The sequence below is a fragment of the Artibeus jamaicensis genome, unplaced genomic scaffold (assembly GCF_021234435.1).
Source record: "Artibeus jamaicensis isolate MK-2021 breed Jamaican fruit bat unplaced genomic scaffold, CSHL_Jam_final contig_240, whole genome shotgun sequence".
In the NCBI taxonomy this organism is placed as follows: domain Eukaryota; kingdom Metazoa; phylum Chordata; class Mammalia; order Chiroptera; family Phyllostomidae; genus Artibeus; species Artibeus jamaicensis.
Window position 1 is genome coordinate 7,212,844 of NW_026521506.1, and position 72,089 is coordinate 7,284,932.

General features: G+C 34.8%; 1 non-coding gene across 1 annotated transcript; it reads left to right on the forward strand.

The window, feature by feature from the left end:
• Positions 1-27,678: 27,678 nt before the first annotated feature.
• On the forward strand, positions 27,679-27,869 carry LOC119045890 (U2 spliceosomal RNA). The gene has a single exon (XR_005081875.2). It is a non-coding gene; the product is annotated as a U2 spliceosomal RNA (small nuclear RNA).
• Positions 27,870-72,089: the final 44,220 nt, after the last annotated feature.

Sequence of the window (72,089 nt, forward strand, 5' to 3'; positions counted from 1 at the left end):
CATAGTGATACCATGGGCTAATTTCCTTTAATACACTAAAACTAACAATCAGCAATGACCTAAATTTTTTTGATCTGCCTTCGTGCCTTTGATATATCCTCAATTTCTTTGTAAAATTTAATTTCATGGTTAATTATTAAATCCTCACTTGTTTAGATTTTAATTATTTTTAGAGAGAGTGGAAGTGAGAGAGAGAGGCAGAAAAATATCAGTGTATGGTTGCCTGTAGTGCACCATCCACTGGGGACCTGGCCCACGACCCAGGCATGTGCCATGACTAGGAATTGAACTGGTTATCCTTCGGTTCACAGGCCGGTACTCAATCCCCTGAGCCACATCAGCCAGGGCTACAGTTCTTTATCCTATAACTATTCCATATTCTCAGTGAGGGCTAAATCTTCATTTTTATCCACATTTATCTTCCTTCCCATCACTACCTTTCATAAACTCAATTGACCAAACCAAATCCAAGTATCTGTTTACTACACATTTTTAACCATGCAGTTGAATGTACCTGGAGAAAAAAACACAACTTGACAGACTGATGTCCTTGTATTTTCAAGGCTGTAAACCTCAAAGGTGTTTTTAATGCTGCCATATATTACATTTTAATGCTTTTTTTTAAAGTTTTTTTAAAATATTTTATTTATTTATTTATTTTTCGAGAGAGGGGAAGGGAAGGAGAAAGATTGGGAGAGAAATATCAATGTATGGTTGCCTCTTATGAGTCCCCTGCTGGGAACTGGCCCACAACCCAGGCATGTGCCCTGACTGGGAATCGAACCTCGATACTCTGGTTCACAGGCCCATGCTCAATCCACTGAGCTACGCCAGCCAGGGCCTAATGCTGCCATATATTACATTTAAAAAAAAAGACTTAATTAATTTATTTTTAGACAGAGGGGAAGAGAGGGAGAAAGAGAGAGAGAGAAACTCTCTCTGGTTTGTGGTTGCCTCTCACATATCCTCTGCTGAGGACATGGCCTGCAACTGGGAATAGAACCAGCAACCCTTTGGTTCACAGGCCAGTACTCAATCCCCTGAGCCACATCAGCCAGAGCTACAGTTCTTTCATTCTATAACTATTCATTTCTTCTGTCTGTTCATATTCCAATAAGTTCTCTCCAGTCTCTTTTCTGTTGATCTTTTATTTTACTTAAGTAGTTGAATTAATCAGAAGAGAATTATATTTTCACATGGTCATGATTAAATATATCAACTGCTAGACAATTCATTATGAGGTTTACTTAATAAAATGAATGAGAAGAAAACATAAAAAACTGTGATAAAGAGGAACAATGAATGTGGGCTAACCATAATAGACCTTAAAACATATTAAAAGCTTCTTTTAAAATAACATGTCATTACTACTTGAATAGAATTACTACTTTCAATAGACTAATGAAACAGAATTATTAAAATTCCCCCAAAAGCCCCACCACACACAGAAATTCAATAAATAATGAAGGCAAAATTCCTAATCAGTGAATAAAGAGGGATACTTTAATAAGTGATGCTTAGCAAACTGGAAAGTGAAATAAAACTATGTAAACCTGGATAAATTCTTAATACCACGCAACAATATAAATTTCAAATGGATCAGAGATTTAAAAGTAAATGAGGAGATTATATAAATATTAGGGAAAACATGGAGGAATTCCTTTATAACCAAGAAATATGCTAATTTTCCAAAATACAATTCCAAATTAAGAAACAATAAAGAAGAACTTCTGGTCAACATGGTGGCATAGGCAGACATGGCTCACATCTTTGCATAATAACCACATCAACATTACAACTAAAATATAGAACAATCATCACTCTGAACTGTCAGAAATAGAGTTGAATGGGAGTCTGACAACTATAAAATTGAGTTGAATGGAAGTCTGACAACTATGGAATTGAAGAAATCACATTCTCCAGACTGGTAGGAGGGGCACAGATGCAGAGTGGGCTGGTCCCACATCCACGTGTGGTAGATAAAAGTTCAGGAGGGATATCCCAGGAGGGAGTCCCAGCCCCACACCAGGCCCCCCAGTCCAGGGTTCCAGTGCCAGGAAGGTAAGTCCTTACAACTTCTAGCTACAGAAACTAGTAGGGTTTGAATAATTAGAAGAAACTTCTGGAGCCCCAAGCAGTTCTTAAAATCTCACATTGTGGTTTCTTTCTTTAAAGAAACTACACAAGTAGACTTACTCCCTCTGAGCTCCAGCACCGGGGTAGCAGCTTGAAAGGCACCAGTGGTATATAGTGAGAAACAGAAGGGTCTGGCATCAAGGAAAGCGGAGGCTATTATCCCATTCATAAACCTTCCCCCAACAGAGCCAGGAATCTGGTGCCATATCCTAGGCCACAGGTGGCAAACACAAGGCCCACTGGTGGAATCCGGCCCTCCACCTTGTTTTATCTGGCCTGTCACCTTGTTTCTACCTGGCAGCAGTGCCTAGTTCTCGCTTAACTGTTAAGGAATAACTACATTTATACAGTCCTAAAATTACATTCAGCCCTTTGAAGGCAACAGAGAGGCTGATGTGGCCCCCAGTGAAAATGAGTTTGACACCCCTGTCTTAGACTCCATCAACCTGGCTAACATTGTTTGCCCTACCTTGGAGATCCCCAGAGAGTCCATCCCACCCTAATTAGAAGCCCACACAAGCTGCTTTTGCATATAAATGGTGGGTCCTTGGCTCCTGTTGCACAACTTCCCAAATCCTATCAAACAAGCACAGCTGGCTTCATTGTGCCCCAAGGCCAGCACTAGGTTAGATTCACAGCTTGGCTTTGCCTGGGAGTCTCCAAGCTCAGCACAAGTAGTAGCCATCTCAGGTTGCTTTATATCTCAGGGAAGGTAATCCTAGGCAAAACACAAGTAGCGTTTGACCTTGGCCTGCATTACCTGGGAAACCCCAGGGCCCAGGGCATCAAGTAGATAGCTACTGATCATGTTAGAGCACCACCATCCTGTCCCAGCATGGCTGATCCTCCACAAAGGGTGGAGGTTTGTGGTCACAGCCAGTCCTTGCAGCCTGGGTAAATCCTTTCCATTGATCTGCCAACAGCAACTGAGCCTCAAATACAAGGGGGGGTATACTCAGCCTACTCAAAGGATGCACCTCAAGTATCCAGTTTAGGTGATAAAAACACTGTACCACTGGACCCTACAAGACACCTGCTACATTAGGCCATGCTACCAAGACACAGAGTCAAAGCAGCTCTACGTAATGCATAGAAACAAACACAAGGAGGCTGCCAAAATGAAGAGACAAGGAAACATGGCCCAAATGAAAGAACAGATCAAACTCCAGAAAAAGAGGCAACAAAATTTAGATAAACAATCTATCAAATGCAGAGCTCAAAACTGGTTGTAAGGAAACTCAAGGAGTTTATTGAAGACCTCATCAGCAGTATAAAAAAGATCCAGTCAGAAACAAAGGCTACACTAAGTGAAATAAAGAACAATTTATTGGGAAACAACAGTAGAGTGGATGAAGCTGAGAATCGAATCAATGATTTGGAACATAAAGAAGCAAAAAACAACCATGTAGAACAAGAAGAAAAAAGAATAAAAAAATGAAGGTAGTATAAGCAGCCTCTGGGACAATTTTAAGAGGTCCAATATTCACATCATAGGGGTGCCAGAAGGAGAAGAGAAAGAGCAAGAAATTAGAAATCAATTTGAAAAATTGTGAAAGAAAACTTCCCTAATTTGGTGAAGGAAATAGACAGGCAAGTCCAGGAAGCACAGGGAGTCCCAAACAAGATGGATGCAGAGGCCAACTCCAGGACACATAATAATTAAAATAGGAAAGTTTAAAGATAAAGAAATAATCTTAAAAGCAGCAAAAAAAAAGCAGTTAATTACCTGCAGGAGAGTTCCCATAAGACTGTCACCTGATTTCTCAAAAGAAACTTTGCAGACTTGAAGGGATTGGTGAAAATTATTCAAAGTCATGTAACGCAGAGACCTACAGCCAAGATTGGTCTACCCAGCAAAGCTATCATTTAAAACTGAAGGGCAGATAAAGAACTTTCCAGACAAGAAAAACTAAAGCAGTTCATCACCAAACCATTATTATATGAAATGGTAAAGAAACTTAAGGAAAAAGATCAAAACTGTGAACAATAAAATGGCAATAAATACATACCTATAAACAATTGAATCTAAAAACAAACTAAGCAAACAAGAACAGAGACAGAATCATGGATACAGAGTGTGTTTTAATGGTTGCCAGGTGGGAGGGGGTTGTGGGGGAATGGGTGAAGAAGTGAGGGGAGTAAGAAGTACAAATAGGTCGTTACAGAATAGCCATGGGGATGTAAGTACAGTGTAGGAAATGGAGTAGCCAAAGAACTTATACACATTACCCATGGACATGAACAATGGTAGAGGGATTACCTGAGGGAGTGGGGAGTGCTGGGTGGCGGGGGGTGAGGGGGGAAATCAGGACTACTGTAATAGCATAATCAAAAAATATAATTGAAAAAGAAATAATAAAGGAGTATATTGAAATATTTATCTGTAAACACTTTGATATCACTATATTATTAGAGCAATTTTAGATTCACAGCAATAGAGCCTAAGGTACAGAGATTTCCCGTATGACTTCTGCTCCCAAACACACGTATAGCCTCTTCATTATCAGAATCCCTCTCCAGAGGCACATTTGTTGCACTTGATTAACCTACTTTAACACATGATGATTACTCAGGTTACATATATTGCCTTAGAGCTCAATCTTGGTATTGGACTTCATAAGGGTTTGGACAAATATTTAATGACATCTATTTACCATTAGTATATAAAAGTATTTTCACTGCCCTAAAAATCTTCTGCGGTTTAGTTCTTCACCCTTCCCCATCCCTGGAAATAATAAAAGTTCTATGATCTCAATAGTTATGCCATTTGCAGAGTATTATGTAGTTAGAATCATCAAGTATACATGGAGCCTTTCCAGGTTAGCATTTTCACCCAGTAATATGAATTTAAGGTTCCTCAATGTCTTTTCAGCTTGATAATTCATTTATCTTTTCACTGACTAATATGTCATTGTCTTGATAGATCACAGTTTATCTATTCACCTACTCAAGGGCATCTTTATTCCTTCCAAGTTTTGGCAATTATGAACAAAGCTGCTATATATATCCATAGGTAGGTTATTGTGTGGACATAAGATTTCAACTCCTTTGGGTAAATACAAAGCAGCACAACTGCTACATTATATGGTAAAAAATATGTTTAGTTTTGTAAGAAACCACCTAACTGTCTTCTGAAGTGGTTGTATTATTTTTTTGTTCTTATTAGAAACACATAAGGGTTCCTGTTGCTTCACATTCTCTCCAGCCTTTGGTATTGTCAGTATTCCTAACTGGACATTCTAATAGGTATGTAATGGTATCTCATTGTTCTTCTAATTTGCATTTCACTGATAACAAGTATTTCAGAATATTCTTACATATTATTTTTATTTGTATATCTTCTTTAGTGATAGGTATCTGTTAAGGTTTTGGGCTCATTTTTAATGTGTTGTTTGTTTTCTATTGTGTTTTAAGAGTTCTTTGTATATTTTGAATAACATTTTTATGTGTCTTTTGCAAATATTAATTCCTGGTCTATGTATTTTCTTCTAATTTTCTTGGCATTATTTTTGCAGAAGTTTTTAAAATTTTATTCCAGTCCAACTTAATTATTTTTATCTTGGATTCTGCCTTCGGAGTTGTACCTATAATGTAATCAACACATAGATGGTCCTTTATTTCCTCTTTTTATCTTCTAGAAGTTTTAAGTTTTAAATTATTTCTGTGACTTATTTTCACTTAGTTTTGTAAAGTATGTAAGATGTGTATCTGGTTTCATACTTTTTGGCATGTGATGTTCAGTTGCTCAAGTTTTTTTCGAGACTTCCTTTAATTCATTGTATTGCCTATACTCCTTTTTCAGAGATATCTTGATTATATCTGTGTGGGTCTATTTCTGACCTCTCTATTTCATTGATACATTTGTGCATTCTTTCACCAATACTACACTGTCTTCATTAGTGTAGCTTTATAGTAAATGTTTAAGTTGGGTAGTGTCTCTTCTCTGACTTAGTTTTCTTCAATATTGTGTTAGCTATTCTAACACAATGTCTTGGTCTCTCCATATAAAGTTTAGACTCATTTTGCTAACATCCACAAAAGAACATGCTTATGTTTGGTAGAGATTGCATTGCATCTACAGATGATGTTGTGAAGATCTGATAGCTTGACAATACTGAATCTTCTTTCTATTAATATGGAATATCTCACCACATATTTTGTTCTTGTTTAATTCATTTCATCATACTTTAAAATTTTCCTTCATATATTTATTGTATATATTTTATTAGATTTATACCTAAATATTTAATATTTTTGGATTCCAATGAAAATAGGACTGTGTTTTTAATTTCAAGTATCATTTGTTCTTTACTAATTTTAATATATAATGTTTATTATATTTTCCATTACCATTTAGTCCCATTATAATCCCTCCCCCCAGAAATCACCACACTGTTGTTCATGTCCATTAGTCCTTTATTCTTTTTGCTCAACCCCTCCACTCCCTAAAATTCCCCCACCAGCTATTATGCTGATCTCCATTTATAAGTCTGTCACCATTTTCCTTGTTAGTCCAGTTTGTTCATTAGCTATATTTATAGGTGAGATGATATGATATTTGTCTTTCTCTGACTGGCTTATTTCACTCAGCATAATGTTCTCCAGATCCATTCATACTGTCCAAAAGTATAAAATTTTTCTTCTTTTTTAACACCAGAATAGTATTCCATTGTGGACATGTCCCATAGTTGTTTTATCCACTCATATTCTAATGGACACTTGGGCTGGTTCCATACCTTGGTGATTGTAAATAACACTGCAATGAACATAGGGGTGCTTATGTTCTTCTTAATTAACGTTTTAGGTTCCTTTGGATATATTTCAAGAAATGGGATGGCTGGGTGAAAAGGCAAATCCATTTTTAATTTTTGGATGCAATTCCACACTGTTTTCCACAGCAGCTATGCCAATCCACATTTCTACCAATAGTACAAATGTTCCCTTTCCTCCCCATTCCCATAAACACTAGCTGTTTTCTGATTTATTGATGATAGCCATTCTGATAAGTGTGAGATGATATCTCATTTTGGTTTTAATTTGCCCCTCTCTGATGATTACTGAAATTGAGCATCTTTTCATAGGTCTATTGGCCATTTGTATGTCCTCTTTGGAGAAGTGTGTATTTAAATCCTTTGCCCATGTTTTAATTGGGTTGTTTTCTGTCTTGGTGTTGAGCTTTGTACGTTCTTTATAAATTTTGGATATTAACCCTTTATCAGTTGTACTGGTGAATATATCCTCCCATTCTGTGGGTTATCTTTTCATTTTCTTGATAATTTCCTTTGCTGTGCAAAAACCTTTTAGTTTGATGTAGTCCCAATTGTTTTTTTTTTTTTTTTTTATTTCCCTTGGCTTGGGAGATATATCTGATAAAATATTGCTGTGAAAAATGCTTACTATTTGCTGCTTATGTTTTCTTTTAGGACTTTTATGGTTTTGAGTCTAACATTTAAGTCTTTGATTTTTAAGTCTAACAGTAAAGTCTTTGAATTTATTCTGCGTGTGGTGTAAGAAGGTGATCCAGTCTCACTTTTCTGTACATATCTGTCTAATTTTCCCAACACCATTTATTGAATAAATTATCTTTAGTCCATTGTACCTGCTTGCTTCTTTTGTTAAATAGTAATTGACTAGAAATCTGAGTGTTTAGGCTCTTTTGAAGTGGTGTTTCAGGATTTTTCTTCCATCTTTGTTTTTCTATCTCAGGATCACTGTTGCTATTTGGGAGCTTTTGTGGTTCCATATAAATGTTTGAAATATTTGTCCTAGTTCTGTGAAATATATATTCTGCCCTAAGACACCCATATTTTGTTGAATATTTAAATAGTATAGAAAATAAAGCCGGTATACCTTTAAATATATTAGCCAAATGTAGTGTGTGGGTCTTGTTTGCTTCACGATTTATACAAATCAAATGTGAAAAGACAGTTTTGAGACAATTGGTGAAAGGTGAACATGGACTGGGATTTAGATGTTATACCAAGATTATTCTTAATGTTGTTGTATTTTATAGTAATATGGTAGTTATGTTAAAAGAAAAAGTCCTACATCACATAAACAAAAGCAAAAACAAAAATCACATGATCATATCAATAGATGTGGAAAAAGCTTTCGATAAGGTACAACACCCATTTATGATAAAAACACTCAGCAAAGTGGGAATACAGGGACCATTTCTCAAAATAATAAAGGCCATATATGAGAGACCTACAGCCAATATCATACTCAATGGTCATAAACTAAAAGCTTTTCCACTAAGATCAGGAACAAGACAAGGATGTCCACTCTCACCACTTCTATTCAATATAGTATTGGAAGTTTTAGCCACAGCAATCAGGCAAGAAAAGGAAATAAAAGGCATCCAAATAGGAAAGTTTTGCTAAACTGTCACTGTTTGCAGATGACATGATAGTGTACATGGAAAATCCTATAGACTCTACCCCAAAACTGTTTGAACTAATTAATGAATTTAGCAAAACAGCTGGTTACAAAGTCAATATCCAGAAATCAAAGGCATTTTTGTATACCAACAGTGAATCAGCAGAAGCAGGAATCAAGGAAAAAATCCCATTTGATATAGCAAAAAGAAAAATAAAATATCTGGGAATAAACCTAACTAAGGAGGTAAAAAACCTGTATGCAGAAAACTACACAGCCCTGAAGAAAGAAATCAAGGAAGACACAAACAAATGGAAACATATACCTTGTTCATGGATTGGAAGAATTAAGATCATCAAAATGTCCATACTACCCAAAGCAATATACACATTCAATGCAATACCTATTAAAGTACCAATGGCATATTTCACAGTCATAGAACAAACACTTCAAAAATTTATATGGAATCATAAATGAGCCCAAATAGCAGCTGCTCTTTTGAGAAAGAAGAACAAAGTAGGAGGGATCACAATACCTGATATCAAACTGTATTACAAGGCCACGGTAATCAAAACAGCCTGGTACTGGCATAAAAACAGGCACATAGACCAATGGAACAGAACAGAGAGCCCAGAAATTAACCCAACCCTCTACAGTCAATTAATATTCGACAAAGGGGGCAGTAACATCAAATGGAGTAAATATAGCCTCTTCAGCAAATGGTGTTGGGAGAACTGGACAGCTACGTGCAAAAAAATGAAACTTGAGCACCAACTTACACCATACACCAAAATAAATTCAAGGTGGATAAAAGACTTAAATGTAAGTCATGACACGATTAAAGTCCTAGAGGAGAACATTGGCAAGAAAATCTCAGATATTTCACGCAGCAACTTTTTTACTGATATGTCCCCTAGAGCAAGGAATATAAAGGAAAGAATAAACAAATGGGATCTCATCAAAATAAAAAGCTTCTGCAGGGCTAAAGAAAACAGTATTAAATTAAAAAGACAACCAACTATAAGGGAAAACATATTTGCCAATGATACCTCAGACAAAGGTTTAATCTCCAAAATATACAAAGAACTTACACGACTCCACTCTAAGAAGACAAATAACCCAATTAAAAAATGGGAAAAGGACTTGAACAGACACTTCTCCAAGAAGGACATACAGAACATTCAGAGACACATGAAGAGATGCTCAATATCGTTAGCTATCAGAGAGATGCAAATTAAAATCACAATGACATACCACTTTACACCTGTCAGAATGGCTATCATAAACAAAGAAACAAACAACAAATGTTGGAGAGGTTGTAGGGAAAAGGGGTCCTTAGTCCACTGTTGGTGGGATTGCAGACTGGTACAACCATTATGGAAAACAGTATGGAATTTTCTCAGAAAAATAAAAATCGACCTGCCTTTTGACCCAGCAATTCCACTGCTGAGATTATATCTTAAGAATCCTAAAACATCAATATCAAAGAACCTATGCACCACAATGTTCATAGCAGCACAATTTACAATAGCCAAGAGTTGGAAGCAACCTAGGTGCCCATCAGTGAATGAATGGATCAAAAATTGTGGTACATATACACAATGGAATTCTATGCTGCAGAGAGAAAGAAGGAGCTACTACCTTTTGCAACAACATGGATGGAACTGGAAAGCATTATGCTGAGTGAAATAGGCCAGGTGCTGAAAGACAAATACCATATGATCTCACCTTTAACAGGAAGCTAAACAACAAAACAAGCAAGCAGAAAAAAAAACAACAAAGACACTGAAATAGAGAACAAGGGGACAGTGACCAGAGGGGAGAAGGAAGGGAAGTTAAGGGGGAAAAGGGGGGAGGGATTCGGAGGAACAAATAGGAAGGACACAGGAACCAGAACTAAGGGTGGTGGAAATGGGAGGGAGGTGGGAGCAAGGGGCGGGGGAGGCTGGGATGGGAGAAATAGACAAAAAACTGTACTTGAAAAATAACTAAATAAAATTAATTAAAAATTAAAAAAATAAATAAGGCAAAAAAAGTAAAAAAAAAAGAAAACATCCCGATGGAAATAAATACTAAAGATTTTATCAGTGAAATAATATTATACCTGATATTTGAATTATAGTAGTTCAGCAAATAATAGTTTATTTTATGAAAAGCAATTGGCAAAGTAATGCTACACTTTGAAACAGTGATGGTAGATAAATTTTATTACACTATTTCTTTATATACATACTCATATTTTGAAAATTCCTGGAGTAAAAATATTTTTAAAAATTTCCACACACCTCCACTACCTTTTATATTCACCAAATTAATCATAATGCCCATATACACCTTTTCCCACAGATGAGCTCTCTGCGTGTTTATCTAAATCCCTCCACCAATGTACTAAGTCCCACTTCTTTCCTACTCAAGAATACCATTTCAATAATTCTTACCTTTTTCCCTCATCATCAATTAATTTCTTTCTGCTGAATTATTCCAATCTGAATACAAACACTTTTTTATTTGTCCCATCTTAACAACAATGAAAAATCTGCTCTTTAAAAAAAGATTTTATTTATTTATTATAGAGAGAGTGGAAAGGAGGGGGAAAAAAGGGAGAGTAACATCAGTGTGTCTTGAGCACCCCCTACTGGGGACCTGGGCCTCAACCCAGGAATATATCCTGAGTGGGATTTGAACCCGCGAACCTTTTGTTCTCAGGCTAGTGCTCAATCCACTGAGCCACACCAGCCAAGGCAAAAAAAAATTATTCTTGTCCCCTGCTGGCAATATTTCTTGCAGCAGTTGACTGAACATAGTATAACAAATTATCCTTTTTAAAATTTTCTTTTAAATTCACCGCCATTAAGCTTTCATTTCTCTTTTTAAAAAAATTAGAAAAAATATCCCATTTGAATTATTCTTTCTTTTTTAAAAATTATTTTATTGTTGTTCAAGTACAGTTGTCTGCATTTCCCCCCCCCGCTATTACTCCTACCCCAGCCATACCCACCTCCCACCTCTGATTTCACCCCTCCTTGGTTTTGTTCATGTGTCCTTTATAGTTGTTCCTGAAAACCCTTCCCCACTTATTCCCTCCACCTCCCATCTGGTTACTATCAGTTTGCTCTGTAATTCAATGTCTCTGTTTATATTTTGCTGGCTTGTTTGTTTTGTTGATTAGGTTCCATTTAAAGGCTATATCATGTGGTAATAGTCTTTCACTGCCTGACTTATTTCACTTAGCATAATGCTTTCCAGTTCTATCCATGCTGTCGCAAAGAATAGGAGTTCCTTCTTTCTTTCCACTGTGTAGTATTCCATTGTGTAAATATACCACTATTTTTTGATCCACTCATTTACTGATGGGCACTTAGGTTGCTTCCAGCACTTGGATATTGTAAATTGTGGGGCTATGAACATTGGGGTGCATAGATTCTTTTGAATAGGCATCAGAGAGATGCAAATTAAACCCACAATGAGATATGACTTCACACCAGTCAGAATGGCTATCATAAACACATCAACAAACAACAAGTGTTGGAGAGATTGTGGAGAAAAGGCAACCCTGTACAGTGTTAGTGGGAATGTAGACTGGTGCAGCCACTGTGGAAAACAGTGTGGAATTTCCTCAGAAAACTATAAATAGAACTGCCTTTTGACCCAGCAATTCTGGTAATGGAATTGTACCCAAAGGGTCCTGAAGCTTTCATTTCTTTGAACTCCTCCAAACATTTCTGTGTTGCTGATATGGACATTTCTCAATCAGCATGTTATTTAATCATTTCCTACTCCTAATAAACTTTTTTATTAAGCTTACAGGATATTACATTCTACCAATTTTTCTTATGCTATTACTTTTGAACCTTTGTTGATTCCTCCTCTCTGCTTGACCTCTTAACAGAGTCACCCATGGCTTTGTTCTAGTTCCCCTTTCCTTCTTCATCTGTAGTCTTCTATTATCTTATCAAACTTCATGACTTTAAATTTCTCTTCTAAGCTGATAATGTCTACATTTGTATTTCCAGCTAAGACACCTTTTGTAAACTTTAGAATGTTGTACCCAACTACTTACTAACATCTCTGCTTGGAAATTCAACTGATATCTCAAAGGCAACATATCTAAGATTGAAGTCCACAAACCTGGACATCCTGGGGCCTTCAGAATCTTGGTTCAGTGGTAAGTTTAAACTCTCAATTGTTCGGGTTCAGAATATCTAATGTATCCTGAATACCTTACTTTTTTCAGACTTTATTCAATCCATCAACAAAGCTGATCTATTTAAGCTTTGACATATGTCCAGAATTTGACCATTTCTCAGCACCTCCACTGCTAACCATAGGCCAGTCTGTTAATATCACTTACTCTAAATTTGTTTTTCTGCTTCTCTCCTTGCTTCTCTGTAATATATTATGAACACTTCAGTGAAAATAGTGTTTTAAAATACAATTCCTCTCATATCTCTTCAATTTAGAGTAAAAGTCAAAATCTTTCCATTGACTTGAAAGCTTTAAGTGATTTAACCCCATGCTCATGTTTCTTTTTTGACATAATTTTCTACTAGTTTTTCTTCAATTACTTTGCTTCAGCCTTATTGGAATTCTTACATCATCTCCAGCATAATAGGTGCATTAAAAACATATGAAGTTTGTACTATCTATTCTTCTTAGAATGTTCTTCTACAAATGTGATTAACTTCTTTAACTCCCTCAAGTCTGCCCAAATGTTATTACCCAAATGAGGTCTACCTATTGTGACTCTTTATGTAGAATTATAAATCTGTCCTCACCCAAATATGTCTCATTTCTTTAATTCTGCTTTACTTCTTTCCCTGTATTTTTTATTTTCTTTCAGTGTGGCATATCATTTATTTATTAATTGACTGTTCACTGTGCACTCACTAGATTGTTCACTCTGCCTTACTAGATTGTCCATGAGTGTAAAATGCTGTTTTACTTTGTTTTGACCAATGTATCCAAAAAACCTATAAGAGTTCCTAACATATAATAAATATTCAACTAATGTGTCATAAGTAAGCACATTATTTCCTTATTTATTCCTGAAAGCTGGATATATTTATGCTTGTTGTGATGTCCTTTCTATGATGAACAAGTTCCTCTAATTTTCTTCCCAGAAGTCTCTTTACTCCAAAGTCATCTTCACCTTAATTTGAACAGGTTGGTAATAGCAATGATTTCTGAGGCAGTGGGCGTAATACCATTTTTTCATAGGCTAAAACTATGACACCCATTACTAATATAACGACATGAAAAATAAGATAAAAAATAAACATTACCAAAAGCTGTCATTAGTCTTATTGCCACATGTACTTCTCTAAAATACAAATTTCATTCTGCTAATTGTTTAAAATATTATATTCTTTATATCTATATAAGAAAGAATTTTGGTGATGATTATGAATGATAAGATTTATTGAGTACTGAATAAGTTCCACTCATGCTTTGAATTTTACATAATATTAATTCTGTTGCATAATCATCATAATAATCCTATGATGTGGGTATTGTTATTACTTCCATATTACAGATGAAAAAAGAAATTTATCAAAGTTAATGTGCTTGCACAAGAAGTTTTTGAATTTAAAACATGTCCTGCTTGCATTTGAAATTAGATTACTTCCATATTATCAAAATGGAGCACAGTGAAAACAATAAGATATAGTTATACTAGGAAGAAATTGCAAAGGAATTCTATAATTTTCCATAATTATTATTTTACATCCTATTCCCTTTGGAAAATCAAGTATTTTCATTTGACCCTTTCTGTTCCCTTTCCAATCCCAATCTCATTATTTGTCTAATTCACACATTTCATCACAGTCCTGTAAGTCCATTGTGTCCTTTAATTCAAATATATGTTTTTTAAAAAGCCAAGCATGATTGTATGAGGGGATCTTTTAAAAAATTCTTTAAAAGACATTTTATTTTTCAATTTCAATTGACACAAAAGAAGATATTACTTTCAGGTATACTACTCAATAATTAGACATTTACATAATGTAAGAAGTGATTTCCCTGATAAATTTAGTACCCATCTGACACCATACTTTGTTATTAGAATATTATTGACTATGTTCCTTAGCTGTATTTTACATTCCCATGACTATTATTTGACTATACTAACTACTAATTCACACCCCTTAATCCCTTCACATTTTTCATCTATTCTCCCAAACCCTTCCCATCTTGCAAACATCAAATTGTTCTCTGTATTGATGAATCTGTTTCTGTTCTGCTTCTTCATTTTTTTGTTTTTTTAGATTTCACATATACATAAAATTATCTGGAATTTGTCTTCCTCTGTCATTTATTTCACTTAGCACACTATCCTCTATGTCCATTCATGATGTTGCAGATAGCAAGATTTCATTATTTTTATTGCTGCATCATATATTTCATTGTGTATACCCACCACTTCTTTATCCATTCACCTATTGATGGGTACTTAGGTTGCTTTCATATGTTGGCTATTGTAAATAATGCTGTGATAAATGTATGGATGTATATGTATGTATGTATGTATGTATGTATGTAGTGTTTTGGGTTTCCTTGGTTAAGTACCCTGAACTAGAATTGCTGGGTCCTTTCTTATTTCTTGTTATAGACTTTCTTTTAAAGTATATTTTGTCTGATATAAACATTGCTACCACAGCTTTTCCTATTTCCATTATCATGAATATCTTTTATCATTTATTTACTTTCAATCTGTGTACATTTTCATCTGAAGTCTATTGTAGACAACATAAGTAAGAGTCTTGTTTTGTTGTCCATTCAGCCACAGTATGCATTTTGATTGAAGCATTTAATCCATTTGCATTTAAAGTAATTGTTGATAGATAAATGTGTCAATTGCCATTTTATTATTCATATTTTTATCTCTATTTTTCTTCTTCATAAAGAAGACACTTTAATATTTTATATATTACTGGTTTGGTGGTAACTAACTTTAGCTTTTTTTGTCTGGGAAGCAGTTTATCTGTCATTTGATTCTAAATGATAGCTTTGCTGGGTAGAGTAATCTTGGTTGTAGGTCCTTGCTTTTCATCACTTTGAATATTTCATGCCAGTCCCTTTTGGCCTTCAAAGTTTTCATTGAGAAATCAGCTGATAATCTTATGGAAGCTCCCTAGAAGTTAAGTAACTGTCTTTCTCTTGCTGCTTTTAGAATTCTTTCTTTGAATTTAACTTTTGGTATTTTAGTTATGATGTGTCTTGGTGTGGGCCTTTTTAGGTTCATCTTATTTGGGGCTCTCTGCATTTGTGAAGGAATCTTAAATGTTTCCCTTTCCCCTTATCTTAGATTAAGATTAAAGAGAACTAGAAAACATAAAATAAATAAGACATGAAAAATTAATTCTAGACTTAAACCCACCAGTAAAATTAAGAAAAGTCATATGCATAATGCAAAGTACGTAATTCATATGTAGAAAATTAAAGGAGATGCTATATATAAAATAGGTATAATTCTAAGTAATAGTCTGTTCATTGATAAATCTCTTGATCAGGACTTCTTAAGCTGGGATCTACATGTCCCCAACAGACCTATGGATACATTTCAACCAGAGGAGCTTTCTTTTCTCATGAATGCAAGAAACAACCTACAGTATTATTGGAAGTACCTATGATATTGTCACTAATAAAAATGAGCTATATTTTTCTATTTATTGTAGTTTTGAAATATCATATATGTTCATTATTACTTTAAAATTATGGTAGTCATTAGACCTTCCATGAGATTGCTCAGTATTAGGTTCTCACAATATTACAGACTTCATAAAGTCACACAAACTGGAAGAGATCAAAATAGTTTGTGGATGAAAGGGAAAGAATGTGATACATTCTTAAAACAAATCATCAAAGAATCGACAGCTTCCACATTCCTATTGAGTATGTTACTAGATGGAGCTATATACATTTCTTAATGTAGCCAACAGATTGGTTTTGCTAATGGTGCACATACTGACACTTTCTGAAAAAGGAATCTTATTTTGTGAGTCCCTTTTGGATACTGCAAAAGCGGTTTATGTTTGGAAATGATAAAAAGTAGTTTTGCAAGACAAATATTTGACAGAAAAAAAAGCATCATACTCTTTGCACAGATGGCACTTCCCCAATGATTGATAATGCATCTGTTTTTGCTACTTCAGTAAAAAAAAAAGAACCTCCTTTCGTCATTGTCACTTACTGCTTTTTATAGAGATGTGAGCTGGCAACAAAAATTTTTGCAATATGCCTGAATTTTTTTCAAGAGCCATAAATATTGTCAATACATCTTGAAATTTCTTTATTTTTAAATATTTTTAAATGAATGACCCAGGGTCATGGACAATGGTGTGGGAATTAAATGTGTGAATGGGGGTGGGATGGCAGGGTAAAGGGAAGCATTTGGACAACTATAAGAGAATAACAGTAAAATGATTAAAAATCTATAGTAATCCCTCAAAATTTAAACATTTAAAAATAGGAGTATAGTATACTTTACCACATGGAAGTTCAGTGGCTTCCAACATTATAAGGCTTATAATGATGGTTCAAATCAGGAACAGAAATTTCACCTATTCTACAAAAAAAATCTCATTTGACTCATTTTGCAAGAAAATATTTTATCCATTGCATGTCTTACCTGAAAGATATTCACCATACGAACGAGATACATTTTTTAAGATCCTAAAGTTACCATTATAATTCTTTAAAATCCCAGTGCTTCTTGGCTAAGCTCCCAATAAGGAAGAATAGTAGAAATCTACACTCTTGAAAACTTTAAATGCTGGAGGACATGTTTACCATATGAAGTGGAGATATAAAATTCTCTGACAATTTATTTGAAAAGAGAAATCTGCAAATCCCTAAAACACATCAGAAGACTTTCGAAAGGTATTTCTTTATTGATGGCATTAAATTTAAACCATGGTTGAACAATCTTTCCTTGTGATATAAACTGTGTAAAAGATGTTTAACTAACCAAAGATGCACTCACTGATTGTTAGAACAAAAGATCTTTCTACAATTACATTTTCACTCAAAAAGCCTTGGGCAATGCTAGTGCTCTCTGTGAAAAACTTATTTCTGCATTTGAAAGAGCTATGAAAGTTTTAGTCCCATTTTCAATAATATATCTTTGCAAATATATCTTTTTTACTTTTTTAACAATGTAAAAAATTAAAAATTAAGTTGATTGGATGTCCAATAGGACATGTATGTTGACTCACAGGTTAATGATCTTATTCAAACTAAGCAGAAATTACCTTCACACTGAAATGTCAAATAAATAAAGTTTAATGGCTTTTTAAAAACAGAATATTTTGTTAATAAAAACATGTGTATTAAGATATAATAAATTTAGTTTTAATATTTGGTAAGTAACTCATTATAATATATTTGATATTTAATTTTGTTTTATGAATAAAATATTAGTTTGAAAAAGAGTTCATAAAATATCTCATAACCATGGCACAAAAGAAGTTAAGAATTTTTCCCCTACATCCTTTATTTTCTTTCTATGTAGTGTGTTCCTTGAATTTTGTTTTTTCTTATCTTCAACTAATAGACTGTACTCCACTAATTTAATTAAGAACCCCTCTGTCTGAACACTGCATGAAAAAGTACATCTTTCTTTCTTTTGACATTAAAATCTTTTTCATTCATAGTTCAAGTCATTTAGAGGAAATAAAGAGATGCAGATATATGTTTATTCATAAAATATTTTCACAACACAATTTATCCCCAGGATCAGTTGGCAATAGATGTTGACTAGAGTTCACAGCCATTCTTGCATTGTTTATAAGTTCAGTAGAGGATTTTAGTATTGGCTCTTTGTCTGCATCCTGTTATTATTTTCGTAATGAGTTTGGTGACTTTGAAAAAAAAACCTTAATCTTATGACCGCAGGTTTATTCTAACTGCAGTTGTTCCTTGTGGACTGCACCATACTAACCTGCCGCTCATTAAGTCCATTTGTCTCTGAGCTGAAACATCTCAAATCTAATTTACTTGATCCTTCTACTATTAAAGAAGAAATAAATCCCTGTCTATCACTTAAAATGAGGTTGGTTAAAAAACAACAAAAAATTAGAAATGAAAAAGAAAAAATGGAAAATTGCTTTACTTAATGAGTTCTGTGCCATTGCTCTTTATTGCTAAAAATAAGCTCTGCAAAATGCAAAATAAAAAGAGCAATTAAAAAGACATATAATATAACTTCACTCTGAATGCATTATTTTGTTTCTGTAAAGTGAAGGAAAAATAAAGAGAAATAGGTAGCCCGTTTCTCTCTCTCAGCTACTGCTATCCCTATAACATCTTAAAACCTCACCTATGGCTCTCTTTTACCTTTCACATCAAATGTGTAATTGACCATTATGTTTCTGACAATATATCTTTTAGCTTTTTGATTCCTTCGTTCAACTAAAAGTGTACTTGTCTCCTTTCTTAGTAACTATTCCCTGACCAGTTATCAATGTATAGTTCCTGTAACTAGCAGCAGCAGTACAACCTGGAAACTTTTTAGAAATGCAAATCCGTAGGTCCTACCCCAGTCTTTCTGATTCAAAAACTTTGGGGATAGAGCCCAGCAGTCTCTGTTAATTATTAACTTTTATTATAACAATACAATGCTGGTGCATGCTAATGTTATAAAATGACTGGTAGGTAGAAGAAATCCAGCTTTAATGGTAAAGTTATCTTGAGACTATTCTCAACCTGTGTGTTTTTTCAGTTCACATAACCTCTCTGGGTGTCTGGTTCATTACTTGTAAACTGGAAATTGAAATATCCACTACATGGAGTGTCTGAGAGTATTGAAGGTTGATAAAACTTTGCTTCCTTACCTCTCCAAGTCACAGTTTTCTCAGATAAGTGATCAGGATTATAGCACCTTTATCCAAGAGTTGTGGGGATTCATAAATATTACCAGTAGTAGTAATACTAATAATGCAGTTTCTAGCTGTGGGCATATATTATACAGAAGATAAATGTTAATGTCATTCCATTGCTCATAGTAGGTACTAGATAAATACTGGCTAATTTCAACCAATTTTTTTGGGTTTCTTGTCTTAAAGAGAAAATTCTGGTCTAGGTTTTTCTTGACTACCCATTTTTTTGTGTGTGGTTTCAGCCAATATTTACTTGTGGTACAAGTATATTTTTCTTCCTTTAGCCTAATGATTGAAAATTCTCTCTTCATTTAGCTCTTCAGAAAACCTGATTACTTTAAAAAAAGATACAGAGTTACCACTTAGCATCTCCTTAATGTGGCCATTCACTTTTGATTTCTATTGTAATGGGTTCACAACACAATCACTGATTAAATTGAACTCATTAGGAACTATTTTTATGTAGTGGTAACATAATTTTTGAGAATTGCTTTGTAATATTTCACTAATGAACACCTTTGACAGACAAAGTTAAGGTAGTTCATATATCTTAGAAAATTCAAGCCATAAAAAGAGCTAAGTAAAAAGTGTTTGGTCTAAAAAAGTTTTTCATTCTCATGTACTTAACAAAACATGAAACAAATTCAGATTCTTTCTAGAAATTGTGTAGAGGTCTCCATAATATTTGATGAGCATTTTTTTCTTAATGACAAGTACATGTATTTAAATTTTTGTGAAGTTATTTATCTAGCATTTTTGAAATACCTTGTGTATGCTTTGATAAATATTTGATAAGTATGGCATTTTACAAAATTAACTGTGGATAGTTTTCATCTCGATATAATAAGACTTAAAATATAAACTGTGAGTTTCTTGGGAGATATGGTAAAAAGAGCACTGGTCATAAAATCAAGAAACAAATGAGCCATGACAACAACTGTAAACTTGGGCAAAATTCCTAAACTACACCAGAGCTTTTTCACTTATGAAATAGATTGCTATGAGCATAAGACAATGTAATGCGAGTATAAATACTGTATAAATGCATCATTTTGTTTCAGGTTGTCTTTGGCTTTAATCATATTTGCTGAACAACTCAGGCAAATGTATGCATATACAGTGTATGGCACAAATAACACCCCTTTTATCACAAAATCATTTACTACAAAATCACAACCATGTAATTCTGTAGCATAACAATGTCACACTAGAGCATACCATATGACATTTTAGGTAAAATATTCAAATAGAAACTATACATTATTACACTTATATTATTACCCTACCAACCACACTCAAGCAGGTGTTACTTCTGTTGGACTCTGTATCTAACACACACACTGATATTCATACATACATACACAAATAAACACACCTGTCTCAAAATTACTATCAAAATTCCTCATTAAAATGGTTTTACTAAGAAATATGCTCATGCTTATATGATCAATTAATATTTGACAAAATAGGCAAGAACATATTATGGAGAAAAGAGAGTTCATTCAGTAAGTGGTATAGAATTAGATAAATTAGAGACAGACAAAATAAGGCAGATAAATGAAAAAATTGAAACCAGGCCACCTTATTACACCATATACAAGAATAAACTGAAAATGGATTAAAGTCTTAAATGTAATACTTGAAACCATAAAAATTCTAGAAGAAAACAAAGGCAGAATAATCTCAGACATTTCCCTTAGTAATATTTTTCTGATATATCTCCTTGGGCAAATGAAATAAAAAAGAAATAAACAGATGGGACTACATCAGAACAAAAAGTTTTGCATAGCAAAGGAAACCATCGACAAAATGGAAAGAGAACATACTGAATGAGAGACCATATTCACCAATGTCCCATCTGATAAAGATTAATAGCCAAAATTTATAAAGATCTTGTGCAACTAAACACCAAAACCAAACCATCCAATTAAAAAATGGGCAAAAGACGTCAATAAACACTTGTCCAAAGAGGATATGTAGAGGGCCAATAGACATAGGTAAAGACTCCCAGAGTCACTAATCATCAGAGAAATGCAAGTTAAAACCACAATGATTATGACCTCAAAACTGTCAGAATGATTATCATCAATAAATCAACAAACAAGTTTTGGTGAAGACATAGAGGAAAGGAAATACAAATTGTTTATAGACTTATTAATAATTAATAATATTCATTCTGACAAGTGTGAAATGATACCCCATTTTTTTAATGTTTAAATTTCATATTTTTATTTATTAATTTTAGAGAGGGAGATATTGACCTGTTGTTCTACTTATTTATGCATTTATTAGTTGATTCTTGCATGTGTCCTGAGCAGGGATTGAACCCACACACTGGACATATTGAAAGGACACTCCAACCGACTGAGCTACTAGGTAAGAACCTCTCAGTTTGGCTTTAATTAGCATTTCACTGATGATTAGATACAATGAGCATCTTTTCATACATCTATTGATCATCTGTGTGCTCTCTTTGGAGAAGTGTCTATTTAGGTCCTTTGCCCATTTTTTAATTGAATTGTTTGTTTTTACTTTTTATTTTTTATTTTTTTGGTGTTGAGTCGTGTAAGGTATTTATAAATTTTGGCTATTAACCCTTATCAGATGGATCACTGGTGAATGTAGTTTCTCATTCAGTGTGTTCTCTTTTCATTTTGTCGATGGTTTTCTTTGCTGTGCAAAACTTTTTGTTCTGATGTAGTCCCATCTGTTTATTTTTTCCTTTATTTCATTTGCCCAAGGAGATATATCAGAAAAATATTACTAAGGGAAATGTCTGAGATTATTCTGCCATTGTTTTCTTCTAGAAGTTTTATGGTTTCAAGTATTACATTTAAGTCTTTCATTCACTTTGAGTTGATTCTTATGCATGGTGTAAGACAGTGGCCCATTTTCATTTTTTAATGTATCTGTCCAATTTTTCCAGCACCATTTGTTGAAGACACTGTCTTTTCCCCATTGTATGTTCTTGCTTCCTTTGTCATGAATTAGTTTACCATAAAGGCATGGGTTTATTTATGGGCTCTCTATTTCATTTCATTGACCTCTATTTCTGTTTATTTTTATTTTTTTAATTTTTAAATAAATTTTATTGTTATTTTCAAGTACAGTTTTCTGTATATTTTTCCCATCCCACCCCACCCCACCCTGTGCTTCCCACCTCCCTCCCATTTCCACCCCCCTTAGTTCTTGTCCCTGTGACCTTCATACTTGTTCCTCCAAATCCCTCTCCTTTATTTCCCCTTAAATTTCCTTCCCTCTCCCCTCTGGTCACTGTCCCCTTGTTCTCTATTTCAGTATCTTTGTTTTTATTCTTCTTGCTCGTTTGTTTTGTTGTCTATTTCTGTTTTTATGACAGTAACATACTGTTTTGATTACCATGGCCTTGTAATATAGTTTGATATCAGTTATTGTGATTCCTTCAAACTTGTTTTTCTTCCTCAGGATTGCTGTGGCTATTTGGGATCTTTTGCATCTAATTTTTGGAATGTTTGTTCTAGATCTGTGAAATACGCCATTGTATCTTGGGTATCATCTTGTATCTATAGATTGCTTTGACTAGTATGGACATTTTAATTATATTAATTCTTCCTACCCATGAATATGGTATATGCCTCTGTAAAAAACAGTATGGAGTTTCCTCAAAAAAAATTAAGAATAGATCTTCCTAATGACCCAGTGATTCCACTTATTGGCATATATTTGAAGAAACCTGACACACCAATTCAAAAGAATATATACACCCCATATTCACTGCAGCAGTATTTACAATAGCCAAGATTTAGAAACAGCCCAAGTGCCCATCAGTACATGAGTGGATAAAAAGGCTGTGGTATGTTTATACAATGGAATACTACTCAGCCATGAAAACAAGAAATATTAACTTTTGCTACAGCATGGGTGGACCTGGAAAGAATTATGCTAAGTCAAATAACCCAGAGAAAGACAAATACGATATGATTATATATATATATATATATATATATATATATATATATATATGGAATTTAATAAATAAAATAAACAAACAAAATAGAAATAAACTTATAGACAGCTGTCAGAGCCTGGGGAGTTGGAGGACTTGGTGAAATAGGTAGAAGGGTTAATAGAGTTCAAATAAAATGACCTCACAGACACAGACAACAATATGGTGATTAGCAGAGGGAAAGGGAGACAAGAACAGGTACAAAAATATAAAAGAGGTATAAATGGTGAAAGGAGGCTTGATTTGGGGTGGTATAAAGATAATGTGTTACAGAATTGTACACTTGAAACCTATATAATTTTGTTAATCATTGTAACTCCAATAAATTCAATAAAAATAGTTAAAAATGATTTAAAATGAAAGGCACTTTTATTTTTAGTTGCTATTATTTTTGTTTGTTACTATACAATTAAGGCAGAGATTATAAAAAGCAGAATTTTATGCAATTTGTTACATAAATTATGATGTAGTAAATAAAATCATTTTATTTATTCTAATCATAATTACGATATGTGAAATCTATTTAGGTTTAATGGCTTCAATATTTTCCTGTGTTATTAATTTCAGTACACCATAGCATATAGAGTTCAGAATATATGATACTCATATAATTTCAGACGCATCACAGTTTTTGAAGAATTTTAGAGTTTGTCATAATTGTCTTACAGTAGAGAGATTCATGTTATGTGCAACACTATAATTATACTTGCACTCTTTAAGTTCAGGACAAAATCTAGATAAGAATCAAGAAAATTCATACCAAGCTTGAATGTGTTTCCCATGAGAAGTGAAAATGTAAGATACAACAACAGAAACAACTTTGTTAAAAATACTAGGAATGTACTTAATAAGAAGTTGGAAGGACCTACATAAAGGAAAATCTGAAGGACATGCATAAATAACTGAATATAGTAGAATAAAACACACTTGGTTAGGAGGAGTCAATGGTTGAATGATACCAAAACTCTCAAAATTAATAATAAAATCTGTATAACCTTTTCAGTTGTTCATATTTATAAGTAAAACATTAAAATTTGACAGGCATCCCTGTTTTCATAAGTGATATTTGGAATGACAGGATTTGCTATAGAATAATTTGGTAGAGACCCAGCCTTTTCCTTTGTGAGATTCATAGTGTTATTGTGTGACATATGTTATTTGGGAAAATATTTAGTTATAAGAATGTTCACTGGAGTAATACAAAAGTAAAAAAAAAAAGAGAGAGAACTGCCCTGGCTGGTGTAAATCAGTGGATTGAGCACAGGCCTGCAAACCAAAAGATCATGGTTCGATTCCCCATCAGGGCACATGCCTGGGTTGCAGGCCAGTTCCCAGCAGGGGATGCACGAGAAGCAATCATACATTGATATTTGTCTCCCTCTCTCCTTCCCTTCCCTTCTAAAGATAAATAAATAAAATTTTAAAAATAGGCTATGTCTTATTTTAAAAAATGAGAACTATCAGAAATACCCACTGATGAAGGATTGGTTAGAAATATTCAGTTTCTGATATTAATATTATATAGCTTTGAAAATATTACATTGTACCCCTGCCTGGTGTTGGTCAATGGATTGAGTGCCAGTCTGTGAACCAAAGGGTCATCAGTTCAATTTCCAGTCAGGGCATGTGCCTGGGTTGTGGGCCATGTCCCCAGTAGGGGGCACAGAAGAGGCAACCACACATTGATGTTTTTCTCCTTCCCTTTCTCCCTCCCTTCCCCTCTCTCTAAGAATAAATAAATAAAATCTTTAAAAATATATCACACTGTACAGTAAAATTTTGACTTGGTAATATAGGCAGGCATATTAAATGCTTATAGCTTATATTTCTACAGAGCTTTGTATATTCCAGGAATTCTTCAATACCTCACAGATGTTAACTGATTTAATTGTTACAAAAGCTCAATATTATAAGTATTAATATTATTATTCTCATTTTATAGATGGAGAAAAGGAGGCACAGAGAGGTTATTATATGAAGTTAGCAAGTTTATAAAACTATTAAGTAGAGGAGCTTAGTAGTCTGTCTCTGTGTACTGAATAATTCTAAATTTATAAAGTGATAAATTTATAAAGCATTTAGGTGAATACCCATGTAGAATAATGTACATAGATATATCCAGAAGGAAACATTGAAATAATGTAAAACAGCATTTTAAGAGAATTTATTTTATTTTTCAAAATTGGTTTTAGAGCTTTCCTTATTTTCAAAATTCCCTTTTCTAACTTCTCCCTTGGGAGTTCTTTTCAAAACAGTAACACAGAAACATGGATCCTGGTGTTTTGCTTTGCTCACGCTGCTATAACAAACACTTGTCAAACTTTTGAGGCTACAAAGACCAATTTCAAGGTGCCAGCAGATTCAGTGTCCAGTGAGAGGTCTTTTACTTGTTTGTAGATTGCTGACATTTTGCAATATCTTCATGTGGCAGATCGAGAGCTCTCATATTACTTCCTCTGCATAAGGGCTCTAATTCTATCATGTCAATCCCAGTGTCATGACCTAGTCTAATAATATAACCCTGCTTTCTCTTGAAGGCCCCACCTCTAAATATCATTAAATTGGTGTTTAGGGATTCAACGATAAACTTTGGGGAGACACAAGTATTCAGTCTATAGCATTGCAATTCTGGCCTGCAAAACTAATATCTTTCTCAAGTATACAATGCATTAATTTTATTCCAATAGTCCCAAAGTCTCAACTCTTTCAAATATCAACTCTAAAATTTATGCTATGAGGTGTTTGGAAAAATAACTTGTCATCTAGTCTCATGCAAGTTGAAAACACTAATTATATTTATAACTAATGTCAATAACAATGCTAACACCAAAGCTAATCTGAGTAATGTTAATATTAATGGTAAGAAAACACTAATTTTATGTACTATGTTAAGAGTTTCACATGCAGTTTCATTAAATCATCCCAATAACCTTTTAAAGAAGATATTGTAAACTTTACAAGTAAAAATAGGGAAGTTTTGTATTGTTAAATAACTTACATGAAGTCTCCCTCCTAGAAAGTGATGTAATCAAGATTGACAAATCAGTTCTTACAGAAGCTAATACAAGTTTTATTGTGGGTCTTCTTTCTGACACATAATCAGCACCACATTTTAAGCTACCTGCAGTTATAACTTACCTTGTACTAAACTGGAAATATTTCCATCAAATTTTATGAAATTATGAAATAATTTCAGTTTTATTTTACTGCTTTTGGTAGAGCTGTGACTTTCCTCCCACATTCTTCTGACTGTTTCCTAGTAGGAATTCAAAAAGCAGACCAAATAACTGAAAAGAAATGAGCTCAAATACCTTGACTAAAGCATTTCTTTGGCTCGTGGGAAATACTAAAAGTTTTCTAGTAACAGTTACAGTGTGGCAGATACAATGAACTCTTGATGTTCAGTGGCATTTCACTAATACGGTTTTGTCTCTAGAGTTTCTGCTTCTTTGCTTGTAATTACTATTTTTCTTACTCCATATTTGTTATGTTTTGTTGTGTTATTTTTACTAAAGTTTTTCTTAGCATTAATGCTTTTGAAAGTACTACCATAAAATTTTATATAAGAGTAGTAATCTAGAAGGAACATATTAATCTAGTGGTTGATTATAATCAGTTCAGTAAGTGATTGGCCTGAGTATGTGTATCTCCTAAATTGAAGATCAAATTATTTGTTCTTTAATTGCTTTTGAAAATTCATTTTGATTCCTGAAGTGAACAGGGATCAATTTGTATAGCAAACAAGGCTTACACATCATCCTTTATGACTTAGCACCTGCATTTATTCATCATATTTTAAGATTATATTTTTGTGATGGATTTGAGCATAGGTTTTCTTGTCCTGCTATGAACAATTGACATTTATAAAGCACATAATCAGGAAGAAAGTATTATCTGAATTCAGCAGGTCAGAGTGGCATTAAGAATGATATAATATCTTCCTTTCTTATAGGTTCATGTGAACATAACAGCTGTTTGAGGCGACAGCTATTTAGGGTTTTGTGTATAGATTTTTGTCCAGGGACAGAGCAAAAGTAATTGACCCATTTGGGGACTGATGGTGTAACATTGGTCTCATTAGTATCAGGCAAAGAAATTGAGCTAACTGAACATGGACTGAAAGCAATTTTCCATAATGCTTAGTCAGAGTACCCTTATATATAGATTTGTAAGCCATGCTGTTTATTTTTGATATGAGACATGTATGTAAGTACTTTCTCTCATTCTTGTATTACGGCTAATTTTTTACATTCTTAATTCTCCCTACATTAAATTCTAGTTCAATATAAGAACAATGTTACTATAGCTTCTTAGCCTCTTGGCTAAGATCAAGTGCAGTATCTGTTCTTATCAGTTTAATATCTGATACATCCTCTATCCAAGGACATTATATTAAATGGATTTTTGGAGCTGGGAGATGGAATAGGAGCTTGCTCAATCCATTCAGCACATTGACCAGGTATAGCAGTCCTTTTGAGAACAGTGCACCAAAAAAAAAAAAAAGAGAGAGAGAGAGAGAGAGAGAACAGTGTTACTGAATAGTGTATTTCTCACTTAATTACTAATGTACATTAAGGTAATTTAAACTAAAGTAACACATTTAAAATTATGAAATGTAAATAACACAAAATTCATCTTGGAGACTTTTTAGTCAACAGACAATAAAAGCTCTCTTGCTTATGTTTTCGAAAATCTACAGGAAATAGACTGACCTAAGCTTTGTACTAGTTACCATTCCCAACAGGCTTGAATTACTTGCAAAAATTTTAATAAAAACCTCTCAGTCCAAGCCCAACTTTGAATCAATCTGTGACCGGAGACAAGATAACTAGCTTCTCTGTACTGCTATTTTCTCACCTGTGAAATGGGGATGATAATAGCAATTTGACACATGGAATTACTGTGAGGAATTACTGCAAAACACTTGAAAAATATGGTGACATGCAAATTATTACTAATTACAATAACCATACCTCACCTGGCAGTCCTATTGCACAAAATCAGATGTTCATACGCAGTAAGTATAATTACGGAGAAAATCTACTGAAAATGTGTCTTGACTGAACAGAACTAAACTAGCTTTTTATGTACATCAAGAGCAATAGCCATGAATTAAATAGAAAGGTTTATTTTAAAATGGTTAAAATGTCAGATTGGACCAAGAAGGAAGACAAACCTAAATTCTTCTATTGTGACTTATATTGATTCAGTATTTTAACAGTCTCTAAAGCTAGTCTTAATTTCTTGAACTCTACAGATGGGTGTAGCACTGTGTTGTGCCTAAATTCTGGGACAACAATCAAAAGTCAACAAAAAATGCAAAGAATTTCAGATATTAACAGTATTTTCTATCTTCCTTTACTCATAATGAATAGGTAGGCTTTATCCTTAAATCAAGGTTTCTAACTTTTCTACTATTAACATTGGTTTTGATAATGCTTTTTTGTGGCTTGCCCTGTGCACTGCAGGCTGCTCAGCGGCATCCCCAGGTCTCTACCTACTAAAGGCCAGTAGGGCCTTCATCCATTATTGTGATAACTAAAAAATATCTACAGACATTGTCAAATGCCCTATGGGGGAAATCACTCTTGGTTGAGAGCTACTGTCTTCAAGCAGTGATCTATAACCAGAATATTTTGGCGAATATTAAAGAAATAATATATTTTTATTTTTGATCAAGGGGATGGGAATAGGCCATAAGAGGAAAACACTGCTTAAATGGTAAACAAAATTCCAACTTGTGATTAGGTCTTTACTTCTGTGCCCCCCCCTTTTCTATTATAATATCCTTAGTGAATTTTGTTTCCTATTCCTTGTTCACCAAATGAATCAGACTACTGGAAGTTTTTTGTGTGTCAGGGACTGGTATCACTTACAGTCTGTATTCCCGAAAGCAAGACACCTTTAATTTCATATTTTATTTTCATGAACAAACCATCAACTGATCATCTACTTGCATTGGTTATCAACAAGACAATCTTCCCCCTGCCCCACATCAGTGTTACAGAGAGGCTAGGCTGTGAAACAGTGATCTAAACCTTACCACTCATCTCCTACAGTAGGCTCTGAGTTCTGTAGCTCCCTGTGGAGACTTAGTTGGATAACTACCAAACTCTTTTCCACCATGGCTGAATAAATTGACATTCTCATTAACAATGTATAAGGGTTTTAATTTTTCTCACACCCTCTCCAACATTTCATATTTTCTGTTTTTATCATACTATGCTAATATGTGTGAAGTGGTATTATATTGTGTTTTTTTGCCTGCATTTCCTAAAATCTAATAATATTGAGCATCTTTTCATGTGCTTAAACATCATTTGTATATCTTTTTTACTAGAAATGTTTACTCAAATCTTTTGTCCATCTATTAAGTGGGTCATATGTATTTTTAATGTTGAGTTGTAAAAGTTTTTTTATTCGGAAAAATAGGTGCTTAGCAGATATTATGATTTGAGGATTTGTCCCATTATGTGAGTTGGCTTTTCACTTATTTGATAGTGTTCTTAGAAGAATAAAAGCTGTTGTTCTTTTTTAAAATTTGTTGTCCAATTTATTTTTCTTGTGTTGCTTGTACTTTAAGTGTCATATTTTTAAACACTATTCCTTATCCAAGGTCACAAAGATTTAGTCCTATGTCTTCTGACAATTTTATGATTTTCTTTCTTAACATTTTGGTCTGATTCATTTTGACTTAACTTTTTTAATATGGTGGGAGATAAAGTTCTAACTTCATATTTTTGCTTATTACTATCCAGTTGCCTAGGCACCATTACTTGAAAGGACTATTATTTACTCATTTTATTATCTTCATAGAATTAATTTTTCACAAATATAAGGGTTTACTTATAAATTTTCAATTCTGTTCTATGGATGGTATGTCTATTCTTATTCCAGTACTACTTTATCTATATTTCTTTAGCTTCATAATACAGTAGTAGGGAAGTATAAACCTTCAAATGTCATTCTTTTCCAAGACTATTTTTGCTGTTCTTACCCCTTTGCATTTCAATATGAATTTTAAGGTCAGACTGTCACTTTATAATAAAAATATACTTGGAATTTTGTTAGGTACTCTGTATTGACTTTATATATCCATATGAGGAGTATTGTTATTGTGATAATATGGAATCTTCTGATCTATGATCATGTAATGTTTCTTCATTTATTAAATCTTTAAATTACTTCAGCAACATTTTATATTTATCATTGTGAAGATCTCACACTACTTTTGTTAAAGTTTTCCTAAGAATTTTAATATTTTATAATGTTGTGAATGGAATTGTTTTCCTAATTTTATTTGAAATTGTTCACTGTAAAGATACAAAAACATAGTTTAGTTTTCATTTTTATTTATTTTTTAAAATTTATTTAGTTATTTTTCAAGTACAGTTTTTTGTCAATTTCTCCCATCCCAGCCCCCCCCATCTCCCCACCTCCCTCCCATTCCCCCCCCACAGTCCTCATCCCTGTGTCTTTCATACTTGTTCCTCAAAATCCCCATTTTTCCCCTTAAATTCCCTTCCCTCTCCCCTCTGGTCGCTGCCCACTTCTTCTCTATTTTAGTGTCTTTGTTTTTATTCTATTTGCTTGTTTATTTTGTTATTTAGCTTCCTGTTAAAGGTGAGATCATATGGTATTTGTCCTTCAATGCCTGGCCTATTTCACTCATTTAGTTTTTATAATTAATCTTATATCCTCTGCTTTATATCTTCTGACTTTATTGTTTATTATTCTTTGTAGGTTTTTTGCTGTTATTAAGATTTTGTATAGGTGGGTCATGTTATGTTGTAGGTTGCTTTTACAGAAAGAAATAACTTTTGCACTTTTCTCTCTATTAAAGCAAGGGGAGAAAAGTTTAGTTCAAGAAAAATTGAAAAGATATCACCTTTTGTAAATGAAAGGTGTTCTCATATGTATCATATATACAAAGCATTTTTATATATTTTTTAAAACTCAAGTTAATACTGGCCACTCTTCTTGTTTTTTTAGTCCAGTTCATTACTTATATTTGTAATTTTTAAATTAAATATGAAGCAACATTTAATAATTTTCATTTTTGAAAAGCAAGGTGTCATTACATCTACTTTATAGCATTGTATATATTTTTAATTATTTTATTGTTGTTCAATTATAGTTGCTTGCATTTACCATTCACTATCCCCGCCCCCCTCAACTCCAGCCATCCCCACTTCTCTTCCCTGCTTTCATCCTCTATTGGTTTTGTCCATGGGTCCTTTATAGTTGTTCTTGAAAACCCTTCCCCTCATTATCCCCTCCCACGTCTTTTCTGGTTACTGTTACATTGTTCTTTATTTCAATGTATCTGGTTATATTTTGCTTGCTTGTTTGTTTTTCTATTAAGTTCCAGTTAAAGATGATATCATATGGTATTTGTCTTTCATGACATGGCTCAAAGAATATCTTAGAGGAATTCAAGAAAGATATAGACAGCAACACAATTATAGTGGGGGATTTTAACACCCCACTATCAATACCCCACTTTATTTCACTTAGCATAATACTCTCCAGTTCCAGCCATGCTGTCACAAAGGGTAGGAGCTCCTTCTTTTTTCTGCTGCATACTATTCCACTGTGTAAATTTACCGCTGTTTTTTGATCCATTCATCTACTAAAGGGTACTTTAGTTGCTTCCAGTACTTGGGTATTGTAATTTGTGCTGCTATGAACATGTGAATTGAGTCCGATAATCTGTGACTAAGCCTTGGCTGTATTACATCATAGTTTTGTAGCTTTAGTAAGCTATTATTATTCTTTTTTGGATGTCAGTATGTATCTTAGCTTGAGCTGCTATGCCAAAATGCTATAGACTAAGTGGCAAAAACAGCAGACATCTGTTGCTTACAATTCTGGAAACTTTGAAGTCCAAGATGAAGGTGTCCACAGATTCAGTGTATGATGAGAGCCTGCTTCCTTGCTTGGAACAAGCTATCTTCTCTCCCTGTGTTTACCTAGCCTGTGCTAGGTCCTTGTAAATACAGAGATAGATATCTTGTTTTCCTCTCATAAAAATACTACTTTTGGGGGGCTTTCAAGATGGCGATGGACTAGGATGGAGCAGATACCAGTTCCTAGTACAAAAGGGAGAAAAACCTGTCCCATCAGAGGAGGTGAAACCAACAAGTCAGCAGTTGCCAAGCATATATGAAAATAAGAGACCAGAAACCTCATCGGTCACGGAGGAACCAGACGAGTCACAATCAACTCGAAAATATAAAAAGACGAGAGCTAAACCCATAGAAGAGCCCTCCCAATAGTAGAGTCAGGGAGACAAATTGCAAATTGCTGTAGGAGAGAAGTCAAAAGATGCTGCATATTTGAGTAGGTGGGAGCAGAGAACAACAGAATAACCTAAAGAGACTGCACCACTGAAATTCACAGGCATTCCACCACAGAAGTTCACACCATAAACCCAGGGTGTCAAAACAGATTAATCTAAGAAGCTGAGGCTAACAAGAAGAGTCTCACAAACAATGGGAAGACAAAGAAACAATCCCCAAGTGAAAGGAAAGGAGGAACCCTCAGAAAGAATGTTAGATGAAATAGAGGTAAGTCAAATACCAGATACTGAATTCAAAGCACTGGTTATCAGGAAGTTCAAAAAGCTTACAATCAGCTACCAGAAAATGCAGGGGAGCTACAATGATCTCACAGCGAACTATATCAACATGAAAATGGAAATTATCAGCAAGGGCCAAGAGGAAATGAAGAATACAATTTCTGAATTAAAAAACACAGTAGAAAGCACTAAAAATAGGGTAGATGAAACAGAAGATTGGATTAGTGAGTTGGAGGACAAAGTAGAAAGCATCTCACAGAAAGAAAAGGAAAGGGAAAAGAGGCTAAGGAAGAATGAAGAGGGATTAAGAGAAATGGAAGACAATATGAAATGTAATAATATCTGAATAATAGGAATACCAGAAGGAGAAGAAGAAGAACAAGGGATAGAAAACATATTTGAAAGAGAAATAAGAGAAAATTTCCCCAATTTGATGAGAGAAAAAGTCACACAAATCCAGGAATCACAAAGAGTCCCAATCAAGAGGAACCCAAGGAGGCCCATTTCAAGACACATCATCATTAAAATGGCAAAATTCCAAGACAAAGAGAGAATGTTAAAGGCAGCAAGGGAGAAAAAAGAAATAACATACAAGGGAGCCCCAATAAGTTTAGCCACTGACATCAATGGAAACACTCCAAGCAAGAAGAGAATGGCAAGAAATATTCCAAGTAATGGGAACCAGAGGCCTACAACCAAGGCTACTTTACCCAGCAAGGCTCTCAATCAAGATAGAAGGCCAAATAAAGAGCTTCCAAGACAAAAGAAGTCTAAAAGAATTTGCTGCCACCAAGCCAGCACTACAAGAAATACTAAAAGGACTGCTTTAAGGAAAGGAAGGAAAAGAGACAGACAGAGAGAAACACAGGTACAAAAATGGCAATGAATAAGTACCTATCAATAATAACCTTAAATGTAAATAGATTAAATGCTCCAATCAAAAGACACAGAATAGCGTCATGGATAAGAAAGTATGACCGACACATATGCTGCCTACAAGAGACCCACCTCAGGACAAAAGACCATCACAGACTAAAAGTGAAAGGCTGGAAACAAGTTTTCCAAGCAAACGGACAAGAAAAAAAAGCTGGGGTAGCAATTCTCATATCAGACAAAATAGACTTCAAAAAAAGGGCCATAAAGAGTGACCCAGAAGGTCACTTCATAATACTCAAGGGAAGAATCCACCAAGAAGACATTAACATCATAAATATATATGTACCCAATATAGGAGCACCAAAATATATAAGGAAAATCTTAGAGGAATTCAAGAAAAATATAGACAGCAACACAATTATAGTGGGGGATTTTAACACCCCACTATCAAAAATGGACATATCTTCCAAACAAAATATCAACAAAGAAATTGCGGCATTAAACAACACCCTTGATGAAATGGACCTAACTGATATATACAGAGCTCTTTACCCCAAAGAAGCTAAATACACATTCTTTTCAAATGCACATGGAACATTTTCGAAGATAGACCAGATGATAGGACACAAAACGAGCCTCAAAAAATTCAAGAAAATTGAAATCATACCAAGCATTTTCTCTGACCACAAGGGACTGAAATTGGAAACCAACCCCAAAGGAAAAAACCCAAAACACCCAAAATCATGGAGACTGAATGGTATGCTATTAAACAACGAATGGGTCAAGAATGAAATTAGGGAAGAAATCAAAAGGTTTCTGGAAAGAAATGAAAACGATCTCACAACAACCCAAAACTTATGGGATACAGCCAAGGCAGTCCTGAGAGGGAAGTTTATAGCAATACAGGCCTACCTAAAGAAAACAGAAACATTTCAAACAAGCAACCTTACTCTACGTCTGCAAGAACTCGAGAAACAACAACAAAAACAGCCCAAAGCAAGTAGAAGGAAGGAAATAACCAAGATCAGAGCAGAACTAAATGACATAGAAACTAAAAGCACAATTCTAAGGATCAATGAATCCAAAAGTTGGTTCTTTGAAAAGATAAACAAAATAGACAAGCCTTTAAGTAGGCTCATCAAGAAAAGAAGGGAACAGACACAAATAAACACAATCAGAAATGAAAGAGGAGAGATTACAACTGATACCACAGAAATAGAAGGGATTGTAAGAAATTACTATGAAGAACTGTATGCCACGAAATTTGAGAACCTAGGGTAAATGGAAACGTTTCTAGAAAAATATAATCTCCCATAACTCAATGAAAAAGAAGTAGAACACCTGAATAGACCAATAACAGCAAAAGAAATTGAAGCAGTCATCAAAAAAATTCCCATCACACAAAAGCCCCGGACCACATGGGTTCACAGGAGAATTCTACAAAGCATTTAAGGAAGAGCTAACCCCTATTCTCCACAGACTATTCCAAAAAATCCAGAAGGATGAAAAACTCCCAAACTCCTTTTATGAAGCCAGCATCATCCTAATTCCAAAACCAGATAGAGATACAACAAAGAAAGAAAACTTCAGGCCAATATCACTGATGAACATAGATGCTAAAATCCTCAACAAAATATTGGCAAATCGCATCCAACAATATATCCAAAAGATTATACACCATGACCAAGTAGGATTCATCCCTGGGATGCAAGGATGGTTCAGTATTCACAAACCAGTAAATGTAATTCATCACATAAACAAAAGCAAAGACAAAAACCACATGATCACATCAATAGACGCGTAAAAAGCTTTTGATAAGGTATATCCCCCATTTATGATAAAAACAGTTAGCAAATTGGGAATACAGGGACCATTTCTCAAAATAATTAAAGCCATATATGAGAGACCTACAGCCAATATCGTACTCAATGTGAAAAAACTAAAAGCTTTTCCACTAAGATCAGGAACAAGACAAGGATGTCCACTTTCACCACTTCTACTCAATATAGTATTAGAAGTTTTGGCCACAGCGATCAGGCAGGAAAAGGAAATAAAAGGCATCCAAATAGGAAAGGAGAAAATGAAATTGTCACTGTTTGCAGATGACATGATAGTGTACATGGAAAATCCTATAGACTCTACAAAAAAACTGCTCAAACTAATTAATGAATTTGGCAAAACAGCAGGATACAAAGTCAATATCCAAAAATCAGAGGCATTTTTGTATACTAACAATGAATCAGCAGAAGCAGAAATCAAGGAAACAATTCCATTCGATATAGCAAAAAGAAAAATAAAATATCTGGGAATAAACCTAACTAAGGAGGTAAAAAACCTGTATGCAGAAAACTACACAGCCCTGAAGAAAGAAATCAAGGAAGACACAAACAAATGGAAACATATACCTTGTTCATGGATTGGAAGAATTAACATCATCAAAATGTCCATACTACCCAAAGCAATATACACATTCAATGCAAAACCTATTAAAGTACCAATGGCATATTTCACAGTCATAGAACAAACACTTCAAAAATTTATATGGAATCATAAATGAGCCCAAATAGCAGCTGCTCTTTTGAGAAAGAAGAACAAAGTAGGAGGGATGAGAATACCTGATATCAAACTGTATTACAAGGCCACTGTAATCAAAACAGCCTGGTACTGGCATAGAAACAGGCACACAGACCAATGGAACAGAACAGAGAGCCCAGAAATCAACCCAACTCTCTACAGTCAATTAATATTTGACAAAGGGGGCAGTGAAATAAAATGGAGTAAAGATAGCCTCTTCAGCAAATGGTGTTGGGAGAACTGGACAGCTACATGCAAAAAAAATGAAACTTGAGCACCAACTTACACCATACACCAAAATAAATTCAAGGTGGATAAAAGACTTAAATATAAGCCGTGACACCATTAAAGTCCTAGAGGAGAACATTGGCAAGAAAATCTCGGATATTCCACGCAGCAACATTTTTACTGCTAGGTCATTTAGAACAAGGAATATAAAGGAAAGAATAAACAAATGGGACCTCATCAAAATATAAAGCTTCTGTGTGGCTCAAGAAACAGTATTAAATTAAAAAGACAACCAACTGTATGGGAAAACATATTTGCCAATGATACCTCAGACAAAGGTTTAATCTCCAAAATATGCAAAGAAGTTACACAACTCCACTCTCGGAAGACATCTAACCCAATTAAAAAAATGGGAAAAGGACTTGAACAGACACTTCTCCAAAGAGGACATACAGAAGATCCAGAGACACATGAAGAGATGCTCAATATCGTTAGCTATTAGAGGGATGCAAATTAAAACCACAATGACATACCACTTTACACCAGTCAGAATGGCTCTCATAAACAAAGCAACAAACAACAAATGTTGGAGAGGTTGTGGGGAAAAGGGGTCCTTAGTTCACTGTTGGTGGAATTGCAGAATGGTACAACCATTGTGGAAAACAGTATGGAATTTTCTCAGAGAAATGAAAATCGACCTGCCTTTTGACCCAGCAATTCCACTGGTGGGAATTATATCCCAAGAATCTTAAAACATCAGTATCAAAGAACCTATGCACCACAATGTTCATAGCAACACAATTTACAATAGCCAAGAGTTGGAAGCAACTAGGTGCCCGTCAGTAAATGAATGGATCAAAAAATTGTGGTACATATACACAATGGAATTCTATGCAGCAGAGAGGAAGGAGCTACTTTCCTTTGCAACAGCATGGATGGAACTAGAAAGCATTATGCTGAGTGAAATAGGCTAGGCATTGAAAGACAAATACCATATGATCTCACCTTTAACAGGAAGGTACAACAACAAAACAAACAAGCAAACAGAATAAAAACAAAGACACTGAAATAGAGAACAAGTGGGCAACAACCAGAGGGGAGAGGGAAGGGAATTTAAGGGGAAAAATGGGGAGGGATTTCGAGGAACAAGTATGAAAGACACAGGGATGAGGACTAGGGGGGGAGGAAATGGGAGGGAGGTGGGGAGATGGGGCTGGGGGGCTGGGATGGGAGAAATAGACGAAAAACTGTATTTGAAAAATAACTAAATAAAATAAAAAAAATTACTAATTTCATTATGAGAGTTCTAACTTCATGGCCTCTTCTAAACTTATTTACCTCCCAAAGGCCCCAGCTACAAGTATTATCACATTGGGTGCTATGTTTTCAACATAGGAATTGTGGGGAGGACACATTCAGTTTACAGTAGTATTTATTCTTGCTTGTAACATGAAAATATTAATACCATAGATTCAATAGATATTTTGTGAAAACAAAAAAATATTAAACATAACGAAGCAATCTTGGAAGCAAATTTAAACATAAATTTTCAAGTATTATGGCAATCTTGGTTTTTATTTTTAAAACTGATGTTCATTTAACCTAAGAGCATGTAGTAGTATGACAGAATTCCACTTAATTAGCTTTCCATTTATAGTGTATGCATCAGAATCAAGACTGTGTCTTGAATGAATCACATATCCTATTTGCATATTTGTAATTGTGTGAACCCAGTGTAAACCTTTTTAGCCCCTATGTGACACAATTATTATTATCATTCTAGGTAGTAATATTAGTCTACTTCCATCAATAACAAACATATTAGATAGTAAACTCAAATGCACTATCAACAGTCTGAATACTTGATACATTAATGCTGTATGAGTTTTGACTTCAAAATGAACATTCAATAAGCTTGCATTCTCTATTTACACTCTATAGCTTTGATATGCAAAACTTACAGATTTAATTTCAATTTTGACACAGTCCATAAATGAGCAGATTTCCAAATGATTGCTATTTAATGACTTTCAATATTAAAACCCTTTCCTCAAAATATATGATACAATTGAAAAGATATAAATATATAGATAAAGCATGCCCATTACTGAACTACATAACTTCTTATAACAGTATTTGTTATAAACAGAACATTAGTCGGTTCTGTCTATTTTTTCAAATGAAGATATTCCCTATGCTGTAAAATAAAATATAGTGTAGCAAGAATATGATAAAGTAGTCTTGGGGTATTGTTTGATTTTGCTATAGACCAGCTCTTCTAAAACGTAACTTTATTTTTTTTTAATTTTATTTATTTATCTTTAGAAGGGAAGGAGAGAAATATCAATGTATAATTCCTTCTGGTGCATCCTCTGCTGGGAACTGGCCTGCAACCCAGGTATGTGCTCTGACGGGGAATCAAACCCCGATCTTTTGGTTCGCAGGCCCATGAGTAATCCACTGAGCTACACCAGCCACGTAAAATGTAACTTTAAAGTCAAGAAGTACCATATTGCCTTCTGGTTCTGATAAATCCAAACTGATAACAGAAGTTGAACATTGATCAAGTGACAAACTTTCCCCCAGAGAACAGCAAAATAGCACTGCTAACTTCTCATCTTCTTTTGTCATTTGAAAAAAATCAACACCAGCATACCTTTAGGTACAATGCTGAATTAAACAGCCTAAATAAAATATTGTATCTGTACAAGACAGAAAATAATACAGTACCTTTACACAAACACACACAGACATAATTAATTTGTTGCTTATAAACAATAGATAAAATATCTTTCATTATCTGGAAATGATAAATCATAAATCAACCTTCTGGCATATAATCAAACATTTAGATCCATGTCTTTAAACTGTGAATAGATAGCCTGTTACTTGTAACAGTTTAGTTCCACTGATTTTTGTAAGGTGTATACAGCAGGAGAAAAATCTATATACAAGCTATGAAACAGTATTTTGTGCCTCACTCTGTTTTTTTTTTAGAATTCTATGACAAATACAAAAATAAAAATAAATGGTAATCCACAGTCTATATATATTAGGTGTCTTCATTTAAACCTTGGACTTTTAGGATATCCAAAGCTTATATAGAGGCTTAGGGACAGCAGATATAAGATTCTGAAGAGGTAGTTGTTACAATAATTGCCCAATACAGTCCATAAACTATTTTTACAAATTCTAAGTTCCTAAAAAACTGAACATTTTTAGGTTTGTCTTCAGGGAAATGATTGGAACACTAAGATTAGTGTCTTAGAATCCAAAGCTCTGAGAATGGAAAGGCAAATATTTGTTTATTCTAAAATATTAAAATTAAATATTATAACTTTATCCACATACATATGCTTATTCATGGGTAAATGACAATGAAATAAGTAAGGGATCTAACAAGCAATATTGGCCTACTAGAACAAGTTCTTTTCAGCCTGACAGTTGACAGAGAGGAGGGGGTGTAGAGGGCTAGGTGAAAAGAATGTGGCAGGTGGGAGTGCGTAAGGCAGAGGAGAGAAATAGGGGAAAAATGAGGACAAATGTAGTTGTATAACAATAAAAAAATTAAAAGACAAGTACAAATTGGTAGTTACAAAATGGACATAGACATGGAAGTTATAGCATAAAGAACATAGTCAATAATATTGTAATAACTATGTATGGGACCAGGTAGATACTTGAAATATCAGGGAAAAGACTTTGAAAAGTATATAATTGTCTTACCACTGTGCTCTACATCTGAAACTAACACAAATTAATATTGAATGTAAACTGTAATTTTAAAAAGAATAAGTTGTCATCTGAATGATTTTATTCAGCTTTCTTTATTTTTTTAATTTTTAATTAATTTTATTTAGTTATTTTTCAAGTACAGTTTTTTGTCTATTTCTCCCATCCCAGCCTCCCCCCGCCCCCTTGCTCCCCACCTCCCTCCCATTTCCACCCTCCTTAGTTCTAGTCCCTATGTCCTTCATATTTGTTCCTCCAAATCCCTCCCCCTTTTTCCCCTTAACTTCCCTTCCTTCTCCCCTCTGGTCACTGTCCCCTTGTTCTCTATTTCAGTGTCTTTGTTTGTTTTTCTGCTTGCTTGTTTGTTTTGTTGTTTAGCTTCCTGTTAAAGGTGAGATCATATGGTATTTGTCTTTCAGCACATGGCCTATTTCACTCAGCATAATGCTTTCCAGTTCCATCCATGTTGTTGCAAAAGGAAGTAGCTCCTTCTTTCTCTCTGCAGCAGAGAATTCCATTGTGTATATGTACCACAATTTTTGGATCCATTCATTTACTGATGGGCACCTAGGTTGCTTCCAACTCTTGGCTATTGTAAATTGTGCTGCTATGAACATTGTGGTGCATAGGTTCTTTGATATTGATGTTTTAGGATTCTTAGGATATAATCCCAGCAGTGGAATTGCTGGGTAAAAAGGCAGGTCGATTTTTATTTTTCTGAGAAAATTCCATACTGTTTTCCATAATGGTTGTACCAGTCTGCAATCCCACCAACAGTGGACTAAGGACCCCTTTTCCCCACAACCTCTCCAACATTTGTTGTTTGTTTCTTTGTTTATGATAGCCATTCTGACTGGTGTAAAGTGGTATGTCATTGTGGTATTAATTTGCATCTCTCTGATAGCTAACGATATTGAGCATCTCTTCATGTGTCTCTGAATGTTCTGTATGTCCTCCTTGGAGAAGTGTCTGTTCAAGTCCTTTTCCCATTTTTTAATTGGGTTGGGTGTCTTCTTATAGTGGAGTCATGTAAGTTCTTTGCATATTTTGGGGATTAAACCTTTGTCTGAGGTATCATTGGCAAATATGTTTTCCCATACAGTTGGTTGTCTTTTTAATTTAATACTGTTTTCTTTAGCCACGCAGAAGCTTTTTATTTTGATGAGATCCAATTTATTTATTCTTTCCTTTACATTCCTTGCTCTAGGGGACAGATTGGTAAAAATGTTGCTGCGTGGAATATCTGAGATTTTCTTGCCAATGTTCTCCTCTAGGACTTTAATGGTGTCACGGCTTTTATCCACCTTGAATTTATTTTGGTGTATGGTGTAAGTCTGTGCTCAAGTTTCATTTTTTTGCATGTAGCTGTCCAGTTCTCCCAACACCATTTGTTGAAGAGGCTATCTTTACTCCATTTTATGTTACTGCCCCCTTTGTCGAATATTAATTGACTGTAGAGAGTTGGGTTGATTTCTGGGCTCTCTGTTCTGTTCCATTGGTCTATGTGCCTGTTTTTATGCCAGTACCAGGCTGTTTTGATTACAGTGGCCTTATAATACAGTTTGATATCAGGTATTCTGATCCCTCCTACTTTGTTCTTCTTTCTCAAAAGAGCAGCTGCTATTTGGGCTCATTACTGGTTCCATATAAATTTTTGAAGTGTTTGTTCTATGTCTGTGAAATATGCCATTGGTACTTTAATAGGTATTGCATTGAATGTGTATATTGCTTTGGGTAGTATGGACATTTTGATGATGTTAATTCTTCCAATCCATGAACATGGTATATGTTTCCATTTGTTTGTGTCTTCCTTCATTTCGTTCTTCAGGGCTGTGTAGTTTTCTGCATACAGGATTTTTACCTCCTTAGTTAGGTTTATTCCCAGATATTTTATTTTTCTTTTTGCTATATCAAATGGGATTTTTTCCTTGATTCCTGCTTCTGCTGATTCACTGTTGGTATACAAAAATGCCTTTGATTTCTGGATGTTGACTTTGTAACCAGCGCTTTTGCCAAATTCATTAATTAGTTCGAGCAGTTTTTTGATAGAGTCTATAGGATTTTCCATGTACACTATCATGTCATCTGCAAACAGTGACAGCTTTGTTTCATCCTTTCCTATTTGGATGCCTTTTATTTCCTTTTCCTGCCTGATGGCTGTGACCAAAACTTCCAAAACTATATTGAATAGAAGTGGTAAAATTGGACATCCTTGTCTTGTTCCTGATCTTAGTGGAAAAGCTTTTAGTTTTTTCCCATTGAGTATGATATTGGCTGTAGGTCTCTCATATATGGCCTTTATTATTTTGAGAAATGGTCCCTGTATTCCCACTTTGCTGAGTGTTTTTATCATAAATGGGTGTTGTACCTTATTGAAAGCTTTTTCCGCATCTATTGATATGATCATGTGATTTTTGACTTTGCTTTTGTTTATGTGATGATTTACATTTACTGATTTGTGAATATTGAACCACCCTTGCATCCCTGGGATGAATCCCACTTGGTCATGGTGTATGATCTTTTAGATATATTGTTGGATGCGATTTGCCAATATTTTGTTGAGGATTTTAGCATCTATGTTCATCAGCGATATTGGCCTGGACTTTTCTTTCTTTGTTGTGTCTCTATCTGGTTTTGGAATTAAGATGATGCTGGCTTCACAAAAAGAATTTGTGAGGTTTCCATCCTTCTGGATATTTTGGAATAGTCTGTGGAGAATAAGGGTTAGCTCTTCCTTAAATGCTTTGTAGAATTCTCCTGTGAATCCATCTGGTCCGGGGCTTTTGTCTGATGGCAGTTTTTTGATTACTGCTTCAATTTCTTTTGCTGTTATTGGTGTATTTAGATTTTCTGCTTCTTTTTCACTTAGTTTTGGAAGATTGTATTTTTCTAGAAATGTGTCCATTTCCTCTAGGTTTTCAAATTTCTTGGCATACAGTTGTTCATAGTAATTTCTTACAATCCCTTCTATTTCTGTGGTATCAGTTGTAATCTCTCCCTTTTCATTTCTGATTGGGTTTATTTGTATCCTCTCTCTTCTTTTCTTCATGAGCCTACTTAAAGGCTTGTCTATTTTGTTTATCTTCTCAAAGAACCAACTCCTGGATTCATTGATCCTTAAAATTGTGCTTTTAGTTTCTACGTCATTTAATTCTGCTCTAATCTTGGTTATTTCCTTCCTTCTGCTTGCTCTGGGCTGTCATTGTTTTTGTTCCTGGAGTTCTTGCAGGTGTAGGGTTAGGTTGTTCATTTGCAATGTTTCTATCCTCTTTAGGTAAGCCTGTATTGCTATAAACTTCCCTCTCAGGACTGCCTTCTCTGTGTCCCATAAGTTTTGGGTTTTTGTGAGATCATTTTCATTTGTTTCCAGAAACCTTTTGATTTCTTCCCTAATTTCATTCTTGACCCATTCGTTGTTTAATAGCATACCATTCAGTCTCCATGATTTTGGGTGCTTTGGGTTTTTTTCTTTGGGGTCGGTTTCCAATTTCATTCCCTTGTGGTCAGAGAAGATGTTTGGTATGATTTCAATTTTCTTGAATTTGTTGAGGCTCGTTTTGTGTCCCATGATGTGGTCTATCTTTGAAAATGTTCCATGTGCATTTGAAAAGAATGTGTATTTAGCTTCTTTGGGATGAAGGGCTCTATATATATCAGTCAAGTCCATTTCATCTAGGGTGTTGTTTAATGCCACTATATCTTTGTTGATAATTTGTTTGGAAGATCTGTCCATTTTTTATAGTGGGGTGTTCAAATCCCCTACTATAATTGTGTTGCTGTCAATATCTTTCTTGAAGTCCTCTAAGATTTTCTTGATATATTTGGGTGCCCCTATGTTTGGTGCATATATGTTTACAATGTTAATGTCTTCTTGGTGGATTCTTCCCTTGAGTATAATGAAGTGACCTTCTGGGTCTCTCTTTATGGCCTTTTTTTTTGAAGTCTATTTTGTCTGATATGAGAATTGCTACCCCAGCTTTTTTTTCTTGTCCGTTTGCTTGGAAAACTTGTTTCCAGCCTTTCACTTTTAGTCTGTGATGGTCTTTTGTCCTGAGGTGAGTCTCTTGTAGGCAGCATATGTATGGCTCATGCTTTCTTATCCATTGAGCTATTCTGTGTCTTTTGATTGGAGCATTTAATCCATTTACGTTTAAGGTTATTATTGATAGGTACTTATTCATTGCCATTTTTGTACCTGTGTTCCTCTCTGTCTCCCTCTTATCCTTCCTTCCCTTAAAGCAGTCCTTTTAGTATTTCTTGTAGAGCTGGTTTGGTGGAGGCATATTCCTTTAGGCTTCTTTTGTCTTGGAAGTTTTTTATTTGGCCTTCTGTCCTGATTGAGAGCCTTGCTGGTTAAAGTAGCCTTGGTTGTAGGCCTCTGGTTCTCATTACTTGGAATATTTCTTGCCATTCTCTTCTTGCTTGAAGTTTTTCCATTGAGAAGTCAGTAGCTAACCTTATTGGGGCTCCCTTGTATGTTATTCTCCCTTGTTATTTCTCCATTGTTGCCTTTAAGATTCTCTCTTTGTCTTGGAATTTTGCCATTGTAATGATGATATGTCTTGAAGTGGGCCTCCTTGGGTTCCTCTTGATTGGGACTCTCTGTGATTCCTGGATGTGAGACTTTTTCTCTTATCAAATTAGGGAAATTTTCTCTCATTACTCATTCAAATATGTTTTCTATCCCTTGTTCTTCTTCTTTTTCTTCTAGTATTCCTATTATTCGGATATTATTACGTTTCATATTGTCTTGCATTTCTCTTAATTCTTCTTCATTCTTTCTGAGCCTCTTTTCTTTTTCTTGCTCTTTCTGTGAGTTGCTTTCTACCTAGTCCTCCAACTCACTAATCCTATCCTCCGCTTCCTCTATCTACTTTTGAAACTTTGTACTATGTTCTTCAATTCGGAAATTGTATTCTTCATTTCCTCTTGTCCCTTGCTGATAGTTTCCATTTCCTTTTTCATGTTGCTGTAGTTTGTAGAGAGATCATTGTTGTTTCCCTGTAATTTCTGGTCGTTTACTCTGAGCTCTTTGAACTTCGTAATAACCAGTGCTTTGAATTCACTATCTGATAGTTGATCAGCCTCTATTTCATCTGACATTCTTTCTGAAGTTTCTGCTTTTTCTTTCATTTGGCCATTGTTTCTTTGTCTTCCCATTTTTGAGACTCTTCTTGTTAGTCTCTGCTTCTAAAATTGATCTGTTCTGAAACCCTGGTTTTATGGTGTGAACTGCTATGGTATGATCCTTGTGGGGTTCAGTTGTGCAGACTCCTTGAAGTTTCTTGTTGTTCTCTGTCTCCACCTACTCTCACGCTGGTCCTCTTGCTAGTCCTTGCGTTGGTCGCCTACCACTGATGAATGTCCCGGCTCTAGTAGCCGCCTCAAGCACCCAGGCCCGTTACTACGGCATTTGTAGAGGGGCTGGGAATGTCCCCGCTCCCGTACCTGACTCCCTGGCATTCAGCCCCGTCGCTATGGCAGCAGCACAGGGTTGAGTAAGTCCCGGCTCCCAAATTGGGCTCCTCAATGCCTAGGCCTCTCTCTGTGGGGCATCACAGGGGCCTTTGGTGTCCCAGCTCCTGCAACTGACCCTTCCGTTGCCCAGGCCGGTAGCTATGGTATCAGCACAGGGGCTGAGAATGTCCCAGCTCCGGTTCCTGACTCCTCTGTCTCCCAGGACCGTCACAGGGGCTTGGAGTGTCCGGCTTCCGTACCTGACTCCCTGGCTCCCAGGCCTGTTGTTCTGGCGGCAGCACAGGGGCCGCATGAGACCCAGCTCCAGTAGCTGACTCTGCCGCCGTCTGGTGTTTCAGCATCGGTCGCAGTCTCTGGTCTTTTAATTTCATAAATGCTGGGTAACCGATGGTTTATTGTGCTGTTTCTCTATAGATCTGCCAGGATTTTCACCCATGAGTACAGGAGCTAGCATCAGCTCCATCTTACTCCGTCGCCATCTTCCCAGCATCCCTGAATTACTTTGTTATATATTACCCTAATAGGGCACCAAGGGAGAGACTGATTGCAGATGTTGACCATTTTTAATTTAAAAATCTATGGGGCTAGTTAAATCTGTATTCTGTAAATTCAGATCCATTTAAAACTAAATAAAATAACACCTTTGAATTAAATAAATTATATATACATACACACACCTATATGTTTTTGTATATGTATATGCATGGAGAGAGAGAGAAGGGAGAGACTTATGAAACTTCTCAATTACGGCTCATAAAATAATTATATCCAAATCCCAATAGCCATCTATGTCCTCTATGTATTTGTGCTGAGTTCATTTTTTATGATGTGTTTATTCACACTGAATTTCTGTTGTTCTAATTATTTGTGTTCCTAATTTTTTATTTTATGTGCCTATGAACTATAGTTAACTCAATTTTACCAAAGCAAATACACTTTACTAATGCTTTATTGTAAGATGATTTTTTTTAATTAAAGATTTTTATTTATTTCTCTTTAGAGGGGAAGGGAACGAGAGAGGGAGAGAAACATCAATGTATGGTTGCCTATCGTGCGTCCCCTGCTGGGAACTGGCCTGCAGGGAACCTGCCTGCAACCTTGGCATGTGCCCTGACTGGGAATCGAACCGCGATTGTCTGGTTTGCAGTGTAAGATGATTTTAAAATATTTCTAAAAATTCGAGCTCTAGTGGAAAAGATGATTAAAGATGACCCTATTTAATAAGATATAGAAAAATCAAAGTTTCTGTTTGAATGTTGTTTATGAGTTCTCGAATCAGCAGGAAGAGTAATATTCTATGATTGCTCCTTTTATATCACTTTCAGACTTTCTTTCAAGCACGGTAGTAAAGATTAAAAGTCTTACCTGCATTTCTGCAATTTGGTTGTTTTACAATTTAACCTAAACTATTTAAGTCACACTTAGAGTTCATAAAAGAGTTTTAATTGCCCTCCTGGTTTAGTCCAATGATCCATATGGGTTGGACAACAGTGGCTTTTTTAATTGCTTTAATTTTTACAAGACTAAGAATTTTGGGTACCTAAATACCTGAACTTAACACCTATTTAAGTTTTTAAGACTCTGCCTGAATTTATGACTGTAATTTTGTACTTGACTGGTTTGTTTTCTCACTTTTTACTTCCAGATCTATGTTGCTGTCATCCCTCTAAAATTGTAAGCCAATAACAAGCAGAGAGTCTTAAAAAAGTTTATGAAAATACAAATCTATATATAGAAATATATATATATATATATATATATATATATATATATATATATATATATATATAAATTATGTAGAATTTGCTTGATTGTAGCATAAAGTTGTCTAGTTTAATTCATGTTTATAACAAAAACATTTACTTTTTCTTTAAGCTTGTAGCTCCTCTCAAATTTACACTAATAGGAAAACAACAACAATAAAATGAACTGATAACATCATCCACACCTAAAATTAAATCCCCCATAAGAAAATTATTTCTTTATCTCACCTCCCCCCTCACCTCCCAAAATGGAAAAAAAAACACAAAAAATCCTTTATTTTTACATTATAGGAGGAGTTTCTACAAACTGTATGACTGAAAGAGTGGGAGTGAGTAATATTTTCATGTTTTATTACACAAAATTTTAAAAAGTCCTTGCAGTTTGTTAGAAGAGACACAATAAGAAGGAAGGGGTATGTACTAACTCTCCTGACTCTGTATCAGCAAGAAAAAATTAACAGCCATCTCTTTATTGTAAATACATTGTTTTAATTGGACAGATTACTTTTTTTTATTCTCACATCCACATTCATTTAGAAATTTTAACATCAAGGAAAACAAAACAAGAAAAAAAGAAGCAGGTAGAAGCACAGGGGTGAAGGAAAGAGAAAAAGATGATAATAGTCATGGCACATTGTATTTTAGGAAGGATGGTTGTAACACGAAGGGGAACTAAAAAAAAGCCAGAATTTATTTACAAAAAATTGTGTATTTATTCTCACATTTTTAAACCTCAGCCACCTTCAAAGTTCTCTCCATTTCCACTGCTCAAAATGTTTTTTTAACTCATTGAATTTGTTGCTTTTTATTATTTCTGCTATTTTTGTTTTGTTTTACCTCTTTCACATAGACAATACTTTTCCCTTTGAGGACTTTTTTCATCTAGGGAAACAAAAAATAGCCTCTGTGGACAAGATCAGATGAATAGGAATGGTAGGGCCCAGGGGAGTCATGCCATTTTTGGTCAAAAACTGCTGAACACTCAGTGCATTCTGGGCAGGTACTCTCATAAATCCCCTATCATAAAATGGGCAAACATATTGAGTCAAAAAATTCACTGAAGCTGACTATAGTCTCTCACCACAAAGCCAGCTGGTACACTGATGCAGGTGGGTTACTAGAACACTTACCTAGTGGGGGAAGCCTGTACTACAAGGGGCCCACCCTCCAGAAGATAATTCCAAGCTAATTGAGTCCTCTCTCATACATGGTTATACAAAAATCTCATCAAAATTTTGCTTTATTTCCATTTGGGTATATAGCTACAAGTGCAATTGGTAGATAATTTGGTAAATCTATTTTTAATTTTTTTGAGGTTTAGAATAAAATAACATGGTAACTTTAATAACTGGGCTCCCCTTTGCATGCACTTTCAGATTGTTATGTATTGTAGAAAGGGGAATTGCATTTGGTAAATATTTTTATCTGGGAGGAGGTTAGAGCTTGATTAGAATACCATAACACAATTCTAAATCCCATAGTAATCCATTGGTCAATATTGCTTGATTGCTGTGCTTCTACTCCATCATTAGGTGTCTTTAGGGACAATTAAATATCATAGAATTCCTTGAGGTCAGAGTCCATATCTTAAGTGTTTTTCTATCCTCAGCACCTAAAACAGTGCCAGGCACATTGAAAGTACTTAATGTGTGCTTATTAAAGACAAATGGACACGATTACAATTGGTGGCATTATTGTGAGGAAGGACACTAGAACTCTCATTGTTTTGCTATTCACCCTGAGTGTACTAATTAATAGCCATGTCTAGAAATAATGGGGGAGGGTATAAAGCCACAATCCCTTCATGGCACCTTTGTTGGATTTATTACAGCTGATAACAAAGGAATGAGTGAGGCTGCCATATGGAAGGAAAAAAAAACATTGCAATTAAATACCACGTACATGAAAAAAATGAATCAAACAAAATTTTGTGCCTTTTGCCTTATTTTGTTTTTGTTGCAGCAGCCTGGCATTATTACCTATTCCTTTGTATTATACGAGATGCTTCAGTGGCAAATGAATTTTGAAAACATTATGGAATTTTCAGAAAATCTTTTATCTTATAAAAGGATGTACTTCATACTGTAAATTGAGATTTTTTTAAATTTAATTATTGTTCAAGTATTTTAAAAGGCTGACTTTCTAGGTGGAATCAAGGAGAAAGTTTATTTTCAAAGATAAACAACATGACATTTAAATTATGTGCACATTGTAGTTTTCTTGGCGAGTGACTCCTGATTTCAGCTCATATGCATAACCTACTTTCATTGTAATTGAAATTGTAAGCCAAATTTAATAGGAAATGAAGACAAAAAGGAAAACTTCCTCCTTTTCAGTGTCACATGATTCATTATGTTAGTCCTTTTATAGCAGAATAAATACTGCAAGCGATACAACTTCAACTTTTTGATTGCTTTAAACAGATGGCCAACAACAAGCTTGTAAACCTCATTCCCTCGCTGTAGCATAATTTAGTTTCTAAAGACTAAGACATCTTTGAACTGGAGGGGACACTCTTTTTAAATCCAGCAAATGTGATACCTGTCAACAAGGATAAACATAGAATTAATGAAAGTGTATGTTAATACATTAAAGTAGTAGGGTATCAACAAGATATCAGTTTCACTGCCAACTGATTTTTAGAGATAATTCACCATTTGAATTAGTGTTAGTGATAAATTATTTCCAAGTAGCATTAATCATACTCACTGGGAAATTAAAATGTCATAAAATGATAAAGTGTTAAAAAAACTGTATCTTACATTTACACCTGCATGCATATAGCACCACAGCAAAATAGCACCACAGTGTGTGCTCAAAAATTTTCACAAGAGACCATTTTAACATGGTATTCAGTGATGTAAATTATTTAATATTCCACTTATTCTTTTAGCAATGCTTAATAAAATTAAGTACTTTCTGTATGTGAACAATGCTATATACTATTTTGTGATCATTGCATTTTTAAAGAAATAAGTAAAATGAAAGAAGTCCTTTTAATTTTTCTATAGATTTGGTTTATTAGATATTTCTTCTATAAATCAGTGAACTTTTAAAAAATATGATTGCAAGGATTGTTTTTGAACGGAGCCTAGAGATTCCATTGTTTACTTTCAAGAGAATTGTGTATTATTGTAAAGATATTAAATAGTGCGTAGTTATGTTCTCCTAAAACAAAAATGTGTGCTGTTTATAATTTAATAGGAAAAGTCAGTAAAATAGATTCCTGTAACTTTAAAGTATTCATTATTTCTTTCCCTATATTATTGTATTTTGCAATATTAGAACATAATAAATTCAATGTTGTGCATGTCTACAGTATATTTAGGCTCCAATTTTAAATGTACAGATATCTGACTCAAAATTTTAAGTAAACTGAAACTTCAAAAAAGCATTATAAAATACCATATAGCTGTCCTTCCAATTCAGCAACTTATAGGAGGATAAACAATTTAAAACGTATTATACTTAATAAATGGAAAATATTCCAATAGACCAAAAATTTCTATGATGAATAATGGAAGTAAAAGTAGAGAAAGGTGAATTATGCAGTGTGGGAGTGACTTTCTTGCAAGTCCCCCTGAATGCCATGGACAAGGAGAAATATGGACAAGACATGCTGAGATCTGCTTGGGGAGAAGAAGTGGGCAGTGGCCAGTTTCTCAGGGGAGACAAAGGCCAGCAGCGGCCATTTTCTCCGAGGAGAAAAAGGCCCCAAGTGCCTTCCTCCAGAGCCTTTTATTGGGTTGTAATACACAGGAATACAGGGTGGCTAGGATCAAACAGTAGATAACATTCCAAAGAAATCTGAGGGCTTACTAAGAGTCAGTCTGTCAGGAACAGAGTTTTAGGGTTTCCTGCTCGAACCCTTAACATATGAATGAAAGCACTCTTAGCAGAGCAGATTTCACAGTTTTATCAGGAAGTCTTTGTGAGTCCAGATTTTTCCCCAGGACACACTCTAGCAAGGCAAGGAGCTGCACCTCTCCTCAACAGGTATTCAGGCTTAAGGGGATTAGAGCCAGGAAGCACTTCTCCCAGAGAACATGGGGACTTGGGCTTTGTCAAAGCCGGGGGTGGGGGGGTAAGAGTCCATTGCTCTTTCTTTGTTGAAGTGCCCCTCCCAGTCCTTCCATGAAGGCCTCCCAAGTGATTGAGTCTGGCTTAGGTTGCCCCCTGCTGTGAGGGGTCTTACCTGTCATTGACTTCTGACCAAGTTTTGGGGGCAGGGAGAGGAAACTGAGGCAGCGTTTGCTACCAGAGACAACCTTTGTCTCCTGTGGCTGGCACTCCAGAGGTCGTCCCTCGCCCTTAGCCACAAGGGGTTGAGATACAATTCCTAAAACCAGGCAGAGCGAGAGTGGTCTGCAGCAATGCAGATAGTAAGTTATATCAGTAAGTAACTTCGGAATACTAAGCAAAGCATCTAAAAAACTACAAAAATTGTGGCTTTAATTGCTAGTCTTCTTCTCCCAAAATAACTTGATTCACAAGAAATGGTGAGTTTGAAAAAAAATGGATCCCAGCTAATAGCTCAAAAGTCATGGTTGTATTCAAATTATATGTGCTGCAGTTTCTGTAGACTATCCTAGTCAGGAAATAAATTCTGCCTTAATTTCATCTTCCTAAACAGTCTCATTTCTAGAACTAAGCACACTTGACTTCATTAATACATGGCTAAAAAGCTTTTGCCATGTTGTACCATTTAGATCAGAAAACTAATGACCATTGAGAAGAGCTTTCCCTGAAGAATGTGATGTTTAATATTTATAATCATGAGGCTGTGTTCTTCTATAATACTTTCTTTCATAAAAGTCTACAGTGTGCTAAACAATGTTTTACAACCAAAAATTGCATTCATCTTATTTAAAAGCAGGTTTTACTTTTAACATATCTAGGTCTTTCTCACCTAGAAACCAACAACAAGCAAACAAAAACTTACATTACTTATTTTAATCACTCATTCTAGAAATGTCTCTTCCTTTCTCTGCTGAAGTTCTCTAATGTTTAGTCTCTATCCCCTCTCCTCCATTTTTTTCACCACCCACACTCCCCCTCCCCCCGTGAATTGGTTAGGAACATATAAATCTTCTGAAAGCCATTGTGTAGGTCCCCAAATCCAACCTACTTTTCTCTGTTCTCAATAACTAATCTGCATTTGATTGTTTGAAGTGCTTGATATTCTTGCTTTCCTTGACTTTAATGACACTGCTTATATTTATGAGTAAATTTAACCAATTTATATTTTGGTATGAAAATTTGCTTTCTTATTTAAAATGTGTTACAATATGCATATTTTCCAGAGCTATCAGAAAAGGGTTTGTAATACAATTAGGATTTCTAACAAGAAATTTTAGTCCCTTATGCTCTGAATGGCAGAGGTAATGTTCTGATGGCAGGTGTACTTAAGTTTTTCTACCTGTATCTATTTCAAGGAGTCCAAGTCATGTATTAGACTGCATGTTTCATTAAGGGCTCTGTCTGACCTTCTTTGTTTACCATTGACTCTTCAGAACCTAACAAAGCACCTGGCACATACCATGTAATTAATAAATATTTACTGAAGGAATGACCCTGTTACATAAAAAGCATATTATACTGAATAGGAAGTTAACTGTCTCATCAAATCTGTGGGGCAATTTCAGTTGATTTTGTAATAACTTGAAAATTTTTTGATATAGAGAAGAGTTTAAAAATATCACAGGTAAGTTGTTCCAAAAGAGATTGCTTAGAAATTGTTGTGTTCTATTTTAAATAATACCTGTTTTAGCTAGTAGTAAAAATGTACTTTAAAAGGAAAGTTTTCAATGTTGAAAATATAGTCATTTTTCTGATTTCAAAGTCAAGATATTTGGGTTTCATACTGAAATGGAGACACAGTCAGTTACTTTAATTACCTTTTCCTCTAACCAAGATAAAAATATTATCTGATGCATTTGAGTAAAAAAATCAAATCAAAATATACTCTTGAATCATTTGAGGCCAGAAGGAAAACTAAAGCCATCCTTTTGATTTTCTGAATCAGGGGAAAATAGTTCTTGACTAAGGCAGAAGTAAGCCAGTGACTACTTCAAGAAACTGGAAAGGTGTTTGATGCCAAGATGACCTGATGCTCTTTAGTCGTTAAAGTAGAGGCACACTTGAAGGTAATGATTTACAGTAAATGTGAAAAAAGGGTTTAAACCAAACCTGGAAATAGAAAAGAATAGAGGCTAGATCAGGATTAATTTAATAATATGCAAATTGACAAGAAATGTATCAAACAGTACATATTTATATATTACTTGATAAAAATGTATATAATAATTAATGTTTAATTTTGGTTGTCTTAACATACTCTATACAAATACAGAAAATTTTACTCATATTAATCTTATGCAAAGCAGAATTATCTGTAGTTTACTCTCCATTACTATGTTGAATAATGCATTTACTCTGCATTACTATGACTGATTCATGTCCACAATCTGCTGAGTGGATTTAATTTACAGCTTGGTTATGCCCAAGTATATTTTCTAAGGCATTCTTCTCACAAAACCTTCATTTTAGTGTTCTTCTGTCCTTTTTAGGCTTTCTTTTTGCTCTGCTCTGTTCACTTTCTTCCATTCTGAATTATTTGCCCAGTCTAATCACTCTATTTTTGGACCATCCAGGATTTCAGCAGGACACAATGCACTGGACATGTCCCTCCATTTCCCCCTCACAGAGATGTACATGCCAGTCAATCAACCAATTTACTAATAAAATAATTATGCCACACAGTACTCAACAAAAATTCACTGTGTAAGAACAATTGGTGAGGCTCTGTTTTAAGCACTGGGAATATACAAGTTGACCAAAACACAGTTCATTGTCTCTGAGGAGTTCAGCATAATGAAGACATTGAAAAGCAGTGAGATTATTATCGAACAGAACAAGTGTTATATTTGCGATTTTACAAAATGCCATGGGAGAATGGAAGAAAATGAAAAAGCGGATCTGGTATTTGAGAGAAGTGAGGGATGATCAAGCATTCACTTAGTTAAAAAAGGTCAATTGGCATTCATGACTGGGGATAGAGTGCAGTTAGCTACAGAGATATGGAAGAAAATGGAACATGAGAGGAATGATAAGTAGCTTGATTTAGAGTGTATGGATTGCACAAAGGAACTGAGGTTTGTGAGGTAAGTTCACATCAGATAGTAAAGGTCTGTGGAATCTCATCAAAGAAGTTAATAGTTGTTTGTGAGCAATGACAGATTATTTATGGCACTAATAAGGTATAATGTTCAATGTTGTGTCGAGAGAGAATAAGTAGGGTTTCCCTAAAGTAAATTAACACCTTCTGAATGCTTTTATAACTCATACAGAAACTCTCCGGCTTACATCCAAGTCAAATGAGCATGCATCCAGAAAGTTTTAAAGACATAGACAATATGAATAAAATCTTGTGCATTGCAGCAAGTCAGATAAGAAGGTTTCTGGGACTCCCAATATCAGTACAAAAGGGCACAGGTGAGTGCTCCATTAGCTATTATATAAGTCCATCTCTATGAAGGCTCCTGCTTTTGTTTGTTCTTTTTTTCTGGCTGATTTTAGCAGTACAAAAGCATAGGTTGTCTAGATAAAAGGAGTATATTAGAGGCCATCTGACCCAATATTCTCCAAATACATGAATTCCATGTATATTTGCCTGCCATGAAGAGAGTAAGTCTCTGATTAAAAAGGTTCAGCAATGTACAGTGAAACCCTTCTATGAAAAGTCAATTTATTTTTTGGCAGCTTGTGGCACTGAAAATATTCCTGTTACAAAATCAAAATATGTTTGTCTTATCTATGACCTACTTCTAATTGTGCATTGAAGGAATAAAAAATAGTGTAATTCCTTCCTACATAACAATCTTTAAATACTTGAGGGTAACTAACTTATCCTTCTTTCATGAATGATTTACTGTATTTAATCACATACACAACTGTAATGTTTGAATTAACACATCAAAGTTGGATTCTTTACTGGATTTTTCTAGTCCCAGGAAAAAAAAGAGTGTTTTCTTGATGAAATATTTATGTAGACAGTGTAGTATGAAATTCACATGAGCATTTTTTACTACTTTTAAATGTAAGTTCTACCTTCTGTTTTTCCACAACAAATTTCAAGAAATATGTGACACTTGATATCCTTCAGTTTATTTTCTATCATCCAAGAGTAGACAATTAAGAAATAATTATGTAAGATAAGCCAGTATATGTACAAATCTGAAACTGAACACCAGCAGGGTGAAAGGAAAACATATTTTTCTGTTGTTCATGTTTGATGTCCCATGCAGAGCAGGATATCTGAATGATACATATATCTGCAGGGGTTTGATTATTCTTCTGTACAAATTAACTTTTATTTAAATTTTATAAAAATGAGACATGAAACATGTTTTGTTCATGCTTTCAAAACAATTACACTAAACCATTTAAGCAATATGGTGTCATATGATTCAAAATATTTAAATTGGAAATCTACAGATGACAAAACTAGTAAGTAGAATTAAGCTCTTATAGAGGAAATAATCCAGATGGAACACTAAGCCATTAGGAAGCTACATAAAGATTAAAGTGAGAGGGAAATGCAGTAGAACAACTCTTCTCTATAATGTAACATATTAAAATGCTAATAATTTTTCAGACAACATTTAACTGGTCAAACTCTCGCCCTGGCTGGTGTAGCTCAGTGGATTGAGCATGAGCCTGTGAACCAAAGGATCATGGTTCAATTCCCAGTCAGGGCACATGACTGGGTAGCAGGCCAGTTCCCAGGAGGGGACCATGAGAGGCAACCATACATTGATATTTCTCTCCCTCTCTCTTTTCCTTCCCCTCTAAAGAGAAATAACTGGTAAAACTCTCTTTAAAAAATTTATATTTCATGCATTTGTTCTAGGATATAGAGGTAGACTCATGCCAATATAAAATAATAGAAGTGGAGCACAGGCCTGGGAACCAGATGATCATGGTTCAACTTCCAGTCAGGGCGCATGCCTGGTTGCAGCCAGTTCCCAGCGGGGGACACACAAGAGGCAACCATACATTGATATTTCTCTCCCTCTCTCCTTCCCTTCCCCTCTAAAGATAAATGAATAAAATCTTTTAAAAATCCAAGTGAGCCCTGGCTGGTGTAGCTCAGTGGATTGAGCGCGGGCCTGCGAACCAGACGATCGTAGTTCAATTCCCAGTCAGGGTACATGCCTGGATTGCAGGCCAGTTCCCTGCAGGCCAGTTCCCAGCAGGGGACGCACAAAAGGCAACCATACATTGATGTTTCTCTCCCTCTCTCCTTCCCCCCCTTCCCCTCTAAAGATAAATAAATAATAAAATATTTAAAAATCCAAGTGAAATTAACTCTAATAATACTGTATTTAACTCATAATGTTATATTAGCATATAATCAATAAATTTTTTTAAAAAAGAAATAATAGAAATGACAAGAGAAGATCCAGTTGAAGTAAACTGAACTACATTAATTATAACTGAAAAGCTGAATGATGAGCTAATTGTATCATATATGAGAAGCTATTGATCTGATCAGTGTTTTTTTATTACTCCATCAACTCAGCTTCTCTTAACGTGAATATGACTTACTTTACCACACACCATCTAAGAAGGAAGGTGAAGAATCTTGGCAGAACATAAATATAAATCATATAAGTTCCAACCCTATTATTAATTGGATTACCTCCCTTTTCTTACATTAAAAATGTTAGCTAAATATTTCTCTCAGACCCTTGAATCAATCCCTTTGTGTTATAGTAACAATCAAACTACTATTAGTCTCTGTCCTGTAATGAGACAATAACAGATTTTAAAGATTCTGCACAGGAGACTTCTGCCAAGATGGAGGCATAGGTGGAGACATTGTGCTTTCTCCCACAACCAAGTTGAGAGACAACAAAATATTAGCAACAAAAAACACAGCCAGAACACAGAAAATTGAACTTTTTGGAAGTCTGATAACAACAAACTCTTCAGCCTGACTGGTAAGAGGGGCGAAGCCAGCAGCTGACGGAGTGGGGTTGCACAAGAAAACTTGGTCAGACAAACTCAGGCACGTGGATCCCAGGCATGGGGTTGCAAAGGGTGGACCCAGTGAGCAACTCAGTGAGCGGCCAGTGTACCCAGCAAGGGTGCAGTGTGGCGGTTTGACTGTGGTAGACCAATGAAGGAGTGGGCAGTGAGACGGGACCTAGCGGGTCCCAGCTGTGAGAGGCAGCAGAGGGGACCGCCATTTCCCCTCTATGACCATGCCCCCACATACAGCGTCACAACTCAGCGACCTGGGTGGCCCGCCCTGGTAAACACTTAAGGATCTGCTCCTCATACTTAATTGGTGCGAACAGACCAAAAATGGCTCAAGAAGATCTCAAAGCCCCAGAGCCCATAAATCTAAGTGACAAAGAAATAGCCAGACTTTCAGATGCACAGTTCAAAACACTGGTGATCAGGATGCTGACAGAACTGGTTGATTATAGTCACAAATTAGAGGAACATATGAAGGCTAAACTAATTAAAATAAAGGGAATTGCACAGGAAACCAATAGTGATGAAGAGAAAACTGGGACTCAAAGCAAGGGAGTGAACCAGAAGGAAGAAAATAATGGCCAAAAAGGAAAATATGAAGAAACAAGAATTTAAAAAAATGAGAAGAGACTTAGGAACCTCCAGGACATTTTTAAATGCTCCAACACCTGAATTATAGGGGCACCAGAAGGGGGAAAGGAACAGCCACCAGTGGAAAACTTATTTGAACAAATAATAAAGGAGAATTTCTCTGTTCTGGCAAAGGAAATAGACTTCCAGGAAATCCAGGAAGCTCAGAGAGTCCCAAAGAAGTTGGACCCAAGAAGGAACACACCAAGGCACATCATCATTACATTAGCCAAGATTAAAATGAAGGAGAGAATTCTAGAAGCAGCAAGAGAAAGGGGGACTGTCACCTACAAAGGAGTTACCATCAGACTGTCAGCTGATTTCTCAAAAGAGACCCTACAGGCAAGAAGGGGCTGGAAAGAAGTATTCCAAGTCATGAAATCCAAAGATCTACAACCAACATTGCTCTATCCAGAAAAGCTTTCATTTAGAATGGAAGGACAGATAAAGTGCTTCTCAGATAAGATCAAATTCAAGGAGTTCATCATCACCAAGCCCTTATTATATGAAATGTTAAAGGGACTTACCTAAGAAAAAAAAGATGAAAAAGATGAACAGTGAAAGGACAGCAAACTCACAGTTATTAACAACCACACCTAAAACAAAAGCAAATTAAGAGGACAGCTAGATCAGGAGTGAACCATAGAAATGAAGATCACATGGAGGGTTAGCAACAGGGGAGTGGGAGGAGGAGAAGGGGGGAGAAGGTACAGAAAATAAGTAGCATATACAGTAGGTAGAAAATAGATAGGGGGAGGGTAACAATAGTAGGGGGAATATAGAATCTAAAGAACTTGAGACACGTGTTCATGAACTAAAGGTGGGGAATGGTTGGGGAGGGGTGTGCAGGGTGGAGGGGAATGGAGGAGGGGAAATAGAAAAAATGTAATGGCATAATCAATAAAAAGAGTTAAAAAAAAGAAAACATTCTGCACAGAAAAGGAGACTATCAACGAAATGTAAAGGTGACTTACTGAACGGGAGAACATATTTGCAAATCCTATATTTGATTAAGGGTTAATATCCAAAATATATACAACGCAATAACAAAAAACAATCCAATTTCAAAATTGGCATTGCAGACTGCTGCAACAACTCTGGAAAACAATGTGGAGTTTCCTCACAAAAATTCAAAATGGAACAGCCTTTTGATTTAGCGATTCCACTTCTAGGAATTTATCCAGAGAATCCCAAAACACCAGACACTTCTCCAAGGAGGTTATACAAAGGGCCCAGAGGCATATGAAAAGATGCTCAGTATCACTAGCTATCAGAGAGATGAAAATTAAAATCACAGTGAGATACCAGTTTACATAATTGCCATCATAAACAAATCAACAAGTACAGGTGAAGTTGTGGAGAAAAAGGAACCCTAGTGCACTGTTAGTGGTAATGCATACTGGTACAACCATTGTGAAAAATAGTATGAGATTTCCTCAGAAAACTAAAAATGGGACTGCCTTTTGACCCAGCAATTCCACTTCTGGTATTATACCCTAAGAACCCTGAAACACCAATTCAAAAGAACCTATACAACTAATATTCATACCAGCACACTTTAGAATAGCCAAGTGCTGGGAGCAACCTAAGTGCCCATCAGTAAATTAATGGATAAAAAACTATCATATATTTACACAATGCTATATTATATTTAAGGAAAAAAGAAGGAGTTCATACCCTTTGCGACAGCTTGGATGGAACTGGAGAGCATTATGCTAAATGAAATAAGCCAGGAGGTGAAAGACAAATACAATATAATCTCACCTATAAGTGGACCCTAATCAACAAAACAATCAAGCAAGCAAAATATAACCAGAGACAGTGAAATTAAGAACAAATTGACAGTAACCAGAGTGGAGATGGGAGCGGTATAAAGGGAGCAAGCAGGGGGATGTTCGTCAAGGGAGAAGTATAAAGAACTCTTGTACAAAGCTAAAGGTGGGTAGTATTGAGGGTGGGAAGTAGGTGTGGGTGTGTCAAGGGTGGGTTGGGGGGGAAAGTGGAGACAACTGTACTTGAACAACAATAAAAAAGGAAAAAAGAAACAAGGTTTTTCAACAAATTGTAAAGAAAAAATTATCCTGGATTTTATTTAAATGTTATATTCACAGTTTTAATTATTTTTGTTTTGATACCAAGAATCTCTAAGAACACACTCCCAGACCTTGGAAGAAAAATACATTAAAGTGTGGTTTTGCACTATGAAAATTTATTTGAAATTTATAGGAGTTCCAATATAAAATCTTTGCACTTTATCAAAAATTTTACTATAGAAGATGTATCCAGAAAAGTCCAGCTACTGCTAATATAATAAGAAAAGCTTGTGGCACACCAGTGTAACCTTGCATCAAAGGAAAGTGAACTGGGATGTTCATGTGTGAATAATGATGACTTCGCTGTACTAGTCAGTGAGGGCAGTAGACACCTTTGAGTGAGCATGTGTACTGTGTGGCCATGCAATTCAAAATCACTGAGCAAGCAGAGCAAGAACGTGCATCAAAATTTGCATTAAGATTGAACATTCCTCCATGGAAACTATTAAGATGATTCCAAAGGCCACAGCTGTGGACAACTTTTGACTGGCACCTTCATCATGATAATCTTCCTTCTCATACATCATGTCTTCTGCAGTTTTTTTGTGAAACATCAAATCACCCAGGCAACTCACCCCACTACAGCCCAGATTTGGGACCCTGTGACTTCTGACTTTTCCCAAAATTAAAATCACCTTTGAAAGGGAAGAGATTTCACACTGTTGAGGAGATTCAGGAAAATACAGTGGGGCAGCTGATGGCAATTAGGAGAACTTTGTGAGATTCAAAGATGCATCTTTGAAGGGGACTGAGGTGTCATTGTCCAATGTGCAAGGTTTCTTGTATCACATATCTACTTCAATAAGTTTCTCTCTTTTAGATTTTACATGGATGGATACCTTCTAGACAGACCTCGTACACAGGTAAGTATATTTTGCTATACTTTAATTTTCCCTTAGGATATTAATTTTTGCTATGTTTAAAATTAAGCATAAGGAAAACAGTAGGATAATGAGGTCATAAACTGGCATTAGGGTGCAAAAGAAAAGATGGGGATTAGAAATATTTTAAGTAAAGTTATGTTTTTCTATAGCTTTCATGACCTCATTAAGAAAGGAAAGGAAATGAAAATGTACCTCATAATTTCAGTATGCACATAAGTAAAAAAGATTCCCAGACTTGATTTTTTGTTTGAATATTGTCAATTTCATACCCACAAAGTGACTAATCTAGAGGAAAAAGGTTTTTTTAAGTTTTTTTAATTGTATTTTTCATTTGTGTTTTACATTCAATATTATTTTATATTTGTTTCAGGCATACAACATAGTGTTTAGACAACCATATGTTTTACAAAGTAATCCCCCTCATATTTCAAGTACCTACCTGGTTTTTATACATAGTTATTAAAATATTATTGGCTATATCCCCTATAGTTGTACTTCAAATTCTCCCCTCCCTTTTGGCAACCATGGATCTGTTCTCTGTATCTATGAGTGTGTTTCCGTTTGTTTATTTGTTTATTTTACTTTTTAGGTTTCATATATAAGTTAAATAATATGGTATTTGTCTTTCTCTGACTTATTTAACTTAGCATAATATCTTCTAGGTCAATCTATGATGCCACTAATGGTAAAATTTTATTATTTTATTATGGCCAAGTAATATTCCATTATATATATGTACCTCTTCTTTATCCACTTGTCTACTGATGAGCTCCTGAGTTGCTTCCATATCTTGGCTATTGTAAGTAATGCTGCCATGAACATAGGGGTGCATATATTTTTCAAATTAGTGCTTTTGTTTTCTTTGGATATATACTCAGACATGGAGTATATGTGTCATAAGAATTTTCATTTTAATTTTTTTTAGAAACTTCCATACTGTTTCCCACAGTGGCTGTGCCGATCTTCATTCCACAAAGAGTATACAAGGGTTCCCTTTTCTGCACATTTTCATCAAAACTTCCAGTTTGTTAATTTATTGATGATATCCATTCTGACAGGTGTGAAGTCATATCCCATTGTGGTTTTTTCCTTTATTTTTATTGTTGATACTATTGCCAATGTCCACATTTCACCCCTCCTGACACTATCCTCCTCCTAGCCCCATACCCGCTTCCCTCTGGCTATCAACACGTTGTTGTCTCTGTCCATTGGTTATGCATAGATGTTCTTTGGCTAATCCCTTCACCTTTTTTCATCCAGTCCTACCACCCTCTCCCTTCTGACAGCTGCCTGCTCCATGTATCTTCAGTATTTTTGTTCATCAGTTTATTTTGTTCATTAGATTACATATATAAGTGATACTATAAACCAAATTAAAATTTTCAAATACAGTTTACATTCAATATTATTTTCTATCAGTTTCAGGTATACAGCATACTGACTAGTCAGTCTTATACTTTACACATTATTCCCCTCAATATTTCTAGTACCCACCTGGCACCCTACATAGTTATTACAATATTATTAACTATATTCCTTAAGCTGTACATTACATCATCGTGGATATTTTGTAATTACCAATTTGTACTTCCCATTTAGTCTCCTTTCTTTTTTTGAATGACATATGTGCCTACTGACACATTGATCTATATGCCTGAAAAGTGCCATTGGTATTTTGATAGGAATTCTATTGAATTTGTAGATAGATTTAGGCAGTTTACTATACTGCCATAATGCTTAATCATACCATTGTTAACATTTAACAATGTTAATTCTTCCTATCCATGAACATGGTATATGCTTCTATTTATTTGCATCTTTTTAAAATTCTTTCTTCAGTGTCTTTTAATTTTCAGAGTATAAGTCTTTTACCTCCTTGGTTAAATTTATTCCTATGTGTTTTCTGAGGTAATTGTAAGTGGTATTATTTTCTTACTTTCCCTTTCTGATTGTTCATTCTTGGTATATAAGACTTTAACCAGTTTCTGAACACTAATTTGTATCATACTATTTTACTAAATTCATTTATCATTTCTGCTAGGTTCTTGGTGGAATCTGTAGAGGTCTCTACTAATAATGTCATTTCATATACAAATAAAACGTTTTATTCTTTTTGAATTTAAATGTTCTTTATTTCTTCTTCTTATCTGATTGCTGTGACTAGGATTTCCAGTACTTTATTGAATAATAATGATGACAGTGGACATCCTTGTCTTTTCCTAATCTTAAAGAAAACACTTTTATTTTTCCCTATTATGTCAACTATGGGTTGTCACATGTACCTTTTATTATGTTGAGATATGTTCCCTCTATTCCCACTTGGCTGAGAGTTTTTATCATAAATGAGTGCTGGATTTTCATTTTGTTTATGTGGTTTATCAGGTTAATTGATTTGTGGATATAGTAACAAACTGGCATCCCTGTAATGAATTCCACTTGATTATGATGCATGATCTTTTTCTAATGTTGCTCAGCTCAGGTTCCTAATACTTTGTTGAGGATTTTGCATCCATGTTCACTAGGGATATTGGCCTATAATTTTCTTTAGTGTCTTCATCTGGCTTTGGAATGAGAATAATTCTGGCCTTGAAAAAATGAGCTTGAAAATCTTTCTTCCTCTTGAATTTTTTGAAGTACTTTGTAAAGTACGTTCTTCAAAGTTTTGTAAAATTCATCTGTGAATTGACCCATTTGAAGACTTTGGTTTAAGTTTTATTACTACTGCTTCAATTCCACTAGTTATAATAGGTCTGTTCAGATTTTATGTTTCTGTTTGATTCAGTTTTAGAAGATTGTATGTTTCTAGAAATTTATCCATTTCTTCCAGATTATCCAATTTGTTGACATATAGTTGTTCATAATATTTTCTATTAATCCTTGATATTTCCATGGTGTTAGTTGTTACTTCTCCTCTTTTATTCTGATTTTATTTATTTGGGTCCTCTTTCATTTTTCTATGATGTGTGTGGTTGAAGGAGTATCAGTCTTTTTTTTTTCCTCAAAGGACTAGCTCTTGGTTTCATTGATAATTTATATTGTTTCTTTAAACTCTATTTCATGTATTTCTGCTCTGATACTTATTTCTTTTATTCTACTCACATTGGGCTTTGTTTGTTGTTCTTTTTCTAGTTCCTTCTAGTGTAACATTAGATTTTTTACTCAGATTTTTCTTGTTTCTTAAGATAGGCTTGTAATGCTGTGAATTTCCCTTTTAGGAATGCTTTTGCTATGTCTCATAGTCTTTTTGTTGCTGTGTTTTCATTTTAATATTTCTCAAGGTATCTTTTTATTTCTTATTTGATCTCATATTTTACCCATTTAGTTTTTAGTAACATGTTATTTAGCCTCCATCTCTTTGTGTGTTTTCGATGTTTTTATTATAACTGATTTCTTTTCTTAAAAAATATCTTTAGAGAGAGAGGAAGGGAGGTACAAAGAGTGGAAGACAAATGATGTGTGAGATAAACATTGATTATTCACCTCTCACATGCCACCATCTAGGGACATGGCCCACAACCCAGGCTGGTGCCCTGACAGAGAATCAAACCAGTGACTTTTCATTTCATGGGATGATACCCAACCTACTGAGTTACACCAGTCAGAGCTTGTATTTGATTTCTAATTTCATGCCATTTGGTCAGAGTATATGCTTGATATGATTTCAATCTTCTTAAATGTATGGAGACTTGTTTTATGTCTTAACATGTCATATATCTTAGTAAATGTTGGATGTGTACTTGAAAATAATATACATTCTGCTGCTTTGGTCTGAATTGCATTAAAATATCAGTTAAATCCATCTGGTCTAGTGTGTCATTTACAGTCATTGATTTTGTTGTTGTTGTTCATTTTCTCTCTGAAAAAATCTATCCATTAATGGCAATAGGGTGATAAAATTCCCCTCCTTATAACTGTATTACTATCAATCTCTCCCTTTATGTCCATCAAGATTTGCTGTATATGTTTATGTGTTCCTATGTTGGTGCATAAATATTTACAAGAAGTGTATCCTCTTTTGAATTGATCCTTTATCATGTCTCTCTTTGTCTCTTATAACCTTGTTTTAAAGTCTATTTTGTTTAAGTATCATTACCCCAGCTCTTTTAAAGTTTTTGTTTGTATGAAATATCTATGTCCAACCCTTCTATTTCATACTGTTTGCACCTTTCATTCTGAGGTGGGTCTGTTGTAGACAGCATATGCTTGGCTTTTATTTTTCTATTCTTTTAGCTACCCATTCACCCTATGTCTTTTGATTGGAGCATTTAATCCATTTACATTAAAGTGATTATTGATAGGTATATATTTACTGACATTTTATTTTTATAATGATACTCCTTTTTTCTCTCTCTTCTACTTAATAAATCCCTTTAACATGTCTTGTAATATTTGTTTTGTGGTAATGAACTGCTTTAGATTTTTCTTGTCTGAGATCTTTATTTCTTCTTCAATTGTTCTTGGTAACTTTTTTGGGTTTTCCCTAGCAGGATCTGGTGCATGCCAAATCCTTCCTTTGATTTTATTTCTTTTGGAGCTAGTTTGTTTGTGTTCTGTTGTGGTCTGAAGCCAACCTCTAGATTTTTGGTTCTGGGGCTTCTCTGAGGAACTCCAGTGAAGTTCAATGTCAGAATCTGCATGTGACTTACCGAGAGATACTTATTAAGGTCTACAAAGCAATCTGCAGTTGTTAGCTACCTTTTATAGGACTGGGAATGCTTGGAAAGGGACAAGCTGTATACTGAGGCCATTTGCCCACCCATTCCAGGTGTGGAGCTGGTCAGCAAAAGTCTCAAGGCACCCTAAGACTTGTCACTGCTTGCTGGATGCTTATGAGGCTTAGCCACTGAAAGAGCCTTGGGCAGTATGCAAGTTGTATGAGATAAGTTCTCAGGCAATCACCAAGTAGTGGTGAGTGGTATTTACCAAGTTAATACAGATTCAAATTGGGCATCAGTACTGGATCTTAGACCCTCAGCAAAAGTAACAGGGTACACTTTGCCCAACTGCTGCATGCCTGGGCCTGCAGACCTTTGTGGTAGGACCAAATCTCAGGAAGTCATAATGTTGTCCAGTAAACTTGATTATGCTAAAGCATATGAAGATTTAGTCATGTGGAGTGAGGGCTTGTCACAAGAATGGTAGTGCCTCTGGGGCATGTGGAAGATGGCCCTAACTTTAAAGCCACATAACAGCCTCTTCTTGTGTATCTCTAGCACTCTCTAAGCTCACCTAGAACTCTCTGAGTCTTTTTCAATAAAGACTGCAATGCAGGCCCAAGATGGCCACCACCAGCAGAGCCCACAGCCATGCATGAGTTTGGCAGAGCAGAGGTTCCAGGAATCATCAGGGTGCAGCTAGTATATTTCCCCAGGCTAATGCCATATGCTGGGAGTAGTCAACCCAGAAAAGGTGACATCTGTGGGTAGTAAGAGTAAGACACTCAAAACAGGGACATTTAGTAGCTATCCCTTTGACATCTTCCGCTAGAGCCCAGGGTGAGTTCCTGCAAGAGAGATTTTGTGCACTACCCCTTTAAGCAGTTGCTTTGGTTTCCAGCAGTCTTCCATCTACTATGGGTAGATGGAGTCCCTGCTGGTTTTCAAAGCCAGATATTATGTAACCTTAAGGGAAAAGGAATTTGATTTCAACAAATCGTTTGAAAAATATATCCTATGAAAAAATTAAATTAAAAGTGAACCTCAAATGTTTCTTCAAATAATTTACAAATTGACTTATTTACAAATTAATTTGAAAATAATTATAAATCTCAATGACATAAATAAAATATACTGCTTCTCTAAGATAGTACAAAAGATTTATCTTTGTATGTGCTATAAGGATAGATTTATAAAAGAAACAAAAATGATAAAACAAAGAAAATAAGTTGATAAATTGGAACTTACAAAAGTTAGAAATTTTGCAGTCAAAGGATATAGTTGATGAAGTGAAAATGCAAGCAAGAGCATAGAAAAGACATTTGAAAACATGTATCTGATAAATGATGGACATGCAGAAAATTTAATGTCTATTATAACAATAATAAGACAACATAATTCAACAAGTGGGCACTTTGAATGCTTATTTCATGAATAAATGATAAATATCCATACAAAATTGTATATGAATTTACTTCTTTTTCTAACTTTATTCAGGAATAACTGACATAAAATGTATATATTTGAAGTGAATAATGAGATTATTTAATATATATAAATTCATTGTGATATGACTATTAAGATCAAGCTAATTAATAAGTGCATCATCTCATGTAGTTCACATTGTTAACTCTTTTTTTTTTTGGAAAGAATGCTTAACGTCTACTCTTGGCAACTTTCAAACCCACAACATTATAATATTAACTATATAGTCACCATGCTGTATATTAAATTCTCAGTACTTATTATTTTTATAAATGAATTTTCGTATCTTTTGACCTACATCTTTCCAGTTTCCTCTCCCCTAGTTCCTGACAACTAACATTTTATTCTTTGTTTCTGTTAAATTTCCTTTAAAAAAATTTACGTATAAGTGACCCCATAGAGTTTTTGCCTTTCTCTGTCCAGCTTATATCACTTGGAATAATACCCTCCAGTTTCACACATGTAATCATAAATTACAAGATCCCCTCCTTTTTATAGCCCTTTAATATCATGATATATATATAAACCTATATATCTATATTCCTGTATAGATATATTGATTAAGCCATGAAAACAGCATAAATGTTATTTGATGGATGAATGGATACATAAAATGTGACCTCTCTAGATAGATAGATGATAGATAGATAGATAGATAGATAGATAGATACATACATACATTTGTAGGTTGATAAATATATATTATAAATAACACTACAATAAACATAGAAGTGCATATATCTGCATGAAATCCTAATTTTATTTCATTTGGATATATACCCACATGTTAGATAACTGGGTCAAATGGCAGTTTCATTTTTAATTTTTTTAGGGACATCCATACTGTTTTCCACAGTGTCTGTACCAATTTACAGTTCTACCAACAGTGTACTAAGGATCCTTTTTCTCCTCATCCTACCCAAAACTGATACAAAAAAATAATAAAGTGAAATTGAAAAATAAAAATAAAATAGAAGTAACATAAAATATAAACAAGTTATAGTGTACTTATAAAGTAGAATATTAGTTGGTCATAAAAACAATTAATTCCTTTTTTTTATAATAGACATTCTTACAGGTGTGAGGTGATTGATGTGTCATTGTGGTTTTAATTTGTATTTCCCTGGTGATTTGTGCTGTTGAACATCTTTTCATGTTTCTAATGGCCAACTCGTGCATCTGCTTGGAATGATGTCTATTTTTGCCCATTGTCTATTTTTAAAAATATTTCTCTCTCTTTTTTAAATTGTTCAAGTATAATTATCTTTGTTTTCCACTCACCACCCCATCTATTTTTAAATTGGATTACTTGATTTTTGCAATTGTGTTGTATACATTTTAAATATATTTTGGATAGTAACCTCTTATCAAATATATAATTTGCAAATATTTTCTCCAATTTTTTTAGGTTGCTTTTTAAATGATGTGATTTTCTTTTTTTTGTACATAATCTATTTTGTGCAAAAGAAACATGGTGTAGGTTTTTGGGATTTAAAATATCATTTAAAATTTAGTATTCAGTAGCTGGTTCATATGTATATACATATAAACATGCATGCAAACTGTTTAGATTTTATATGAGACAAATTCATTTAATTAGAAAAAAGACAGTATATCAGAAAAAAGGCAAATATATCTAAATTGCATAATTAAACAAGCAATTCAAAGTTTATGTATTAAAACTCAAGCAACATATATTCACTGGAAAATGTCTTAACACCAAATGTTCAATATTGGCCTATACTCATATTTTATATACTCATCCTTCTTTTCTAAGCACACTACACTTAGATGTGATATGCTGAACCTAGAAGCAAGCACATTGTAAAAAACAAACAAACAAGGAATTCTCTCTGACAGCGGGAGGGGTAAGCAGCCATGGAAGACCTGTCTATATTAATTTAAGAAACCCAGCCCTCATGATGTATTTAGTTTAGGGACAAATAGTCCTATCGACTGTAGCACTATCTGAGGTCATGACTTGTATTACAACCACAATATTGACTGTTTACTATTAAGGTTAAATCAGGCCCAAGGACCTGTGTTTTGAGTGGTCAAAAAATCATACAACCCCATCTCCATGAAGAGATATTTAAGAGTATTTAAATAACTTTAAAACTTAGGGTAAAATTTGTTTATGGAAAATATTTAATTCTCTAAAACTGTCATATGTAATAAACATATATATTTGAAAACACCCCCTCCCACTCACTCCCTCCACCAGTTGGTATAGAAAAGCCATTATAATTTATTCAACTCACAAAATTGCCCTCTTTGGCCTCTTTTTCCATTCAAGAAGTTGTGTCCTCTTTAGCAGAGCATAGATAAAGTCAAGTGCCACCTGTGCCATTGCATTAGAAAAGAGAATTTAATTTATAAAAACTCATTGATTTGTTCCCAGTCAATAGGTTAGACTGAGCTGACACAGAAGGACACACTCTAACCCCATCCTAAGGAAAACACAATAATTTTGCCACATATAACTGAATTTGACATCAAAAGAAGAAAATCTTGGTGTGCCAGAAATGAAGAAAGGAATTAAGCCAGAAGGGTAATAGAATATAAAGCTAAAATTCAGATAGAATTAGATATACACATTAATATTAGAGGTCCCCAGGATCTGTCACTTTCCCAAGAAAGGATATTCAAGCTGTGGGGCCCACGCCTATACAGAGCTGGAACTAGGCTTCAGCTGAAAAAATAGTTACCTTCTCTTCAGATATTGGACTCCTGCATATGGTCATACTTAGTTTTGGTGTCTAACATCAAACTACTCATAAAGTGTGGAGCCCTAAAACCAAATATTTCTGCTTCATTGCTTTTAAAAGAAGAGATGGAGGTGGAAGAGGATAACTGGCACTGAATAAAATACAATGAAAATGAACAAAAAATAAATCAAGGAACAATTCAAGGTTAGCAGAACAGGTAAATATGAAACTGTTTTGGAAGAACATGTAAGCAAGGCCAGAGCACATGAAATGTTCACAAAAATCATCCTAAATATATGTGTAGTTTATAACTCAGGAATTCCATTTTCAAGAGAAGAGTCTTGGAAAATTTGTACATGTTTACCTGGAGACAAAAAGGGGGAAGTTCATTAAAATGTGGTTATAGCAAAAATTTGGAAGAAATACAAATCTTTATTTTTATTTTTATTAATAAATAGAGTATATTCTAAATGATATCATTAATAAGTTAATATGTATACTTATAGTTTGTTCATATTTTTCTATATAAATATGAACATATATTTTAAGTAAAATTTAATTACACTATTTAGTGAATTAGATTTTTCTGTTTTGATATGAATAAATCTCAAAAGTAATATTGAGTGAAAAAGTGCTATTTAGTACAATAGACATAATTTATGTTAATTTCTTTTTTCTTTTTTTTTTATTGTTGCTCAATTCCATTGTTTCTATTTTTCTACCACCATAGCCCCCCCCGGCCCACCCATCCCTCTACCTCCCACCCTTGAACTTACCCCTTTTGGCTTTGTCCATGTGTCCTTTATACATGTTCTTTGAAGGCCCTTACTCTGTTTTCTCCCACTGTCCCTTACCCCCTCCCGTCTGGTTACAGTCAGTTGGTTCTTTTTTTTTTTCAAAATTTTTTATTGTTGTTCAAGCACAATTGTCTTCATTTCATCCCTACCATTCCCCACATCCCACTAATCCCCACCTCCTACCCTCTATCTTACCCCCTTTGGCTTGGTCCATGTGTCCTTTATACATGTTCTTTCAGAGCCTTTCCCCTATTTTCCCCCCATTATTTCCCTCCTCCCTATTCTCTGGTTATGTCAGATTGTTCTTTATTTCAATGTCTCTGCTTATATTTTACTTCTTTCTTTGTTTCATTGATTAGGTTCCACTTATAGGCGAGATCATATCGTATTTGTCTTTCACAACCTAGCTTATTTCACTTAGCATAATGCTCTGCAGTTGCATCCATGCTGTCACAAAAGGTATAAATTCCTTTTTCTCTGCTGTGTAGAATTCCGTTATGTATACCATACTTTTTTATCCACTCATTTACTGAAGGGCACTTAAGTTGCTTCCAGAACTTGGCTATTGTATATTGTGCTGCTATGAACATTGGGGTGCATAGGTTCTTTTGAATTGTGGTTTCACTGTTCTTAGGATGTAATCCCAGCACTGCGATTGGCAGGTCAAAAAGCAATTCCATTTTTAGTTTTCTGAGGAAATTCCATACTGTTTCTATAGTGGCTGCACCAGTCTGCATTCCCACCAACAATGTAATAGGGTTCCCTTTTCTCCACAACCTTGCCAGTACTTTTTGATTGTTGATTTATTTATGATGGTCATTCTCACCAGTGTGAAGTGGTATCTCATTGTGGTTTTAATTTGCATTTTTCTGATGGCTAATGATGTTAAGCATGCTTTCATCTATCTCTGGGCCCTCTGTATGTCCTCTTTAGAGAAGTCTGTTTAGATCCTTTGTCCATAAATTTTTTGTTTTCATTTATTTTTCTTTTTTTAACTTTTATTTAGTTACTTTTCAAGTACAGTTTTTTTGTCTATTTCTCCCATCCTAGCCCCCACCACCCCATGCTCCCCACCTCCATCCCATTTCCTCCCCCTCCCCGTCCTCGTCCCTGTGTCCTTCATACTTGTTGCTCCAAATCCCTCTCCTTTTTCCACCTTAAATTCCCTTCCCTCTCCTCTCTGGTC